General features: G+C 47.9%; 2 protein-coding genes across 6 annotated transcripts; both read left to right on the top strand.

The window, feature by feature from the left end:
• The first annotated feature begins 51,468 nt into the window (after positions 1-51,468).
• On the top strand, positions 51,469-56,175 carry LOC123113236 (organic cation/carnitine transporter 7). 3 transcript variants are annotated; one of them, XR_006455975.1, is made up of 6 exons: positions 51,469-51,721; positions 52,897-53,240; positions 53,502-53,739; positions 53,820-54,351; positions 54,435-55,290; positions 55,690-56,175. XR_006455975.1 is itself a non-coding variant. In XM_044534427.1 (6 exons), the coding sequence occupies exons 2-6, from the start codon at positions 52,984-52,986 to the stop codon at positions 55,897-55,899; spliced, it is 1,440 nt and encodes a 479-aa protein (XP_044390362.1). In that variant the 5' UTR covers positions 51,469-51,721; positions 52,897-52,983; the 3' UTR covers positions 55,900-56,175. The 3 variants fall into 3 exon arrangements, 2 of the variants coding, with proteins under 2 accessions (XP_044390362.1, XP_044390363.1); XM_044534427.1 differs by having other exon boundaries at positions 54,435-54,637; XM_044534428.1 differs by having other exon boundaries at positions 51,523-51,721; positions 53,609-53,739; positions 54,435-54,637.
• Positions 56,176-64,372: 8,197 nt separating this feature from the next.
• On the top strand, positions 64,373-68,767 carry LOC123113235 (organic cation/carnitine transporter 7). 3 transcript variants are annotated; one of them, XM_044534424.1, is made up of 6 exons: positions 64,373-64,575; positions 65,191-65,614; positions 65,711-65,948; positions 66,656-67,187; positions 67,280-67,482; positions 68,379-68,767. In XM_044534424.1, exons 2-6 carry the CDS (start codon positions 65,208-65,210, stop codon positions 68,586-68,588), a joined length of 1,590 nt encoding a protein of 529 aa, XP_044390359.1. In that variant the 5' UTR covers positions 64,373-64,575; positions 65,191-65,207; the 3' UTR covers positions 68,589-68,767. The 3 variants fall into 3 exon arrangements, with proteins under 3 accessions (XP_044390359.1, XP_044390358.1, XP_044390360.1); XM_044534423.1 differs by having other exon boundaries at positions 64,377-64,575; positions 65,279-65,614; XM_044534425.1 differs by lacking the exon at positions 64,373-64,575 and adding an exon at positions 64,620-64,722.
• Positions 68,768-71,287: the final 2,520 nt, after the last annotated feature.

The raw sequence follows: 71,287 nt of genomic DNA, 5'->3' as shown, positions 1-71,287 counted from the left end.
AGATGAAGGCCATTGCTGTTGCATCCCAAGATTCGGACGAGAGCCGAGTACCTGCCGAGCACTATTTTCAGGAAGTTCTGCAGGGCGCTCGTTTAATAGAGACGCAGTGCTCGAAGGATGTTATGTTCGAATAACATGTATTATTGTAAAACAATGTTTCGATGGAATATAAAAGCTTTTTATACTTGTGCCTTCAAGAATTAGAATACCTCCTGTGCGGCCGTTAATGTATATGTGTATATAACCTGAAAGATGGCAGTCTTCGGCTTCAGCCCCCACGCATATAATGCGGGGGTGTTCGCAGAAGGCGCATTTTCACACTTGATCCAACGTCTTGGTCCTATTAAGGAGGTGATAGCGCAGCGAACTAGGCAACCGGACTATAATGCTTTATCACTTTCACTTAGCCATAGGAGTTTGACAGTGGGGCTACTATATAGCCCCTAGGGGCACCGCGCTCACCCGAATTCGGGGCGCGTGTGTGCCTGGCCGGGAAACGGCCCTTCGTTAATGCGGAGGAATCCTAAAGATTCCGGCGGGTCATCGAGTGGTTGACCAGTCTCACGCTATATCATGACAGTCAGTTTTCGGCTTTCTCTACTGAGGTGCTCGCCTGGCCGAACCGGGGCACAATCGCAGTAGTTCTCCTGGTGCCGCCTTAGCCGATAGAGCGGAACGTAAGGCAGCAAAACACAGGAGCCGGGCAAACCCAACATTTGACCAAAGACATGATTCGGAGCTGATGCATATAAGGCCAAACTCGCGACGCCGAACACTCCCTAAGGTATTCGGTCTTTATGAAAACGGGCTGAACAACGCCCTTGGTAAGAAGCCCCTGGTGTCCAGGTACGCGCAAAATTCTGACGTGGCCACATGCCAAGACGCCAGCCTCCTCCTCGGTTATAACAAGAAACCGGGGGATGTGTATCAACAAGAGACAGTGAAAAAGGTTTACGCAGGGTCTTAATCTGAAAAGAATCCTTGGAACGGGTCCCTACTGCACGTCTGCGCCTGTGTCTCCGTTGTGCCGTATCCTGGACGGGTGTAGCACGGTGTTCATCTGTAAAAGAGAGGAACTTAGTTGAAAAAGATCGTGCGAAAATCTATGTTATATTAAATAAACAAAGTATAATTCAGAAAATGGGTAGAATTGAGCTTTATTGTCTCTTGTTGTACACGCGCGGAGCCCCTTGTACGGGGGTATGCGGCTAGTAAGCCCTTGTATGTTTACGCCGGACTCGTCTAGCCATGTCCGGGGTCTGAACGACCTGTTTAGGTGCTTTGATTAGTGAAGCCGGTTTAGTGTGTGGCTGTCAAGGCAGCCGCACAGTCTTCCGCGCTCGAGGAACACTCGATATTTCCCTTTAATGAGATGATGCCTCGCGGACCGGGCATTTTAAGCGTAAGGGATGCATAATGCGGTATTGCGTTAAAGCGGGCGAAAGCTTCGCGTCCCAGTAGTGCTTGATAGCTACTTGTAAATGGGGCGATGTGGAAGGTTAGCTTTTCGCGGCGGAAGTTGTCGGGGGAGCCGAACATAACTTCTAACAGGAGAGAACCCGTACAATGGGTATCTGGGCCTGGCGTTACCCCTTGAAAGGAAGTGTTGCCATGGCGAATTTTTGTTGGGTTTATCCCCATTTTGCGGATTGTGTCCTGATATAGCAGGTTTAGACCACTGCCGCCGTCCATTAGGACTTGTGTAAAGTGGAGTCCGTCAATTATCGGATCTAATATCAAGGCAGTCCAGCCTGCGTTCCGGATACTTCTAGAGTAATCCTGATGGTCGAAGGTGATTGGTTTTAACAACCAGTGGCGGGACTCCTCTGGGACAGGCCGTATGGCGCGTATCTCTATAGGCGCCACTCTGTTTTTCCCTTTTGTCACGTGAAGTGAGTTTACTGTTTTGACTTCTTGTGGGAACTTCTTTTGTTCTCCGGTGCTCTGCTTGTGGGGTTCGTCATCGTCCTCGCTTGGTATGTCGAGCCCCTTGTGTTCGGCGTTGAGTTTGCCGGATTGCTTGAAGACCCAACAATCTCTGTGGGTATGGTTTGCAGGCTTCCCGGGAGTACTGTGGATTTGGCATATTTTGTCCAAGATTTTGTTTAGGTTAGATAGCTCGTCCCTGTTATCCTTGAGGGGCAGCTTTTTCTGATTCTGCCGAGAGCTTTTGAATCCGGCGTTGACTGCCGTGCTCTTCGGGCTGTTTCCCTTGGTCCGGCGCTGGTCCTTGCTACGTCGCGGTTTCCCGTTTCCATCCCTAACTTCGGATGTACTTGGGTCGCTGGTACTGCTTCTTGCCAACCAGCTATCCTCTCCTGCGCAAAAGCGGGTCATGAGGCTTGTTAATGCGGCCATTGTTCTTGGCTTTTCTTGGCCGAGGTGTCTGGCGAGCCATTCGTCTCGAACGCTGTGTTTGAAAGCTGCTAAGGCTTCGGCGTCCGGACAGTCGACTATCTGGTTCTTTTTAGTAAGAAATCTGTTCCAGAGTTTCCGGGCTGACTCTCCGGGTTGTTGAGTTATATGACTTAGATCGTCTGCATCCGGAGGTCGGACATAGGTCCCTTGAAAATTTGCCCGAAAAGCATCCTCGAGCTCTTCCCAACTTCCGATGGTGTTTTCGGGAAGGCTTTTAAGCCAATGCCGGGCTGGCCCTTTGAGCTTGAGGGGTAAGTATTTTATGGCGTGGAGGTCATCTCCTCTAGCCATGTGTATGTGGAGGATATAATCCTCAATCCAGACTCCAGGGTCTGTTGTTCCGTCGTATGCCTCTATGTTTACGGGCTTGAATTTCGCTGGAAATTCATGGTCCAGCACCTCATCGGTGAAACATAGGGGGTGTGCGGCACCCCTATATTTGGGTGTGCCGTGATGTTCGGATACTTGTTGCGTTGCATTGCTTACTAGAGCTTGCTTTCTTGGCCCGTAGATAGATCTAGCTGGGCCGTTTTTTATGCGAATCCTTGTGCGGATCGCGTGCCGGCTTGTGTGCGGCGCCATTTGCCGCTCTATGTTGGCCATGGGGTTGTTTAACCGACCGGGTGGCTTCCTTATTTTTTGATTGCGGGGGCTCTAAGGCCTCCTCATCAAATTCCGGCAGTAGTTTTCGCTTCGGGTAGCTCTTTGTGTGGCGACTGTCGCCGTATTTGTCTGTGGTGTTGAGTACTTTGCCCCATCTAATTCTGAGTGCATCTTCCGCTGTTTTGAGCTTCCGCTTCTGCTTTTTCAGGCTACAAGCAGTGGCGACGAGCCTTTTGTGGAGGTTCTTCTGCTCCAGCAACTTGTCCGGCGTGAGGTCGTCCGAACTATTATCTTCGCCGGGGACGGGTTGTTCGAATTGTTTACCCAAGTTGCCCTATTCGGATGGTTGCTCGATGGCATGTTCGTCGTTCGTCATTCGTCGGTTCGCCCTGGTCTGTGGCTGGGTCTGTATGGCTGTTGTCTCTGTCGAGGTGGGGTTTGGAGCGGCGCTTACGCCGCCGCTCTGACTGCTTTTTGAGGGAACAATCCCTCGTTGCGTCCCTTTGTTCCTCGTCGTCGTTTCTTTTAGGTGTGTCCACCATGTATACATCGTGAGATGAGGTGGTTGTCCAGTGCCCTATATGCGCTGGTTCCTGTTCGTCTCCTACATCGTCATCCATGCCGTCGATGTCTTCGGAGTCGAAGTCGAGCATGTCGGTTAAATCATCGACAGTGGCTACGAAGTGGGTGGTGGGTGGGCTTTGAATTTCTTCATCATCCGCATCCCATCCTTACTAACCATAGTCCGGCCAGGGCTCTCCTGATAAAGAGAGAGCCTTTAGTGAATTCAGAATGTCGCCGAAGGGCGAGTGTTGAGAGATGTCCGCAGCGGCGAACTCCATGATCGGTGCCCAATCGGATTCGATCGGTAGGGGCGCGGAAGGTTCAGAGTCCGGGGAGGAATCCGGCACCTTGGAGTCACGGGCTTCACAGAGGACAAGGCTGGTGTTCGGCTCGATCGCCGTAGAGATTGCAGCCCCCGAGGCGGTGTCCAACCACCCGTCCTCGATTGGCGCAGTCGGCTCTGAGCTAAGGGTCGGAGCAGACACTGGTGCGGCCTCCTGGGCACTGTTCGGCGGCAGAGCTAGATCATGCCCATCGTGATAGTGCGGCGCGCTCAGCTGTGGCTCGAACCTGTCGAAGATCAAGTCTCGGCGGACATCAGCCGTGTAGTTCAAACTTCCAAATCTGACCTGATGGCCAGGGGCGTAGCTTTCGATATGCTCCAGATGGCCAATCGAATTGGCTTGCAGTGCAAAGCCGCCGAATACGAAGATCTGTCCGGGGAGAAAAGTCTCACCCTGGACCGCATCGTTGTTGATGATCGGAGGAGCCATCGGGCCTAAAGATGACGACACAGAGGAACTCTCAATGAAAGCACCAATGTCGGTGGCAAAACCGGCGGATCTCGGGTAGGGGGTCCCGAACTGTTTGTCTAGGCGGATGGTAACAGGAGACAAGGGACACGATGTTTTTACCCAGGTTCGGGCCCTCTCGATGGAGGTAAAACCCTACTCCTGCTTGATTAATATTGATGATATGGGTAGTACAAGAGTAGAATCTACCACGAGATCAGAGAGACTAAACCCTAGAGGATAGCCTATGGTATGATTGTTGTTCGTCCTACGGACTAAAACCCTCCGGTTTATATAGACACCAGAGAGGGCTAGGGTTACACAGAGTCGGTTACAATGGGCGGAGATCTACATATCTTTATCGCCAAGCTTGCCTTCCACGCCAAGGAAAGTCCCATCCGGACATGGGACGAAGTCTTCAATCTTGTATCTTCATAGTCCAGGAGTCCGGCCAAAGGTTATAGTCCGGTCATCCGGACACCCCCTAATCCAGGACTCCCTCAGCCGATATCTAAGAGACCGTACAGGATGCCCGCAAAGGATTTGGAGGAAATTAAGAAGCAGATAAAGGAGCTACTGGATAAAGGCTATATTCGCCCAAGTTCTTCACCTTGGGGATCGCCAGTGCTTCTAGTGGAGAAGAAGGATAGATCATTAAGGATGGTTGTTGATTATCAAGGATTGAATGAAGTGACAATCAAGAACAAGTACCCGCTGCCGATGATCAATGACTTGTTTGACCAGTTGCAAGGAGCCAAGGTATTCTCCAAGATCGATCTGCGATCAGGATACCACCAGTTGAAGATTCGAGAGCAGGATATACCTAAGATGGCTTTTACCACCAGGTACGGGCTGTATGAGTATACCGTTATGTCATTTGGTCTGACTAACGCACCTGCCTATTTCATGAACATGATGAACAAGGTGTTTATGGAGTTTCTGGATAAGTTCGCCGTGGTGTTCATTGATGATATTCTGGTCTACTCAAAGAATGAAGATGAGCATAAGGAGCATTTGCGTTTGGTACTTGGGAAGCTCAGAGAACATCATCTATACGCCAAGTTTAGCAAGTGTGAGTTTTGGTTGAAGGAAGTTGGATTCCTCGGACATGTTATATCCGGAGAAGGAATAGCATTAGACCCCACCAAAGTTGTCACTGTAACAAATTGGGAAGCACCCACATCAGTTGGAGAGATCTGAAGTTTTCTTGGACTTGCAGGATACTACCGGAGGTTCATTGAGAATTTCTCGAAGATTGCGAAGCCCATGACGGAGTTGTTGAAGAAGGACACCAAGTTCAAATGGACTGAGGAATGTGAGACCAGTTTTCAGGAGTTGAAGAAACGTTTGGTTACATCACCAGTATTGATTCTGCCAGATCAGCGCAAGGATTATGAAGTATATTGCGACGCTTCACGTCATGGACTTGGAGTAGTGCTTATGCAGGAGGGAAGAGTTGTTTCGTATGCCTCACGACAGCTTAAGCCCCATGAGTTCAATTATGCTACACATGATTTGGAGTTAGCAGCCGTAGTGCATGCGTTGAAGACATGGAGACATTTTCTCATCGGAAACCATTGTGAGGTGTACACGGATCACAAGAGTTTGAAGTACATTTCACACAGAAGGAGTTGAATCTCGGGCAAAGGAGATGGTTGGAGCTCATCAAGGATTATGATATGAGATTGCATTATCACCCCGGAAAGGCTAACGTAGTAGCCGATGTGTTGAGCCGCAAGAGCCATGTCAACACAGTCTTGACCGGAGAGTTACCGAAGGAGTTAGCCGAGGATCTTCGCGAGCTATGTTTGGAGATAGTTCCAAGAGGCTATGTTGCAGCATTGGAGATTCAGTCTACTTTGATGGATAAGATCAGAGAAGCTCAGAAGACCGACAAGGAGATTGCCGAGATAAAGGAGAATATGAGCAAAGGAAAAGCTAAAGGTTTTCGTGAGGATGAGCATGATACCTTATGGTTTGAAGACCGCGTTTATGTGCCTAAGGACCCGGAGATTAGGAAGTTGATTCTGCAAGAGGCCCATGATTCGCCGTATTCGATTCACCCAGGAAATACCAAGATGTATCTAGATTTGAAGGACACATTCTGGTGGACCAGAATGAAGAAGGATATTGCGGAGTATGTAGCAGTATGTGATGTTTGTCGGAGAATGAAGGCAGAGCATCATAAGCCAGCAGGATTGCTACAGCCATTGCCGATACCCGAATGGAAGTGGATAAACTAGGCATGGATTTTATCACAGGATTGCCCAGGACTCATTCAGGCTATGACTCAATATGGGTTGTAGTCGATCGTTTGACGAAGGTAGCTCATTTCATCCCAGTGAAGACCACTTACACCAGTGCTAAGTTGGCGAATATATACATGACCAGGATCGTATGTTTGCATGGAGTTTCAAGGAGCATTGTATCAGATAGAGGAACCCAGTTTACCTCAAAGTTATGGAATCAGTTGCACAAAACTTTGGGTACCAGGCTATAGTTCAGTACATCCTTTCATCTACAGACAGATGGGCAGACCGAGAGAGTCAATCAGATTCCGAAGGACATGTTGAGAGCTTGTGCGCTAGATTATGGATTTAGTTGGGATGACAATTTGCCATATGCAGATTTCTCTTACAACAACAGTTATCAATCCAGCTTGAAGATGGCCCCTTTTGAAGCCCTGTACGGAAGGAGGTGCAGGACACCATTGTTGTGGGATGAAGTTGCAGACTGCCAGTTGTTTGGACCAGATTTGATTAAAGAGTCTGAACAGAAGGTGAAGTTGATTCGCGATAGGCTCAAGGTAGCCCAGTCCAGGCAGAAGAGCTATGTGGATTCTAAACGCAAGGAGACAGTTTACAAAGTCGGAGACAGAGTTTATCTTCGTGTATCTCCACTTCGAGGAGTTAAGCATTTTGGAGTTAAGGGAAAGTTAGCGGCACGTTTTGTAGGACCATACAAAGTTTTGGAGCGTATGGGAGAAATTGCTTACAAGTTGGAATTGCCCGAAAGATTGTCAGGAGTTCATGATATGTTCCATGTTTCCTAGTTGAAGAAGTGCCACGTAGAGATGGCTGATATACTGCTGAGAGATACAGTGCCGATGGAAGCGATTCAGCTGGATAGTGATTTAACCTATGAGGAGAAACCAGTCAAGATTCTCGAGTTTGCCAGCCGAGTCACACACAGCAAGGTTATCAAGTTTTGCAAAGATCAGTGGATCCACCATACCAAAGATGAAGCCACCTGAGAGCGAGAGGAAGATCTACTCAAGGACCACCCTCGCCTATTTTCTAGCCAACCCGAATCTCGAGGGCGAGATTCATCTTAAGGGGGGTAGGTTTGTAACATCCCAAATTTTCAATTTGGAATGTTATACATTAGATCATCATTGCATATCATATTTTATTGCATTTGATCTTGATCCTAGAAATTCTACGCAACTCGAGGACCCACGGAGAGAGTTGGGGATTTCGTTATTTCCATATTTGAGTTTTCTCAAATTTTGAAAATAGGATCATTTGATTTATTTATTTTATCTTCAAATATTTCTAATATAAAAATAAGAGAGACTGAATAAAATGACTTTCCCAAAATAAAGAAATATTGAGGATTTAATTAAAAAAATCAAATAAGATTTTATTTCGGAGTTTATCTCTATTTTATTTGAATTTAGGAAAATGCGTGTTTTTCAAAATTGCATTTAGGCCCCAAATAAATGTTCATCTTGTCCGGCTTATTTTTACAGGACAGCGAAAATTTATTTCGGGATTTTTGGACTCCGTTTAGTATTTCTTTTCTTTCTTTTTCTGCATGTCGGAATATTAAAAAAACGAAACCGACCTCGGGCCGTATTCGGCCAGGACTCCGCCCGGCCGGCCCCTTTAAATAGTGCGCCCCCGAGCCGCACTAGCCCAGCCCACCCTGCCGCCCTAACCCTAGCCGCCGCCAGCCGCCGTCGTCGCTGCTGCCGCCGCCGCTGTCGACGCCCGCTGCCACCACCCATTGACCCGCCGCCGCCGCCGTTGACCCACCGGAGGTAGTCCCCGCTGCCGCCGCAGTTTTCGACAGAAAACCGTTGGTTTTTTTTAGGAACCCGGTTTATATTTTTTATATAGATCGGTTTTATTTTTTTTCCGTTTTAGTTTATTTACCGGACGTTCGTTCGTACGTTCGTTTTAACAAACAGTTTTCGTAGTTTAGCCGCAGACAGCGAACGTACGTTCGTTAGCCTGTTCGTCCATTTTTCTTTTTCTCGGATTTTCCGCGATTATTTCTGATCGCGATTTCTAATCTGATTTTCGTTCTAGTATAAATTTTCGCTCGTTTATCGGAATCTGGCGATTCAAGCGCCTAGAGTTTCGTCTCGAAACCCTATTTCTGTTTAACCAACTCAAATAAGTTTTTGCTACTGTAAAATTTGACTTAGGTCCAGATTAGTAAACAGAGCTTGTTTCTTTCGCCGTTTAACTTTCGTTGCTTTGTTTGTTTTGATTCTTTTTGCAAATCGGAGTTCTTAAGTTGAACTTTCTGGTTAGATCTCTTATTTGAGTTTCACCTGTGCATTAGATGAGTGCTTATTGTATGCTTGTTTGTTTGTGATAGAGTACCCGGAGTGCGCTGCTTGCTACTACGAGTCTCTAGGTTTCACGGATCATCAGCAAGGCAAGTAACACTTTGATCATACCTTTTTACTACCAAGTTTTATTGCATTAGATCAATCCTCAAACTATTGCATGGTTAGGATGTGATTAATATGTGGGTTTTGGGAAGTAGATGAGGTAGTACCTATTACCTGTTTTATTATCAAACCTTTGGGAGTTACTTCTACGTTTGCTTATATTGCTATGCTATGCTAGTAGACGTGGATTGGGTGAGTGTATCCATGACAGACGTGAGATTGTTAATTAATGGTTAACTTAAGGTGGCAACTTAAATGCACATCTGGGTGGATTGAGGCACCTGGGGAACCCATTGTTGCCTGTATTTTTGGAAATCCCGGGGTACCGTGTGATTCTCCTATGGAGCGCCACCCAGGCTCAAAGGGATCATGAGATTATTCATGCTAGAAACTTACATGTGCAGCCGCAAGCTACTATGGGCTCCAGCATAGTTGAGTATGTTGTGTGACCTCTTTCAGTGGTAGACTAGCAGATGTAGGGGATGTAGGTTGGTACTGTCTACCCAGAGTAAAGAGTTAATACTTCTGAAAGACTGTATCTCAGTCATCCGTTTCTCAAACATCATGTAGTGCGAGAAATCAAGCGGAGGAGATCGAGTCTTGCAGGAAAAGTGCGCAAACCTCTGCAGAGTGTATAAACTAATCATGGTTAGCCGTGTCCCCGGTTATGGACGTTTTGAGTATCTAGTATTTGGATTTTCATGTGAACCTCACCATGTTACTTAATTAAATTTTGTTGGGTTAATGATGATGCTTAATTGGGATTGAGTTGGAGGAACCTTCTCAATGTTTAACAACCACCATGATAGTTAAATAAAATTTATTCCTTTGTTGTAGGAAAAAAATGGCTTTATGCAAAACTGTAACCATAGAGCTTTCCACCAGCCATATATGCATGTAGTGATAGCATTATTCTATTCATTACTCTCTATGTGTTATATTACCAGCATATTCCATGTGCTGACCCATTTTCGGGCTGCAACGTTCATGTTGCAGACTTTTCAGACGACGAGTAAGGTGCCTTAGGTCGTGGTCTTATATTCAGTGATACCGTTGGAGTTAATGGACTCGCTTATCTTCCAAGCCTTCCGCTGTTATCATTATTAGTTGGCCTTAATCCATATTTATTGTAATAAGTTCTCTTTTGAAACATTCGATGTAATAAGTGTGTGATTGCTACTCTGTTATAAATCCTTCAAGTACTGTGTGTGTCAGCATTACCGATCAAGGGATGACACTGATGCATAGAGATCAGACTGTTTGAGGTCTGGTCGCTACACTCATCCCCCAGTCTGAGATGGGTACAGTTCAGAGGTAAAGCCTCCGTAATGGCGAGAGACTGCATCAAACCCAATGCTTTGTCTAAGAGCAGAAGTGGGACCAGAAACTGCGGATCTGCCGCACTGAATTCAGCATAGGGCGCCTGATCGGACCCGCTAAGTGCAGACCTCGGCAGTTCGGGATGGTTACCCAGAGCCAAGTCTAAGATTGCATCTGGGTCTTCGGTCGAGAGTTCCACAAGGGGAAGAAGCCCGGCGGGGTTCAAGCTCCCGTCTTTGGGCGCTGAGACCTGCTCCGGATCTAAGGCCGAGGTGGGTATGGGTGTTGACCCCTGGTCGGGATTTAACAGGGGATTTGAAGAGTCTTCTTGGCAGGGACATGGAGTGGCGGCAGAGGCCATGAAACCGTCAAAGACTAGGTCTCCTCGGATGTCGGCAACGTAGTTCAGGTTTCCAAACCTGATCTGGTGGCCGGGGGCATAGCTATCGATCAGCTCGAGGCGGCCGATTGAGTTGGCACGAAGCACAAAGCCACCAAACACAAAGACCTGCCCAGGAAGAAAGATCTCCTAGACGCAACATCATTGTTGATGAAGAGGTGAGCCATCGATCCTTCTGTTGACGATACATCGGAGCTCTCAATGAAAGCACCAATATCGGTGCCAAAACCAGCAGATCACGGGTAGGGGGGCCGAAGTTGTACGTCTGATGACTAATGGTAACTATGAATCAAAGGACACAATGTTTACCCAGGTTCGGGCCCTCTTAATGGAGGTAAAACCTTACTCATGCTTGATTATATACGAGGGTATAGGGGTTACAAGAGTTGATCTACCTCGAGATTGATTCGGCTAACCCTAGATTAGCTAGCCTAGCAATGTTCAGGTCCTGCCTCTGATCTACCCTCCAGTTTATATAGACACCGAGGGGCTTAGGGTTGTACAAAGTTGGTTTTACAAAAAGTGTCGGCGTTCTGGGAACGGGGGTCCCCAGACTTGCCTACGTGCGGCCTACGGCGTGGCTCAAGCGGAGGCCCAGTGCAGCCCAGCTTCATCAGCTCAAGCTCAAGACCCTCGCGAGGGGCCAAGCCTCACGGGGCAGATGACAGGAAGCTTCCTCAGGAGCGGCCTCATCAGGCGGGCTCACGAGGAGGCGGAGAGATCAAGGCAGGGTACCTCGCGAGGTGCCCGTGACACAAGCCATGACGATCGAGACCAGGCGGGCGCCAGCTTGCCCAGTGTCCTTGTTTCCCCTTCGGTGCAAAGGGGGCAAGCACAGGCCAAGGCATCGGGCAAGGGTTACCATTTTGGTGCAACAAGACCAAGACCAGCGGGACGGCAGGATGGAGGTCACCGTGAAGCCCAGGACGGCGTCACCGTCAAAGTCTTTGGCAGTCGAAGACCAACCTTGGTCAGGATAAGTGTACTAGATGTTCCCCTTCAAAATGGCCAATTGTTGGCGCCCTTCCCGCTCATTATTTGGGAAGAGGCCCAGGGCCTCTATAAATAGGACTAGCCACCATAGTGGGGAGAGGCAACGACCTCACCCCGAACCAACAGAGACGGAGCAATTCCTCTCCAAGCTCACCACCACAAGAGCTCCTCCCCTCGCGAGGCAGTTCTTCCTTTGTATCGTTCATCATCATCAGCCCCTGAGGCAATCCACACACCACAAACTAGAGTAGGGTATTACACCACAACGGTGGCCCGAACTAGTATAAACCCGGCGTCCCTTGTGTTGTTCAACTGGCTTGCCTAGATTCCTTGCGAGGCTTCGAGACGTGAGTTGGTAGGGAGAGATCTTCGCGTGCACCCCAGAGTTTGAACCTCAAGGGTCTACCGGAACATGAAATCCGATATTTTGCGTGCCAGGTAGGGGTGCGCCGGAATCCTTCTTCCACCGCCTCGCGTTTCATCGTCCGTCGCGCCCATGTCTGATGCTTGTCGAGCCCGCACCGAGCGTCGAGCTACTCTCGCAGCCCATGTCACCCAGACGGCCCCCGCCGGCGGGCCTCCCCATTGTTCCCCATCGCCTGCCGCCCACGCTGCCACCGGCCCTGCAGGGAACGAGCATCAGGTGTGGTCGCTGCATCCCTTGGTGCGGTGGGAAGGCCGCACCGCCACCCCGTCACTGACTCCAGCAGGCTCATCGTTGCACGCCCGTCGCGCTCCCGCGGATGCGCACGCCGTGTTGCTCCTAGCACGCGAGCTCCTGCACTACCGCCCCGTCGACGACCTCTACGATGAGTGGCTCGCCCGCATCACCGAGCTCGTCAGCGCCACAGGGGGCTCCCCTACACCGTCCCTCTCGCTGCATTGCCCTCCGCCCTGCGCGGGCAACGCAGCTCCGGAGGCACCTCCGCCGCCTCCTCCTCAAGAAGGCACCCTGGCCCCAAGGGGTGTGGCCCCTGGACGAGACCCTCCGCGTCCAGCGCCCGCGCAGCAAGAAAAGAGCTACCAAGAGGACCCCCGTCCTCAAGAAGGCGCTCCTGTGCTCCCTGCACAGGCACGCCATGACCGTGCTCCTGCTCCAGCACGCCACGACCCCGCGTTGCTGCTGGCGGCAGCACGCGGAGACCTCCAAGATCAAGCCCTTCGCCACCAAAGGCCCCGTGTAGCCACAGCAGGCTGCCGCGCCTTCACCACCGAGCTGCGCAGCATGGCCTGGTCGGGCAAGTTCAAGCCGGATCTGCCTCCTCGCTACGACGGTACTGCTGACCCCGCGGAGTTCCTCCAGCTCTACGAGCTGGGCATTGAGGCGGCCGACGGGGATGAAAAGGTCATGGCAAACTGGTTTCCCATGGCGCTCAAGGATGGCGCCCGCACTTGGCTCCTAAACCTGCCTCCTAGCACGATCTCCTCTTGGGACGAGATGCGCACTCGCTTCATCGCCAACTTCCAAGGCACTCGCGACCGGCCCCCGGCCATCAGCGATTTGCACCGCATCAAGCAGCAACCTGGAGAGACCCTGCAAAAGTACATCCAACGCTTCAACAACGCTCGCCTCAAGATCCCCAGGGTGACTGAGGAGGCCATCATCTCAGCCTTCTCCGATGGCGTCCGCGACATCAAGATGAAGGAGGAACTGGCGATCTATGAAGACCTGTGCACATCTCTGGAGCTGTTCAACTTGGCGACCAAGTGCCCCCGGGCTGAGGAAGGGCGCCTCTCCCTCCTCAAACTTCCAGCTGCTGATCCGGAAGAGAAGAAGCCCAAGGCAAGGACGTGAAGCGCAAAGGAGCAGCTGTGCTCGCAGCGGAGCCAGACACCAAGCGAGGCAGGGATCAGCCGGAGTCTTCCAAGGGCAGCCGGTACTGCGTGTACCATGACCTCCACACCCACAACACCAACGAATGCCAAGAGCTCAGGGCTGTGCGAGATGGACGTTTCGGCCGACGTCCCGAGCGCAATGACCAAGGCTACGGCCGAGGAGGAGGAAGAGGTGGAGGACGATGGGAGGATCGTGGCCCTCGCCAAGGGTGGCGTGACCGACCTCGCGAGGACCACTGGCAGGACCAGCCTCACGAGGGAGGTTGGAGGGATCATCCTCATGAGGATCGCCCGCAAGGCTACGCATGCCTCCCTCCTCTGCCACCACCGCCAAGAAGGAATGAAAACCAGCATCAGGACGAGGGGACTGGGGGCTTCGAGGAGCCGCGCGGAATCACTTGCATCTTGGGCGGGGCTCAAGCCCCAGCCTCCCAGCGTATCTTCAAGTAGTTTGCTCGCGAGGTGAACGCAGTCCTCCCCAAGCTTGAGGCCACGCGCCCTCTCAGGTGGTCCACATGTGCCATCACGTTCAGCTCAGCGGATCAGCTCAAGTGCGCGGCCACAGCCGGGGTCCTCCCAATGCTCTGTTCCCCAGTCATCAGCAATGTGCAGGTCACCAGGACCCTCATCCATGGCGGAGCTGGACTCAACGTCATGTCCATCGAGACGTTCAACAATCTCCAAGTGCCATATGATCAGCTTCAGCCGACCAAGCCTTTCTCAGGAGTCACTGATGGTTCCACTGTTCCAATAGTGCAGGTTCACCTTCCTGTCACCTTTAGGCAGCGCAACAACTACCGTACTGAGCTCATTGACTTCGATGTCGCCCACATTCGCCTGCCGTACAATGCCATCCTCGGGTACCCAGCTCTGGCCAAGTTCATGGTAGTGACTCACCACGGCTACAACGTCCTCAAGATGCCAGGGAGCGGTGGGGTCATCACGGTCCCCTGTGAAGAGAAAGATGCGGTGTGCTCCCCCCGAGCGTGCCTTCCAGGCCGCGTTGATCGAAGACCCAGACACCAAGAGTGGAAACCTCCCAGGAGCGGCCCCCAAGAAGAAGAAGACATCACCTAGCTCAAGGCCTCAGGAGGCAGGCACCTCTAGAGGTGTTGCATCAGGATCCGCGCCCGTTCAAGGGGTGCCACCCTCTGTCCCATAGGAAGGCGCGCCCGGCGCCCTCCTCGGGCAAGGCTTGGGGGCTCTCTCCTGGAGGGTCATCGACTTTGCCAAGTTCATGAGGGAGGCGCTCGGGCAGCACTTGGAGGCGTGCTTCAAAGCATGTTTCCTTTAGGAAGGTACGAGGCAAGGAGGGCCAAACCCTCAGGAGTTCATCGCAAGAAACACTCAGGAGCTTCAGGAGCCAAGAGTCACGCGCGGCAGCCGCCGCTTACCCGCCGTAGCCCCCCATCTAGGCGAGGATGGTGGGTTGCGCGTCTGCATCAACGTGCCAGGGCTCAACCGAGCCGCGTCTCAGGAGCGCCTCTGGCCCTCGCGCGTGGGACATTGCGAGGGTCCACCCCATAACTACGTTTGCATGCCTCTCGGCCTGCCGAACGCGGCCGCTGCTCATCAGCGCCTGCTGAGGAGCATTCTGGAGGCTTAGGAGGTCAGGCATTGCGCGGTCCTGGCAGAGATGGCGATGGTGCTCGAGAATCCGCCTGTGCACCCGGAGCCCCCCGAGGCTCCTGGTCCCGAGGGCTCGTGAGGATCGGCTCCTTCACCCTGCATCGTCTGCTACTCCGACCCTTGCTCTGCGAAAGTATCAGGTGCCTTTGTTTTAGTTTTCGCTTCAGCTGGGAGCGCCCGCAGGGCTGCATTATTCCCAGGCCGTGTGGGTCCGTCCCTGCGGCATGTATCCGATTTTCTTATGTCCTTTGCTTACCTTGGTGGGGGCGCCCCTCGGGCTGCATCATCCCCAAGCCGCTCGGGCCTGACCCAGGGGCGTTTGCTTTTTCCGCATCTATCTAAATGGATTTGCTCCTCCATGCTTAACCTGATTCCCATGATTATCGTCTACTACCTACCATGGACCTCTCCACTCTCATGCAAAGCGCTTGCACGTTAAAAGGGGGGTGCCTGAGCATCGCGACTCATGGGCTCTTACTGGCTCTCTAGCCCTCACCCCCTAGCCTTGACCCGCGGCATAGCGACCTGTCATACCAGCGGCGGCTGAGCTTGCTCGAGGGCCGGGACCTGAGAACGTAGAGCATTTGCATTCTAACCACCTTGCAGGAACACACCATTGATAAAGGCCCAGATCCAGGCGCAACCCACCCCGAGGTAGGGCCTCATGAGTCCCGTGCTGGCTCACGGGTGCCCAGATACACCTCTCCTAGCCCTACCGTGCCGGCCACGTGTCAGGGCGGGGCTGTACACACCACAGGGGATCCTCCCGGAGGGGAGCCCCCTCCCACGCACCAGTGGAAGCACCATGCTCCGCGCTGGCTGACGACACTACCGAGGAGCGGCTATGCCCGTAGACATACGGAAGCACTATGCTCCGCGCTGGTGATAAACAACTGAGGGCGGCCCACGGCCGTATCAACCTCAGGGAGCCCAGAGCTCAGTGTCTGGCACCATCGCAAAGCCTCCCCTCGGGAGTGCCGCGCGAGGGGGCTGGACACCGGGGCTGCGCCCGGGCCACGCCCGAGCACATGCCACCCAACCAGGTCCCTCGGACCTGGTCATCACGCGCCCCTCCCCAAGCGGAGCCAAGGTATGAAGACTCTTTTGAACGTCAAGGGGGACTCCTGGGCATCGCGACCCAGGAGCCTAACTGGTCACGTAGCCCCTCACTCCTTAGTCCCATCCTGGTTTCCGGTCGGGGCTAACGGCGGCTGAGGTATGCGCGGGGCCGGGCCCTGCCGACGTAGAACGACAAATCCACTCCTAAGCCTTCCTTCCCTACTTGTTGTTTGCACGTCAAGGGGGACTCCTGAGCATCACGACTCAGGAGCCTAACTGGTCACGTAGCCCCTCACTCCTTAGTTCCGTCTTGGTTTCTGTTCGGGGCTAACGGCGGCTGAGGTATGCGCGGGGCCGGGCCGGGCCCTGCCCACGTAGAACACAAGCAAATAGGAGGGAAAATGCAAATTATAGGGAATTCAAAAGCAAATATTACAGGCCATAGGTTGTTTTCACAACGCCAAACACGAGTTTAAATGCCTCCACGAGGCATGGTGCATGTTGCAGGAATCGAAACAGGACAGAAGCCGCGAAGGGATCACTTGCCGGGGGTGCCGCCGCTTGTGGTGGAGTCGCCCTGGGTGGCTCCACCTCCCGAGGCCGCGGAGCTGGCGGCATCGCGCCCGGGCCAGGTGCTGAAGGCGCGGAACCTCCCCAGCAAGGCCTCAACTCAGCCTTTCACATCCTCAGCACCAGCAGCGGCAAGTTCACCGCTCACAGGTTCCAGCAGGCTGTCGAAGTCGACGTTGGGGTCGTGAAGGTAGAAGTGGCTGAGGACACACGTTAGCGCCGCAGAAGAAAGGACGCGCGCCTCGGCCTCAGCCGTGGGACCAAGGTCGTCCGCGACATCTTCAAGTGCACGGACCAGGAAGGGAAGAAGCTCGCGAGGACCTAACCCAGCAACACCACAGCTGCCGCCACGCAGGCCCAGCGCCTCGCCAAAGAACCACTCCAAACCTACAAGATAAGTCACACAAAAGCTAAATCGACTCAACACTAAGAGCATAATTGGTATGATGCCAACATTTGGCATTGCCAATACTTGGGAAGCCAACAATTGGCAATATCAAAAGTTGCCAATAGTTGGCAACTTTTTGTGAGGTTGGCAAGGAAACATGGTAGCCAACCAAGCACTGGACAAAATTTGGCATTTGCCAAATGTTGGCATGCCAATTTTTGGCATCAAACCAATTATGCTCTAAACCCTCGCCTACTGCAGCTTTGTCATGTCAATGTTGCCTACCTTTCTCGCCCAGCGGAGGCTGCTTGAGCGCTAAAGGGGACCTCCTGAGCATCGCGACTCAGGGGCTCTTACTGGACCTTGGGCCGCTCACCTCCTGGCCTTGACCACGGCATCGCGACCTGGCATACCAGCAACGGCTGAAGCCTGCCTAGGGACCGAGACCTGTCGGCATAGAGCACCAAGCCCTCGTGAGGAAAGAAAGGGGGAGCCGATCCGGGACAGGACTACCATCTCGCATCAATTCATAACAAGGATAATATGCACAAAAGGCATGACGGACGCCTTACATACCCCCACGGGGTGTTACTTCGATTCCTCGCAGGGGAAAAAAGGTGCTGATCATAAGGAACGCTAACTACGCGCGCCTCCATGGGAGACGCCATCATTAACAGTGGGTTGCCTGACACCGGTGCCAACCCCATCCAGATCAACAGCGCCGACGGCCTGATGCGGCCACCCTGCTCCGAGCGCGACACGAGCTCGGGGGATCGTAGCTGTCGTCGCTCGTCCAGAGTCGTGTAAAGCTTGGAGGAGCTGCTAGACGCGTCGGCTCCTCCACTGCTGCCTGAGGAGCTGCTGGGGAAGCGGTTGGCAATCCTGGTCCTCGCCACTCCGATGCCCCGGCCGCCTTCCTTGGGGCAGCACTCCAGCCGGTGCCCTTCCGCGTTGAAGACCTTGAAGAGCATTAGGGAGGCGCCGTCGTATTACAGATGAATCACGAGGGAGCCCCCTGTTCGGCAGACCCTGGCAATCTCGCCCCAGCCTCGGGTCATGAAGACCTTGCCCGGGGCGACAACATCGACCTCCGCCTTGGTCGCGGGGGTGCTGCAGTCGGCACGCTGCAGCCAGAGCTCCCGTGGCCCCCTCGGCGTTATCTCAAAGGTGAAGGATGAAGGAAGGCTGATCCAAGATCGAGGAGGCATGGCGGCATGGAGCACAAGCTCGCGGGAAGAGCCCTCGGCATGGACTCCAGGGGGACGACGCGCATCGCCGTAACTCGCCAGTGTCGACGGCGGCACCGTCGGTGTCGCTCGGCGCCTTCTTCTCCAGGGCCCTCGATACGGGCGTACAAGGGCAGCAGAAACCTCGGTGGTGGCCGCTCGTACCAAGGCCTCGACGCCTCCTGCCGAGCGCCCTCATCTCGGCGGCAGGGGACTGGCCGTTTCTTCAGCGGGAGCGGGACGGGACCCTCTCGGGGGGCCTTTCCCTTCTCTTTTACAGAAAACCGTCGGATCTGCGCCATTGTAGTCAAAATGGAGGACGAGTGAGGAAGAAGAGGCGAAGCAAGGAGAGATGGACTGGAAAGGCTCGCGTCATTCCGTACTTATAACCGGAGGAGGCCAACCATCGGCCTCCACGATCTCAGGTAAGCATGACCCATTTTTACATGTAGGGACTTGTCAAGTCGTGCAGTTGCCGAGGCGTCATGGGGAAGCGGAGACGCCCACGTCCAATCAACTGCCACGCAGCACCCAAGGTCGCAGGCTATTGGGGCCTGCGGCGCTTCGCACTTGCCCCTTCGCTTCTCTGCTAAGCCAGGTCTGGGCGCGCCTTGGGCCCGGGGGCTACTGTCGGTGTTCTGGGAACGGGGGTCCCCAGACTTGCCTGCCTGCGGCCTGCGGCGTGGCTCAAGCGGAGGCCCAGTGCAGCCCAGCTTCATCAGCTCAAGCTCAAGACCCTCGCGAGGGGCCAAGCCTCGTGGGGCGGATGACAGGAAGCTTCCTCAGGAGCATCCTCATCAGGCGGGCTCGCGAGGAGGCAGAGAGATCAAGGCAGGGTACCTTGCGAGGTGCCCGTGACGCAAGCCATGACGATCGAGACCAGGCAGGCGCCAGGCGGGCGCTGGCCTGCGTAGTGTCCTTGTTTCCCCTTCGGTGCAAAGGGGGCAAGCACAGGCCAAGGCATCGGGCAAAGGTTACCGTTTCGGTGCAACAAGACCAAGACCAGCGGGATGGCAGGATGGAGGTCACCGTGGAGCCCAGGACAGCGTCACCGTCAGAGTCTTTGGCAGTCGAAGACCAACTTTGGTCAGGATAAGTGTACTAGATGTTCCCCTTCAAAATGGCCAATTGTTGGCGCCCTTCCCGCTCATTATTTGGGAAGAGGCCCAGGGCCTCTATAAATAGGACTAGCCACCACAGTGGGGAGAGGCAAGGACCTCACCCCGAACCAACAGAGACGGAGCAATTCCTCTCCAAGCTCACCACCACAAGAGATCCTCCCCTCGAGAGGCAGTTCTTCCTTTGTATCGTTCATCATCATCAGCCCCTGAGGCAATCCACACACCACAAACTAGAGTAGGGTATTACACCACAATGGTGGCTCGAACTAGTATAAACCCCGCGTCCCTTGTGTTGTTCATCTGGCTTGCCTAGATTCCTTGCGAGGCTTCGGGGCGTGAGTTGGTAGGGGAGAGATCTTTGCGCGCACCCCAGAGTTTGAACCTCAAGGGTCTGCCGGAACCCGAAATCCGACAAAAAGGAATAAGATATCCGGACACCTATACTTGCCATCCACTCATATTAGCTCCTACATATTCTACGAAGATCTTTATCGGTCAAACCGCACAACAACATACGTTGTTCCCTTTGTCATCGGTATGTTACTTGCCTGAGATTCGATCGTCGATATCATCATACCTAGTTCAATCTCGTTATTGGAAAGTCTCTTTACTCGTTCCTTAATGCTTCATCCCGCAAGTAACTCATTAGTCATATTGCTTGCAAGTCTTATAGTGATGAGCATTACCGAGAGGGCCCAGAGATACCTCTTCGATACATAGAGTGACAAATCCTATTCTTGATCTATGCCAACCCAACAAACACCTTCGGAGACACCTGTAGAGCATCTTTATAATCATCCAGTTACATTGTGACATTTGATAGCACACAAGGTGTTCCTCTGGTATTCGGGAGTTGCATAATCTCATAGTCAGAGGAACATGTATAATTCATGAAGAGAGCAGTAGCAATAAAACTTAACGATCATTATGCTAAGCTAACGGATGGGTCTTGTACATCACATTATTCTCTAACGATGTGGTCCCGTTCATCAAATGACAACACATGTCTATGGTCAGGAAACATAACCATCTTTGATCAACGAGCTAGTCAAGTAGAGGCATACTAGGGACACTTTGTTTTGTCTATGTATTCACACATGTATTAAGTTTCCGGTTAATACAATTCTAGCATGAATAATAAACATTTGTCATGATATAAGGAAATATAAATAACAACTTTATTATTGCCTTTAGGGCATATTTCCTTCACATATATTTACAAAACAATTACTGGAGTATGTTTCAACACCTTTTTTTCCTCGGGTTGAAAGTTACTGTGGTGTTTTAGACGTAAGTTATCACGCCTACGGTTTGTATATTACCATGCTATTTTCATAGAAGTTACATCGATACGTTTTTCAACGACATTCTTCACTAGATGACGAAGTTACCATGTTGTTGGTACCTAAGTTATCATGCCTGCACTACGTAAATTATCATGTTGTTTACAATGAAGTTATGGGCAGAAAGAAAATTGTTCCCTAATCTTCTCTCCATGCACTAGATACTGAAGTTATCATCTCTGTGATGTGTTAACATACCAAGCTATTTAGGCAGTTGTTATCAGGGTATGTTTAAAAAAATTCCCCAGATCGAAGTTAACAGGGCACGGGGTCTAACTTACCAGTCATGCGTGCGTAAATGATCATGATATTTTCATGGGAATTACCGAGGTGTGTTCCATCTCTTTTTATCTCCTGGTCAAAAGTTACTAGGCTCGGGTAAGTTAGCAGCCCCTCAGCCCATCGTGTAAGAAAACTTCTTGCAACAATAATTTTTTTAGTGTTCATATAATGAACAGTAACTAGGGTGGAACGAGTTATCTATGGGTCGATTCCATGAGTTTTTGGTCTTCTAGGGTGTTGTTTTTTGATTCACTAGTTCCATGAATGAACAACCACATGGATAGGTGAGTTTTAGCACAAGCATGATGTAGCCGACCTGGTTACTGCGGTCAGAATTTCCCATTTACCAGGCTAGGTCCTTGGTCGATGCACCATGTCAGCATCACGAAGGACCGCATCATCATGAAGGACATGTCGGACGCGACCATAACATGAATTCATGTAAAATTGAGGCAAGCCATGTTGTGCATAATGTAACAAGCAATTCAGAAGCATGATGGTTGGTTGGTTTCTTACGGAGTACAGGAAACTGATGATCTGGAACTTGCTAGAGATGGTCTAGCCGGTGAGGCTACGCTGCACGGCGACCTGGATGAAGCTGAAGGCCACACCTATGTAGAAGGTTAGCACCATGGTGTCGTCAAGCGATACGAGCATGCTGGCGAGCTTGGTGGCGCCAATGGCCGCCCTGAGGTTGAGCGACTCAGAGCGGGTGACTACGACGAGCATGAAGGAATGCTGGGGGATGGCCACCCAGCGGCTGGAGAAGCCCTTGTTCTTGAGGCTCTCCGTCGTCTGATAAGATAAAGAGATATGTGGTTTATCAGGTCAGAACAGTACAAGTTATCGGCCGAAACAAATACAAGTTATTGTGCTGGCACATTGATACGTCTCCAACGTATCTATAATTTTTTACTGTTCCATGCTATTATATTACCCCTTTTGGATGTTTATGGGCTTTATTTTACACATTTATATCATTTTTGGGACTAACCTACTAACCGGAGGCCTAGCCCGTATTGCTGTTTTTTTGCCTATTTCAGTATTTCGAAGAAAAGGAATATCAAACGGAGTCCAAACGGAATGAAACCTTTGGGAGCGTGATTTTTGGAACGAACGTGATCCAGAGGACTTGGAGTGCAAGTCAAGAAGCAATCGAGGCGGCCAGGAGATAGGAGGGCGCGCCCACCCCTGCTGGGCATGCCCCCTGTCTCCTGGGCCCCACGAGCGGCCACCGACGTACTTCTTCCTCCTATATATACCTACATACCCCGAAAACATCCAGGGAGCCACCAAAACACAATTTCCACCGCTGTAACCTTCTGTATCCGCGAGATCCCATCTTGGAGCCTTCGCCGGCGCTTCGTCGGAGGGGGAATCGACCACGGAGGGCTTCTACATCAACACCATAGCCCCTCAGATGAGTAGTGAGTAGTTTACCACAGACCTTCGGGTCCATAGTTATTAGCTAGATGGCTTCTTCTCTCTTTTTGGATCTCAATACAATGTTCTCCCCCTCTCTTGTGGAGATCTATTTGATGTAACTCCTTTTGCGGTGTGTTTGTCGAGATCCGATGAATTGTGTGTTTATGATCAAGTTTATATATGAGAAATATTTGAATCTTCTCTGAATTCTTTTATGTATGATTGAGTTATCTTTGCAAGTCTCTTCGAATTATCAGTTTGGTTTGGCCTACTAGATTGATCTTTCTTGCCATGGGAGAAGTGCTTAGCTTTGGGTTCAATCTTGTGGTGTCCTTACCCAGTGACAGAAAGGGTTGCAAGGCACCTATTGTATTGTTGCCATCGAGAATAAAAAGATGGGGTTTATATCATATTGCTTGAGTTTATCCCTCTACATCATGTCATCTTTCTTAATGCGTTACTCTATTCTTATGAACTTAATACTCTAGACGCATGCTGGATAGCGGTTGATGTGTGGAGTAATAGTAGTAGATGCAGGCAGGAGTCGGTCTACTTGTCGCGGACGTGATGCCTATATACATGATCATGCCTAGATAATCTCATAATTATTCGCTTTTCTATCAATTGCTCGACAGTAATTTGTTCACCCACCGTAATACTTATATGCTATCTTGAGAGAAGCCACTAACCTATGGCCCCCGGGTCTATCTTTTATCATATAAGCTTTCAATCTACTTTTATTTGCATCTTTACTTTTCCAATCTATATTATAAAATACCAAAAATACATTTATCTTATCTTACTATCTCTATCAGATCTCACTTTCGCAAGTGGCCGTGAAGGGATTGACAACCCCTTTATTGTGTTGGTTGCGAGTTCTTTGTTTGTTTGTGTAGGTGCGTGGGACTTTTGAGGAGCCTCCTACTGGATTGATACCTTGGTTCTCAAAAACTGAGGAAAACACTTACGCTACTATTGTTGCATCACCCTTTCCTCTTCAAGGAAAACCAACGCAAGCTCAAGACATAGCACACATCATAAATTATCATGCTAAAATGAAGTTACCATGCCAAAAAATAGAATGAGTTAAACATGCTGACAAAGTGTGAGTTAAATGTGGTGACACTTCATAGTTATCAAGCTGACGTATTAAGTTATCATGCTCAATTTGCATAATTATCAGGTTGAAAGTAAAAAAATTGTTGAAAGCTGATCGGATTAAAAATGCTGACACGGTATAAATTATCAGGCTAAAACAATATGAATTATCAGTCAGAAATTGTTCAAGTTACCATGTTGAATAAAATAGAATGATTTAAATAGGCTAACAAAGTGATTCTTACCATGTTGACACACTAGAATTTATTCAGGCCGTCATACTATAAATTATCAGGTTCAAGCTTCATAAGTCATCAAGTTGAAGTAAAACATGAGTGTTCAAACCGGTTAGAGTTAAACATTTTGATACATCACAAGTCACCAGGCTGAAGTTTCATAAGTTATCTGGTTAAAGTAAAAAATAATAAGTATTCAAAGCGGTTCGAGTTAAAATGTTGGCACGATATAATTTATCAAGCTAAATCAATATGAATTATCAGGTGGAAGCAATTGAATTACTATGCTGAAAAGTAAAATGAGTTAGACAGGTTGGCAAAGTGATCGTTATCATGCTGACCCACTAGAAGTGACTAAGCTGACATAATGTAAGTTATAAGGCCCGAGATGCATAAGATTCAGGCTTTATACTTCCTCTAAACAAAATACTCCTCATGCCAACCGGTCCCAAGGCCAAGAATAGAAGGAAACGTAAGTACCTAAATGGTCAGCCCCAAGATCGATGATGCCATGTTTGTGCAGCTCTCGGAAGGTCTTGAGGCCCTTTGATGATATGTAGCTGAAACGGTGCACATCGATGTCAATCTCATGGCATTGGTGATGTACAATCGATTACCACATATCACACAATTTAAGAATAATAACCGAATGGGTTGATCAAGCAACGCACTTCAGTTTTGATGGACCCCATAGAGGATGAGCACAGTTACGACGACCGTCATACTATAAATTATCAGGTTCAAGCTACATAAGTCATCAAGTTGAAGTAAAAGGTGAGTGTTCAAACCAGTTAGAGTTAAACATTTTGATACATCACAAGTCATCAGGCCGAAGTTTCATAAGTTATCTGGTTAAAGTAAAAAACAATAAGTATTCAAAGCGGTTCAAGTTAAAATGCTGGCACGATATAATTTATCAAGCTAAATCAATATGAATTATCAGGTGGAAGCAATTGAATTACTATGCTGAAAAGTAAAATGAGTTAGACAGGTTAGCAAAGTGATCGTTATCATGCTGACCCACTAGAAGTGACCAAGCTGACATAGCGTAAGTTATAAGGCCCGAGATGCATAAGGTTCAGACTTTATACTTCCTCTGAACAAAATACTCCTCATGACAATCGGTCCCAAGGCCAAGAACAGAAGGAAATGTAAGTACCTGAATGGTCAACCCCAAGATCGATGACGCCATGTTTATGCAGCTCTTGGAAGGTCTTGAGGCCCTTTCACGATATGTAGCTGAAACGGTGCACATCGATGTCAATCTCATGCCATTGGTGATGTATAATTGATTACCACATATCACACAATTTAAGAATAGCAACCGAATGGGTTGATCAAGTAACACACTTCAGTTTTGATGGACCCCATAGAGGATGAGCGCAGTTACGACACCATGATCAGGAACCTCTCACATATACAAACAAGTTGAGGGCACACATACCACGACAAAAATAGATGACAATTTGGAATTTTTTAAGGCTTTTATCCATCAAACTAGGACTTCAGAGAAGGAATTTTTCATTTTCCATAGTAAATGATCCCATGCTATATTGTCTGAACAAAATTGAGAGATAAAAGAGGATAATTGCGCCAGCGAAAACTTTCCTCGGAACAGTCAAAGGAGGCACTGACCAGAAGCTCACCTGTCAATGTAATAGGCGGCGACGGTGGATCTTCCATTTGATGAGCGACAACGGTGGTCGGAGGTGGCGGTGTGGGGAGACGCGGCGGGATGGGGTGGCAGAGGCACACGATGCGCGGGGTTGGCCCGGCGATGACTTGTGGAGTCGGGGAGATGGTGGGACGTTGGGGATAGAGAGCAGCGATGGTGGGCATGGACGCGACAGCCGTGCGATAGGAGCTTGACGGCAGTTGTGCACCGGATTGGCCATCGCGGCAGAAGCCGGGAAGGAGATGGGGCCGAGACAACGCTAGGAGCAGGGGCCGCGTGATCCGTTCTTAGGTCGTCTTTACAATCTTCCATAGAGTTTGTTTGTTTTTTGAACATCAGTACAGACGCAAACGCTCATACATATGTGCATACACTCACCTCCTATGAACGCACAGAGCCAGCATGCCATCTTGAAATTTATGAAGTCACCATAGGCGCCTCGTCATCGACGGGAACGTCTCCTCCCACTAAAAGCGCATCACTGAAAATCCTGAAATAAATCCAGGAATAATGCGAGCACTAGGACTTGAACCCTGATGGGCTGGGAATACCACTGTCCCTCTAAGAGCAACTCCAACAGGGCGACCCATTTCGTCCACCGCCGTCTGTTTGGGTTTGCGCGGACACAAAAGGCAGGCCAACGCGCTGACCCAAACGGACGCGCATCCGCTTTTTGTCCGCAGGCGACCCATTTCCGGCCCATTTTTGAGTCGGATTTGCGTTGGCGCGAACACGCGCGCGCGCCTACTCCTCTCCCCGGGCCCGCCGGTCGATGGCTGCAAGCACCATTCCCCCCCCCCATTTTCCCCAAAACCCTCCCGCCCCGCACCCGCCATGAACGACGACCTCTACCTTGACGCCGCCGCTGGCCTCGCCTCCTCCGGCATGAAGACCGCCCCCTCCGGCAAAGGCAAGCCCCGTGCCCCGTGCAAAACCACTGCCGCGGCCAAGCCAAAGAAGGCGCTGACGCCCGAACAGTGGGCGAGGGAGTCGGCCAAGAGGCACGCCATGGACGCGAGGGGTGAAGTTGTCATGGCTGCCGCCGTCACCGCCGCCGCGCAGCAGGAGGTTACCAACACCCGCGTCATGGTGGCAACGAGGGAGGCGCTCTACATGCTAGGGTTAAACCCTAGCCAGCACGGCCTCGTAAACGCCGCTGTGCCCGGCACCTGCTCGTCCGCGTTCCCTCAGATGGAGCTGCCCGACTCGCCTTGCGCGTCGGCTTGCACCCCGATACCCGACTTCCACGTGTGCCTCAGGCCTCGCGCCTCTCCGGGGAGTGCTCACCCGACATGAGCATGGTGGCGCCTTCCACGCCCGCGCCCGCGCTCATCGACCTCAATGCCACACCAGTAGCCGATAGCTCGTCATCTGGAGGCGCGAGGAAATGCGCACGACAGATTCCGGCCGACGTGCTACCGTACGCCCGCAACCTGTTTGACGAAATGCCGGCCGCTAGCGACGAGGACTACATGTAGAACCTTATCTTCGAGGGTGGTGCGCCAACCGCTGGCTATGACCCCGAGGAGACACAAAGCCAGGACAACCGCGGGGCGTTCACGCCGGGTGCTGGCTATGATCAGTCGGCCTTCATGTGTGATCAGGTCAGCATGGACCTGGATGGCTTCCCACTCGACCACGAGTTTCCGAACGACTACGGGCAAGAGTAAGAAGACGAGTGCAGTATGGAAGTGGAGCCTTTGTTTGAGGATGAGCTCGCCAACCAAGCCGCCGGGCCGAAGCCAAGTGCAAGAGCAAGCGCACGAAGGCATACACGGTGGCTGAGGACAAGCTTCTTTGCGAGTGTTGGAGGGACATTGGACAAGACCCCGAAACTGGGGCCGAACAAAAGCATTCAACTTTTTGGATTTGTGTCCACCGAGAGTTTCATGAGCGCAAGAAGTTTCCTTCTTACCAAATTGTGAGCACGCATGGGTAGATGTCCATTTCGAAGTGATGGAGAGTGATCCAACAAGAGTGCAACAAGTTTTGTGCCACTCTTGAGAGCGTTAAGGCCCGCCCCATGAGCGGCATCGGCATGCAAGACATGGTATGGTAGCAAGCCGCCCTCTTTTGTGTCATCAAGTTCATGCTTGCGTGTTCATTTGCATCTCAATTGTGCCAACATGCTTGCATGAAAACATTTGTAGGCATTTCAAGCTTTGGAGGCATTCAAGATCCAAGACAATGGCAAGTGCTTCAACCTCTCTCATTGTTACAGGGTCATTAAAGATGAGGAGAAGTTCAAGGCGCAATGTGTCGCCCTCAAGTCGCGCGGGGGAAAGGAAGCCGTGGAGGAGGTTGGGGACGGCGAGCCGGCTCGGCCGTGGGGGAAGACCAACTCCAAGAAGGAGGACAAGCAGGATGCGGCATCGAACACCTTGATCGCAAGCATGGAGGGCCTGATGAACAAGAAGGACTCAAGAGAGGAGGAGCGCCGGCGTTTCAAAGAGGAGAAAATGAATGACTTGAAAGTGCAACTATCCCTAGGTGGTTTTGGTAATTCCTAACAACATATAGCTCATTGAGCTAACATTATTCCAAGATAAATATTCCAGGAAAAGCTCAATGAATGGCATGGCATGGATGAGAAAAGTGGACCCCTCAAAATACTAAGGATAAAAGGATTGGCTCAAGCTCAAAGCTCAAGACTCTACATTTGATATTTTAGTGATCCAAGATCACATTGAGTCTATAGGAAAAGCCAATACTATCAAGGAGGGATGAGGTGTTGCTTAATGAGGTTCTTGCTTCATAATGCTTAGTGATATGCTCCAAAACCCTCAACTACTTTCCCACATCCACATATGACCTAAACCTAAAGTCAAACTCGGCACCACCGATTCTTTCCATCCGGCGCCACCAAGTTCAGATGTCATAGCCACTGCCACAAAACCTAGGCAAATCGGTCTCACCGATAGGGATCTCGGTCTCACCGAGATGGGATTGTAATCTCTCTGTTTCCCTTCGTAACGTTTTGGTACCACCGAGATGAGCGATCGGTCCCACCGAGATTGCAATGTAAACTCTATGTTTCCCTTTTGTAACATTCCGGTCCCACCGAAATGAGCGAACTAGTCCCACCGAGTTTACCTGGCCAACTCTTTGGTTAGCTTATTACCAAAATCGGTCTTACTGCTTTTGTGTAATCGGTCTCACCGAGATTACGTTATGCCCTAACCCTAACCATATCGGTCCTACCGAGTTGCATGTCGGTCCCACCGAAAATCCTAACGGTCACTAGATTTGCTGAATCGGTCAGACCGAGTTCCTCAATTTGGTCCCACCGAGAATGATAAATCGTGTGTAATGGTTAGTTTTTTGTGTGGAGGCTATATATACCCCTCCACCTCCTCTTCATTCGTGGAGAGAGCCATCAGAACAAACCTACATTTCCAACTTACATTTTCTGAGAGAGAACCACCTACGCTTGTGTTGAGACCAAGATATTCCATTCCTACCATATGAATATTGATCTCTAGCCTTCCCCAAGTTGCTTTCCACTCAAATCTTCTTTTAACCAAATCCAAATCCCGTGAGAGAGAGTTGAGTGTTGGGGAGACTATCATTTGAAGCACAAGAGCAAGGAGTTCATCATCAACACACCATTTGTTACTTCTTGGAGAGTGGTGTCTCCTAGATTGGCTAGGTGTCACTTGGGAGCCTCCGACAAGATTGTGGAGTTGAACCAAGGAGTTTGTAAGGGCAAGGAGATCGCCTACTTCGTGAAGATCTACCGCTAGTGAGGCAAGTCCTTCGTGGGCGACGGCCATGGTGGGATAGACAAGGTTGCTTCTTCGTGGACCCTTCTTGGGTGGAGCCCTCCGTGGACTCGTGCAGCCGTTACCCTTCGTGGGTTGAAGTCTCCATCAATGTGGATGTACGATAGCACCACCTATCGAAACCACGGCTCAAAAATCTCCGTGTCTCCAAATTCCGTTTGAATTCTCCATACACTTCCCTTTACATTCTTGCAAGTTGCATGCTTTAATTTCCGCTGCTCATATACTCTTTGCATGCTTGCTTGAATTGTGCTAAGATTGCTTGACTTCTGCTAAGTTAGCTAAAATCTGCCAAAGACTAAAATTTGGAAAAGGTTAAGTTTTTATTTGGTCAAGTAGTCTAATCACCTCCCCCCTCTAAACATACTTCCGATCCTACAAGTGGTATCAAAGCTTTGGTCTCCATTTGCTTTGATTTCCATAGCTTTTGGTGGTCATAGCCTTGGTTTCACAACCTAGGAGAGTATGGCGTCTAGCGAGGGAAACTACCACCGTAGAGGTCCTTACTTTGATGGTACTAATTTTGCTAGTTGGAAGCATAAGATGAAAATGCATATCCTTGGACATAACCCCGCCCTTTGGGCTATTGTGTGTATTGGCTTGCAAAGTGAATTCTTTGATGGGAGAGAACCGAACTGTGAAGCTAGCGCGGATGAGTTGAAGATGCTGCAATACAACGCTCAAGCTTGTGATATCCTCTTCAACGGATTGTGCCCCGAAGAATTCAACAAAATCAGCCGTCTTGAGAATGCAAAGGAAATTTGGGATACTTTGATTGATATGCACGAAGGTACCGACTCCGTCAAGGAATCCAAGTTGGATGTGCTACAAAGTCAACTTGACAAGTTCAACATGAAGGATGGTGAAGGCGTCGCTGAAATGTACTCTAGGCTTGCTCTCATTACAAATGAGATTGCCGGCTTAGGAAGTGAAGAGATGACCGACAAATTCATCATCAAGAAGATCCTAAGAGCATTGGATGGAAAATATGATACAGTGTGCACATTGATCCAAATGATGCCCAATTACAAGAATCTCAAGCCAACGGAGGTCATTGGAAGAATTGTTGCCCATGAGATGTCACTCAAGGATAAGGAGGAGGTGCACAACAAGTCAAGTGGTGCTTACAAAGCCTCATGTGAAGCTCCCACATCATCAAGTGAGAAACAAACCTTCAATGAAGAATTGAACCTAATGGTGAAGAACTTCAACAAGTTCTACAAGAGTAGAAGCAAGGAAAGAAGTTATAAGTCAAGGTCCTACAATGATAAAAGATCTTCTAGTCGATAGCGAAATTGCTACAACTGTGGAAGACCCGGACACTACTCCAATGAGTGTACGACTCCCTAACAAAAGAAGAGAAGAATCACCTAAAAGGAGAAGTAGAAGAGAAGAATCACCGCCAAGAGAGAGAAGGAGTAGAGATGATCGTTATGAATGAAGAGCATCCCGGAGAAGCAAGGATTCGGGAAGCAAGGACAAGTCATCAAGGAGCTACACAAAACGAAGACATCAAGTTCATGTTGGTGAATGGGTATCCGGCTCCGACTCCGACCATCACTCTGAGAGAAGCTATCACTCCGACTCCGAACATACTCAAGATGAAGGTGTTGCTGGTCTAGCACTTGGGTCAACCAACTCCTACGACATATTTGATTCACCAAATGAAGGACTTGGAAGATGCTTCATGGCTAAAGGCCCAAAGGTAACACACCCCGAGTATGTTGATTTCAATAGTGATGAAGATGACTTGTTAGGTGATGATGATTTACTTGTTGACAATTCTAGTGATGAATACTATGATGAAACGACAATTAATCATGCCAATCGAGATAAAACGAATGACGATGATAAGGAGAAGATTGAGCTTCTAACTAAAGAACTAAACACTCTTAAGTTAGCTCATGAAACTATCTTAGGAGATCATCGAGAACTTTTAAGGACTCATGAGAAGTTATGCTTTGAAAAGCTCAATCTTGAGCAAGAGCATGAGTTCTTAAAAAGCAAGCAATGATGATCTTCGCAATAAAAGTTCTTCTTACATTGCCAAGCGTTTACTCTTATCTACTTACATGCCTCAAGTCAAGTCTAGTAACAAGAACAAGAAGGATTCTTCCTCAAGTAGTAACAATAATCATGTTAAATCCAATGTTGTTGCTTCTAGTAGTTCTCTTGATTCCACTAATGATTCTCTTAGCCAAGTTACACTTGATAAAGAAAATAGCTTATTGAAGGGAATTATAGAGAAAGGTGTTTACAAGAGCCTTGCCGAAAGTAAGCAATTTGAAGAAATTGTGCGCAAGCAAGGAAGGCACCGGAAGAACCAAGGTGTTGGTTTTGAATGAAAGTTCAATGCCAATGGAGTTGAGTGGGAAGAATATCAATACCCCAATAAGAAGTTTGTTCCTCAACAAGATAAGTATGATCCTACTTCCTTCAAAGGGACACAAGCTCAAGATGATCTTCCACCACAAGACCACAAGCAAAAAGGCAAGGATGAGCTTCAAGAGGAGATTGATGCATTTGAAGAAGCTCCCAAGGCCTTGGTCAAGTGGGTTCCCAAGACTACGTCAAGTTCTACTTCATCAAGTATGACTACAATTCCAAGGATTCCCATCAACGTGGTGTGGATCCCGAAGAAGAACTAGAGAGTTCTTGAGGGTGACTTCGCCAACATACTTCACTCATATCATTTTGGCAAGGACAAGTGCAATCAACTTCCACATCTTGCACTAGTTCATGGAGTCACAAACCCTCTTGTTGGTAAGACAAGGGACAAGGTAACCTAATGCTTTCATAAACATCATTTTGTGTGTGCATCACTCTATGTCTATGGATATCCTTGTTTGTTCCTTGTGGGACTAACCCGTGTAGGTATTGAAAGTGCAACTCACTCCAAAGGATTGCTCCAAATGATCTACATCAACATTGAGCATCCACATCTTCAACACCTACATGAAGTCATCATCGACAAAACCCAAGGTTAGTTCATCCCTCTAAGGGGGGATCTCACATCTAGGGGGGGCTTTACTATAAGAATTGAGTTAAAGCAACTCTAATGGTGTGAACACATCAATGCATTATGTAAAAGTGGTAACCCCACTTGAGCTTAAACGATGAGTATGACCTATGATCAAATGTTCTCATTTGACTCCTAAGTCAATATACTCATATATAGATGACCTAGTCATCACAAATTGCTTGATAGATGCTAGAATTGGTTGTGCATGATTTGCCACATATTTCATTTGTCATTTTATTGTGTGAGCATGTTGGTTGCATATTTTACTCATTCGAGGACATCCACTTGTAGTTTTGCTTGTTTGGATTCTTTTTCTTTTGCCAGGTGGATGGACAAGAATGCCTAAGAACCTTCTCTAGCTATCTATGCTTTTCTTGTCTCAAACTCTATTCATGCTACATCACAAAATTTAATCAAGTCAGATTCGAACCACTCTGTGTGAGGAGCACTCGGAGTCCCCGATTCGTCATGGACTTAAACTTCCAAAACTTCTTTGTGTGTTTCGGTCTGACCGATTTTCCATTTCGGTCATACCGAGATCACTAAGTCGATCTAGGTTTTCAATCTCGGTGCAACCGATTTGAACTTTTTGGTCACACCAAGTTGCAGCAACTGCTTGCAGTATTGCATCTCGGTGCCACCGAGTTGTTCCACTCGGTCACACCGACACGGTCGGGCTATATATACCCACGGGCAAAACTTTGGAAATTTCTCCGAACTCTTTCGCCCGCGCTCAGCCCGCTCTGCCTCCAGGGTCTCCGGATCGTCCTCCTCGTCGCCAGCTACCTCCTGCCGCTGGTCACCGCCGCCGTCAACGGAAATCATCTCCGCCGTTGCTGCCGTAGCAAGTCCATCATCGAACTAGGGTATGGACTTGATCTCTGTGCTATCCCTATCTAATTCCTAGCACATTGTGTTCGCCATGAATCTTGCCACGATTGAAACTATCTTATCTAGTCAAAACACTTCGTAGATTAGGGTTGGATTGAAAATTTAGGGTTAGGTTTCCGCCGAAACCATCTGGGACCCACCGAGTTGTAGAAATCGGTTCCACCAATTTGGCCAAGGCCATTGCACATGTGACTCTCGGTCTGACTGAGAATTGCAAATCGGTGTGACCGAGTTCAGAACTTTGTGAAACCCTAGCAGTCTCGGTGCCACCGAACTGTGACTCGGTCTGACCGAGTTCACTAGTTTAGGTTCCTAAAGCTACTTCGGTATCACCGAGTTTACAAATCGGTAGATCCGAAATGCTTTCTATGGAAAACTAAAACTAAGTTTTTAACCCATTCTTTTGCAAAAACCTCTGTATTTTGTGATGCTCATCCCCTCTATCTCATCTATATCTATTCACAGGGTTAGTTGTCAGTGTTTGCAACATGTCTGATCAAAGTGACCGTCAGAACAAGTTAAAGGAGCAGGTTCACATGAGTGAGGGCACTAGTCCCTCCAGTTCCTCGGATGATGGCAGCATGAGCACCCCAAGCAACTTACCCAAAGCTGCCACTAGGGCCAGAAAGAAGAAAACCTCAGACTCTAAGGATGAAGATTATGTGGCATAAGAGGATGAAGCCACTTCCAGAAAATTGCTCAAGAAGGAATATGGCACAGCTGCAACCACTAAGACTGGACTGAACAGGAAAATTCCAGCCAAAAGGACTCCTATGCTGAAGGTCAGAGGATCCACTAAAGAAACTGAGAAATCTGATCCCAAAGAGCCAGAAGTTACTAAGAAGAAGAGGAAGGAAAGGTTCAAGAAGACCATGGCCAGGGTTGTTGGAAAGCCTTCCATGATGGAAGAGGAAGAAGAAGAGCTTGCTGCACCAGCACCTAAAGCACAGAAGCTTATGGGTGATGCTATCAGATCAGGGGCTGTTTCATCAAAGCCTAAAGAAGCACCCAAGGCTGCTTCCAAGCCCAAGACTGCACCTAAGAGGAATACCAGGAACATATCAGCTGCTGAGAAGAACAAGGCCCCAGTGCCTGAAGTTGTTGCTGAAGAGGAAGATGATGAAGAGCATGTCTTGAGAAAATTGAAGCCAAAAATTCCAGATCATAATGATGTTCATCCTGTAGCTGAGAACATGAAGCTGAGAAAGGATGCAGGACTCAGACAGTGGAGGTTGACTGATCCTTATGCAGTCAGGAGGAGAACTGTTGTGGACTACAGGTTCCATGCAAACGAATAGCAGGATTTGTATGAAACAGTGCTGCTGGACAAGAAGCCAATAGTCTGTGACATGAGATGGGTGGACTGGAAATACATCAAGGAGAATGAACAACACTATCCTGGTGTGCATGACAGTTTCAAGGGTTGTGGAGTGGATGACTTTGTTGGGCAGAAGCTCACAAAGTGGAATGATGAGCTCATAATGCAATTCTACTCCACAGCACACTTTTATCCAGATGGCAGGATAGTATGGATGTTTGAAGGTACTAGGTACCAATCATCAATTGAAGAATGGGACAATCCGATCAATGCACCTAAGGAGAAAGAGGATGACTTGGATGTCTATGCCAAGAAGAAGATGGATCACAACACTATGGCACATATGTACAAGGAGATCCCAGATGCTGATGTTGAAACACACAAGTTTGAATCAGTACATTACCTTCTATCAGGACTGCCAACCATCAACTGGATCCTCAGGCAAACTCTTTTTCCCTAGTCAGGTGATCACAATATGATCAGAGGCCATGCAATCATCTCTGCTACACTTATTTGATGTGCCACAAAAGTTCAAGGTCATGAGCCTCATAGTTGAAACTATCAAGAGGACAGCTGCTGAGCAAAAGAGAAGTTGTGGGTATGCCCCACAGATCCAGGATCTGATTAACTCCAAGATGGGTGAGGGAGTCCTAGATAAGGGGGTATCCAGACAGCCGGACTATATGCTATGGCCGGACTGTTGGACTATGAAGATACAAGACAGAAGACTTCATCCCGTGTACGGATGGGACTCTCCTTGGCGTGGAAGGCAAGCTTGGCGGTTCGGATGTAGATCTCCTCCTCTGTAAACTGACTCTGTGTAACCCTAGCCCCCTCCGGTGTCTATATAAACCGGAGGGTTTAGTCTGTAGAACAACAACAACAATCATACCATAGGCTAGCTTCTAGGGTTTAGCCTCTCTGGTCTCGTGGTAGATCAACTCTTGTAATACTCATATCATCAAGATCAATCAAGCAGGAAGTAGGGTATTACCTCCATCGAGAGGGCCCAAACCTGGGTAAACATCGTGTCCCTGGCCTCCTGTTACCATTAGTCTTAGACGCACAGTTCGGGACCCCCTACCCAAGATCCACCGGTTTTGACACCGACATTGGTGCTTTCATTGAGAGTTCCTCTGTGTCGTCACTGCAAGGCTAGATGGCTTCTCCAACCTTCAACCACACTGTCCCGGGTGAGACTTTTCTCCCTGAACAGATCTTCGTGTTCGGCGGTTCGCACTACGGGCCAACTCGCTTGGCCATCTGGAGCAGATCGATAGCTACGCCGCTGGCCATCAGGTCAGGTTTGGAAACCTAAACTACACTGCCGACATCCGCGGAGACTTGATCTTCGACGGATTCAGACCCGTGTCAGGAGCGCCGAACAATCACCATGAGCATGACCTAGATCTGCAGTCGGACAGTATTTGGGACATCGCACCTGCCATAGCTCCGGACTTTGCTCCAGAGCAGGACGTGCCTTCTGAGGACGGGTGGATGGACCCCGCCCCGAAGACCGCACACTCATCGGCTTTAGAGCCGAACATAGACTCCTCTCCTAAAGGGGTCTATATCTCCGGACCCTCGGACTCGCCTCCGGTCGTGTGTTCCGGACCGCGCGCATCCGAGCCCATCGAATCTAGCTGGGCCCCGGTTATGGAATTCGCCGCCGCAGATATCTTTCAGCACTCACCCTTCGGAGACGTGCTAAATTCATTAAGGTCTCTATCTCTGTCAGAAGACTCCTGGCCGAACTATGTCCGGCCCGTGTGGGATATGGAAGACGAAGAAAATTGCAACCCACCCACCACCCACTTTATAGCCACTGTCGATGACCTAACACACATGCTTGACTCCGACCCCAATAACATCGACGGTATGGACGTCGATGTAGGGGACGATCTGGAACCACCGCCCACGGGGTGCTGGACAGCCACTTCATCATACGAAGTCTACATGGTGGACACCCCCAAAGAAGACAATGGTGAAAAAAAGGACACAACGGAGGATAAACCCCCCGGGCCAAAGCAAAAATGATGGTGTAAGCGCCGCCTCAGGTCCAGTCACAGTAAAAATAGCGATAACAACCCAAAGCAGGATGACACTCTGGTTGATTCCGAAGGCAACAACGGCCATAGGGACCCAGTGATGGAGCAGGACAAACCAGGTCATGCCGAATACAACCCGGAGCAGATGCCCAATCAGATAAATTCAGAGGGCCGAACTCATCATGCTACCTCCAAAGAAGAGAACAGTCCGGTTGATGATGTGGAACAAGATAACCTCCGCAGAAAACTCTTGGCCACAGCACGGAGCCTGAAGAAGCAGAAGCAAAGGCTTAAGGCCGCGCAGGACATGCTCAACCGAAGATGGAATAAGGTGCGGGACACAGAAGGGAAACGTGGCGATAATCGCCACACAAAGAGCTACCCAAAGCGCAAACTGCTACCCGAATTTGACGGTGAAGCCGCAGCACCAGTCCGACCCAAAAACAATACGACTACTCAGACGGACCAACCACCTCATGGCCGCGATAGAGCAGCCACCGATACCGCACATGATTTACGAGCGCTCCTGGACAAAAAGGCCAGTGCAGCCAGATCCATCTATGGGTCCAGAGGACATGCTCCGACGCGGGATGAGGGCCACCACAATAATCATATTGATCAAATACCAGTCTGGAATCAACACCGGGAGCAACAGCAGCCGATAGCATGCCGCAACATGGCCAGATACAGAGGGGCCACACACCCCCTGTACTTCACGGACGAGGTGCTGGATCATGAATTTCCACAAGGATTCAAACCCGTGAATATAGAGTCATACGACGGAACGACGGACCTTGGGGTCTGGATTGAGGATTTTATCCTTCACATACACATGGCTCGTGGGGATGACCTCCACGCCGTCAAGTACCTCCCCCTCAAGTTGAAAGGACCAGCTGGTCATTGGCTGAAAAGCCTCCCCGAAAACTCAATTGGAAGTTGGGAGGAACTTGAGGATGCTTTCAGGGCCAACTTTCAAGGGACCTATGTCCGGCCTCCAGATGCTGACGACTTAAGTCACATAATACAGCAGTCCGGAGAAGTCCGCCCGTAAATTTTGGAACAGATTCCTCACTAAGAAGAATCAAATTGTCGACTGTCTGGATGTCGAAGCCTTAGCGGCCTTCAAACACAGTATCCGAGACGAGTGGCTTGCCAGACACCTCAGCCAAGAAAAGCTGAGAATGATGGCAGCCTTAACAAGCCTCATGACCCGATTTTGTGCGGGCGAGGACAGTTGGTTGGCCCGTAGAGGCACCAGCGACCCGGGTACATCCGAAATCTGAGATGGCAATGGGAAGCCACGACACACTAAGCAAAAACGTCGGAATAATGATAGTTCGGACAACACAGCGGTCAATGCCGGATTTAGGGACTCTCGACCTGGTCAAGGAAAGAAGCCATTTAAAGGCAGTAAAGAGGAACCATCCGGCCTGAAAAATGTCCTGGACAGATTGTGCCAAATCCGTGGCACTTCCGACAAACCTGCAAATCATACCCACAGAGAATGTTGGGTTTTCAAGCAGGCCGGCAAGTTAAACGCCGGACACAAGGGAAGGGAAACACCAAGCGAAGACGAGGATGAGCCTCGCCAGCCGAACACCAGGGGCCAGAAACAATTCCCACCGGTAGTCAAAATGGTAAACATGGTACACGCAACTCACGCAGAGTTCGTAGCCCCCCAATTCAATCCCTGGGCAAATTGCCCGATCACTTTTGACCACAGGGACTACCTGGCCAGTATCCGGCACGGAGGATCGGCTGCCTTGGTGCTCGACCCAATAATTGAGGGATACCATCTTACTCACGTCCTAATGGACGGCGGCAGTACTCTTAATCTGATATATCAAGACACCATCCGCAAGATGGGGGTAGACCCATCCAGAATAAGTCAAAATAACGCCACCTTCAATGGAGTGATTCCAGGTGTAGTAGCCCGCTGCTGGGGCTCCCTCGTATTAGAAGTGACATTCGGTTCTCCCGACAACTTCAGAAGCGAGAACCTACTCTTCAACATCGCCCCCTTCAGCAGCGATTATCATGCATTGCTTGGGAGAACGGCCTTCGCTTGCTTTAACCTCAAGATGCTCGGTCCACGCGGCGTCATCACGGTTAGCGGAAACAGAGAGCGGTATGCGGCAGTTCCCGCTGCCGGACTCTAGGCGGCTTCTCCCACTAGAACACATGATCGGTCGTCAAGACCACGGACACGGTTAGACGAGTCCAATACACCATTTTACACAATGGCTCAGATAAACCTGATCCAGGGGTCGTACATGTGTCCCCATAAATAATACAAGGGGCTGCAAACATGTAATACAAGCCCACAATTCAGCTTGCCTCATTAACAGGCCAGATCTCAAACATTTCTCGAGCATAATTAACTTTTCGCACGCTTTCTTTTTTCTTTTCTACAGACACTACCAGTGCGACACCCTTCCAGGATAAGGCACAACGGAGACACAGGCGCAGACGTGCAGCAGGGCCCCGCCCACAGGTTTCTCTTTAGATTAAGCCCCTGCGTAAACCTTCTTTACTGTCTCTTGTTGCTCGACATCCCATGGGTATTTCATAAACCTATAAGGGATACTGGCGTTCTAGGCTTTTGGCCATGACAGATCAATGCACGTACCTGGAATCACAGGGTCAAGGGCGTCATTCAGCCCAATATATGTTATAAAGTCCAAATACCTTCGGGAGTGTTCAGCGTCACGAGTTTGGCCTTATATGCATCAGCTCTGAATCATGTCTTTGGTCAAATGTTGGGTTAGCCCGGCTCCTGGGTTTGCTGCCTTACGTTCCGTTCTATCGGCTAAGGTGGCCAAAGGAGAACTACTGCGATTGTGCCCTGGTTATTCCAGACGAGCACCTCAGTAGAGAAAGCCAAAAACTGACTGTCATGATACAGCGAGAGACTGGTCAACCACTCGAGGACTAATCAGAATCTATAGAATTCCTCCACATTAATGAAGGACCGGTCTACCAGTCAAGTACGTGCACCATATCCAGAAGCTCGCGGAAGTACCGGGGGCTACATAGTAGCCCCACCTTTAAAACTCATATGGCTAAGTGTAAAGTGTTACAGCTATATAGTCCGGTTGCCTGGTTCGACGTGCGATCACCTCCTTTAACGGACCAAGACGTTGGATCAAGTGTGTTCATGCATATTTTCTCGAACACCCCCGCATTATATGCGTGGGGGCCGAAGCCAAGGACTGCTAACTTTCACGTTATATGCATACATAAACAGCCACACAGGAGACATTATAATACTTTCTGGCAATAATCAAACACATAAATTGTTTACATTGAATAAAATTGTCACTCAAACATGACATTCTTTGAGCACTGCGCCTCTATTCTACGGGCACCTTCTATGACCTGCTCAAAATAGTGCTCGGCTGGGTCTTGGCTTCCTGCCGGACCCTGGGTTGCAATGCTGGTGGCCTCCATATCTGCCCAGTATGTTTTCACACGGGCAAGAGCCATCCGCGCACCCTCTATGCACACCGATCTCTTCACGGCATCGATCTGCGCTCTGGCACCAAATAATTGTTGCACCAAACCAAAGTAACTGTCGGGCTTCGGCCCCTTCGGCCACAGATGGTCTATTATAGACCTCATTGCAAGGCCGGACAGCCTATGAAGCTCAGCTATAGCGGCCATCTTCTCACTCAAGGGCAAGGAGCGCGCTAGCGCATTAAACTGCGACCAGAACAGTCTTTCTATTTATTATCTTCATGGTCCTTGAACAACTTGGTTGCATCAGCCGCACTCTTCGCCAAGTCTGCATACTTATCTGCGGCACTCCATAGCTTATCCAATGGAGCATACTTTGGATCTAAAAACTTCATCCGCAACAAATAAGGATTTCCAGCCGCGATCTCCCCGGCTTGTTGAAGTTCCTCCCACGCGTCTCTAATCTAAGAACGCGTCTCTTTAGCTGAGTCCAGCGCCTTCTTCAGGTCAGCCGCCTTCGCCTGATTCTCTTTCTCGAGAAGCTCATACCGGCCGGCGGCGTCCCTCAGCTCCACAGCCATCTCGACTATCTTTTCTTTGCTTCGGAGATGAGCGGCCTATTCGGCTTTCAACTCCTCGGCTGCCTTTAGAGCAGCCACATTGCTAACCCGAACTTGTTCCTTGGCAAGGGCAAGCTCCGCCCTCAGGGCCTCAACGGTAGTAGCTCCACCTGCAACTACATCACATCACATTAATATTACAACCTTCTTGCAATTTCCCAAAATAGATGTGGATATAGGAAAGCATACTCTGCGACTCCTCGAATCGCTTGTTAACAAGCGTGACGTCGGCTTCCACCATGTCAATTTGCCGCCTCAATTCGGCACATTCAACGGCTTGGTCTACAGCTGAACCCTTAGCAACCTGCACAGAAATACAAGTGCGATTATTATTTGGGAATATGATCCTCCGTTTGCCGCCATCGGCTGGCATCCACAGTCTCAGGGGCTACTATCTATACAGAGCGCATGTATCGCATGCGGTACAACTAAAAGCTGCGTATTTTTGCGGCTTACCTCAAAGCCTTTGAGCAGGCTCTTGAAAGCTCCAACACCGTACCCATTAGTGTACGATGATCCTCCAAGAGAGCAGCTGACTCCAGGAGGCCCGTCAGCGTGTTCGGCCGGACACCGAAATCTCCCAGACCCTTTTCCTTGTCCGCCACATGTCACGCCCAATATGCGACCCTATCCTAAAGGAACTCGAAGGTCCCACCAAGGATAGAAGCGCATATTGGAGACGCTTTTGCAAGGTGGATATCATTACATCGTACCATTACATAATAGTTAGGGATACATACATAAGGCATAAACGCCCCAAGAATACATCAACATCATACAAGAGATCAACATCCGACTACGGATGGTACAGAAACAGAAACCCCACAATATCCACCCTGCTAGCCCAGGTTGCCGACCTGGAACCTATCCCCTGATCGAAGAAGAAGCAGAAGGAGAACTCCAAAACAAGTAAACATCGCTCTCGCGTCATGATCATCGCATAACCTGTACCTGCAATTGTTGTTGTAGTAATCTATGAGCCACGAGGACTCAGCAATCCCATTACCATGGGTATCAAGACTAGCAAAGCTTAATGGGAATGGAGAGGATAAGTGGTGAGGTTGCAGCAGCATCTAAGCATATATGGTGGCTAACATACGCAAATAAGAGCGAGAAGAGAGCAACGGAATGGTCGTGAAGCTAGCAATGATCAAGAAGTGATCCTGAACTCCTACTTACGTCAAACATAACCCAAAACCGTGTTCACTTCCCGGACTCCGCCGAAAAGAGACCATCACGGCTACACACGCGGTTGATGCATTTTAATTAAGTCAAGTGTCAAGTTATCTATAACTGGACGTTAACAAATTCCCATCTGCCACATAACCACGGGCACGGCTCTCGAAAGTTTATACCCTGCAGGGGTGTCCCAACTTAGCCCATCACAAGCTCTCACGGTCAACGAAGGATATTCCTTCTTCCAGGAAGACCCGATCAGACTCAGAATCCCGGTTACAAGACATTTCGATAATGGTAAAACAAGACCAGCAAAGCCGCTCGATGTGCCGACAAATCCCGATAGGAGCTGCACATATCTCGTTCTCAGGGCACACCGGATGAGCCAGACGTCGGGTTGGCATAGACCCTAGTTGCCCAGGGGGCGCCGGACATCGCTCGGTTTGGACCAGCACTTGGAGGAGAACTGGCCCGGGGGGTAAATAAAGATAACCCTCGGGCTCCGGAAACCCAGGGGGGAAAGGCTTAGGTGAGGCAAATGGTAAAACCAAAGTTGGGCCTTGCTGGAGGAGTTTTATTCAAAGCAAACTATCAAGGGGTCCCATAAATCACCCAACCGCGTAAGGAACGCAAAATCAAGGAACATAACACCGGTATGACGGAAACTAGGGCGGCAAGAGTGGAACAAAACACCAGGCATAAGGTCGAGCCTTCCACCCTTTACCAAGTATATAGATGCATTAATTAAATAAGAGATATTGTGATATCCCAACATAATCTTGTCCATCATGGAGCAATCTTCAACTTCACCTGCAACTAATAATGCTATAAGAGGGGCTGAGCAAAGCAGTAACATAGTCAAGCAATGGTTTGCTAGGAAGGGTGACAAAGGTTAGTGGCTGACATGGCAATTTGGGAGGCTTGAAGAACAAGTGATAGGAAGCGCAGCATAGTGATAGAACAAAGCAACTAGCATAGCAATGATAGTAATGAGACCCAAGGTGACGGTCATCTTGCCTGAAATCCCGCTAGGAAGAAGAACGAGTCCATGAAGAAGATGAAGCCACGAAGACGAACCAAGCATAGTCGAACAAATCCTCACATTCGCAACGAAACAGGAACTAACGGGAAGGAGCACAACCGGAAAGAAGCAAACAACATGGTAAACAGGCAAGCATAAACATGGCATAATGCACAATCAAGTATTATGCATGTCCGGATTAATGAGGCATGGCATGGCAAAGTGCAACAAATAATACTACAAGTTAAGTGGAGCTCAATATGCAACGAGTTGCATATTGATAAAACACCACATTCATTTATTTAGTTCGCTCTCGTTTATGTACCCAACAATGTTAAATGTTGATTAACATGGCAAGAGGTGAAGCATAAGTAAACTAACTATTTAAGCAAGTTTAAATGAGGCCGGAAACAACAAACAACAATTCCGGAAAATCCTCATGTCCATATTTCGAATTTGGTACTGTTCTGTCCTAAATCATATTTTAATGTTGTTAAATAGTAAAACAAAGTGCACCATATTAAACTAGGCATTTTTCCACCCCATTTACATATAAAGTTTATTAAAATTGGAGCTACGGTTATTTAGTTATGAAATAAATCATTTTAACATGGCATTTGAGCAAATTTAATCAAACAACATTTTAAACATTTTTAACATGGATGAAAGTGGCAGATTATGAAAGTACATGAAAATCTGAGCATTTTACATGTTTGAAACATTTTAATCCGATGCATGGTTGTGGAGTTATTAAAGCATGAACATGGAGGGTTTTTCTGTAAAACTGCACTCTCTGGATAAATGGACAAATTCGCAGAACAAGAAAAAAACATGACATGGGCCAAATCTGGCTGGGCCAATAGTGCACAGGAGAGGAGCTGTTGGGACTGCTCACCCATGGGCCAAGGCCCGGCTGGTGCAGCAGGCCGGCTGAGGAGGCGCTGGGGCAAGAGGCTGTCGGTTGGGGTGGTGAAGAAAAACGAGGGAGGTGGGGTGGCACTGTGGATGGATGGATTTGATGGGTGGCGGCTGCGGCTGATTCGAGGAGGAAGGAGGCTGGTCGGCTGGCTGTGAGATGGATCTAGGAAGATCCCGAGGGAGAGGGAGACCGGGTGGAGGAAATGGCGGCGGAGAGGAATGGATGGATGGGACAGATTGTTAGGGCTAGGGTTGGACCAATATATATATATCAAGTGGGATTAGGGTAGGGGCATTTGGTCCCTCCGATCTTAATCGAACGGTTCCGGATAAATAGGCTAGGGAGTCCAAATAAGAAAACAGAGATGTTATATAGATGTTAGGGGATGATTCGGAACCAACGGTAATGACTAGCCCGGTTCGGGTTTGGGTAAGTTTCGGACGTGCGCTTGAGGGTGCTGCGAGCTGGCAAGAGAGGTTAGGTGGTCACAGTCAAGAGGGAAGCAAAAACCCGATTGGTCTCGGAACGATCAACGAAAGCAAGGGGGGACGCGACAACTAAGAATGGGTGCAAGCTTTATGAAAACATGCACATGCAATGCGCATGATGCTATGAGATGAGATGCATGACATGAACAAAATGCAAAACAAAAGACAAAAACCCAACCACGAAGGAAAAATCATATCGCATCTCCGGAAAAGGCAAGAGTTGGAGTTACGAATATGGAAAGTTGCATCCGGGGCGTTACACCACAGGAGCCGAGCGCGCTGGGCTCGGGGCGGCCGAAGTGTTAGCTTCCGGCCCCATTGGATCTGGACTCCTCCGTGACGATACCTCAGGGTCGCCAGCTTCACGGGACGGAGAGGCAGGTGGGGTTTCACTCTCCATCATCTCCGGAGGAAGATCCCCCGAGGATGAGCCCTGTTGAGATGAACTGCTGACCGGACTACAAAAACAGGTCCCGGTTATTACTCTCGGAGGAAAATGCAATAAGTTCCTTGTTTAATTAAACTTACAGCTCGGTGGAGGGTTGGCCCGTTTGCGAGCACTATGCGGTGAGGACGCCCTTCGGGGTAGGGCCCTTTGGTGAAGTTCTCTTCCCTTATTTAGGCGCCCCCGTCTCCAAGTCTTCGGAGGCGGCCCTCTTCTTTCCGCGGGAGGGAGGAAACCTCAGATTCGCCTCCCCGATTCTCCTCCTCCGTGAAGAAGCTAATTCCCCCCGGTTCGGATGCGCAATGTGTGAGGCCCACTCTTGGCCTCCCCACTCTTCCCTTCGGCTTTCTCTGGTGGCACCTGACTTAGTGTCCGTTCAAGAATCCTGGCCATTGTCGGGCCAGGCGAGCCTTCGGGAAGCGGGGCCGGACACCTGATCATCTCCACCTTACTAAGCCAATCCTGGTTGCGGACAGTTTTCAGAACAATGTTATGATAGATATAAGCAAGGTGTTCGGTTATAGGGTTACTTACTTGGGTATCGTGGCGATTGCAGCTCAGGCCCGCCTCCTCGGTGGTGTCCGGACACTCTATTCGTGGTCCGAAGAACAACTTATACATCCCTTCGGGCGTCATGCCGAAGAAATGCTGGATGGTTCGCGGACCTTCTGGATTGAATTCCCACATCCGGAGAGGTCGACGTTTGCACGGCAGGATCCGCCGAACTAGCATTACCTGGATTATTTTGACAAGACTAATGTCCCTCTCGAGGAGCTCCCGAATGCGGCTTTGCAGCATTGGTGCGTCGTTCGCAGGCCCCCAGTTTAGTCCCACGTTGGCCCACGATGCCAGTTGAGGTGGAGGGCCCGAGCGGGAGGTGGAGGGCCCGAGCGGAAGGCGGGCGCGGCCGCCCACTTTGAGCCTCGAGGAGCTGTGACATAGAACCACCTCCGTTGCCATAAATAAAATACCTCCGGGAAGGAGCCTTCGGGCCACGGGGCATCAACGTTCCTGCTTATTATGGCGCCCCTACACTCTGCGTGTCGCCCCTCAATCATCTTTGGCTTCACATTGAAAGTCTTGAGCCATAAGCCGAAGTGGGGGGTGATGTGGAGGAAGGCTTCACACACAACGATAAATGATGAGATGTGGAGGATGGAGTCCGAAGCTAGATCGTGGAAATCTAGCCTATAGTAGAACATGAGCCCCCTCACAAAAGGGTCAAGAGTAAGACCTAATCCCTGGAGGAAGTGGGAAACGAATATGACGCTCTCATTGGTCTCGGGAGTGGGGATAACCTGTTCGGGAGCAGGAAGCCTGTGCTTGACATCGGCGATCAAATACCCAGCCCCCCTGAGCTTCGCAATATCCTCCTCTGTGACAGAGGAAGCCATCCATCGGCCTTGATGGTCAGATCCGGACATAATCGAAGATCCGGGGTGCTTAGGCTCGAGCTTTGGGTGTTGGAACTCAGGGTGCGAGATGTGCGAGCGTGGAGATAGAGGGGTAGGCCTCAGCTCCTTTATAAAGGGGGGAAGAATATCAAGCGTCCCCGAACGTGGTCGTTTGGGACTTGCCTAAAAACACGGGGTCATGCCAACAGGCATGGTTGGATTACCCATACCCGTATTGATGAGAATCCTGTAGTAAGGGGGACACGATCTCTGCCCTGACAGGACGTGCCAAGGAAACCGCCTCGTGGTGTGTGCGGTAGCAAGTTGTAAAAACGGTTCGAATAAAAACCGAACTGTGGTGTGATGTCACTTTTTGAAGGATTGTCAGCAGATTGGATTCATGGATTATTATTCTCTCTACGATGGTATATGGAATTTATCTTACAGAGCCGGACACGGTCCTTGTGTTCGGAATTAATTTTGGAGTATTCGGAGGTGGAACCCGCCTCACAATGCCGAAGACAATCTACGCGCCGGACTCATCGTCATTGAAGCCTGGTTCAAGGGCTACTGAGGGAGTCCTGGATAAGGGGGTATCCGGATAGCTGGACTATATGCTTTGGCCGGACTGTTGGACTATGAAGATACAAGACAGAAGACTTCGCCCCGTGTCCGGATGGGACTCTCCTTGGCGTGAAAGGCAAGCTTGGCGATTCGGATGTAGATCTCCTCCTCTGTAAACCGACTCTGTGTAACCCTAGCCCCCTCCGGTGTCTATATAAACCGGAGGGTTTAGTCCATAGAATAACAACAACAATCATACCATAGGCTAGCTTCTAGGGTTTAGCCTCTCTGATCTCGTGGTAGATCAACTCTTGTAATACTCATATCATCAAGATCAATCAAGCAGGAAGTAGGGTATTACCTCCATCGAGAGGGCCCGAACCTGGGTAAACATTGTGTCCCCAACCTCCTGTTACCATTAGTCTTAGACGCACAGTTCGGGACCCCCTACTCGAGATCCGCCAGTTTTGACACCAACAATGGGCACTGGCACATACTTGTTGGACAAGGAACACATGCCTATCTATCCGGATTTTAAGGACAACCAAGTGGTTATGAATGAAGATGAACCATCTTCTATGCAAGCACAAGCAAAGAAGGAGAAGGCAAGGACTGAGAAAGCTGAGAAGGCTGCCAAGATGCCAACAATTGATGAGGCATCTGAGTACTTCCTAAAGAGCAAGCAAGATCAGCTTGGCTACTTGATTGCATCCACTCTTAAGGATTGAGAAGGGGTTGGCCACCCTAACTCAAAACCAGAAGAGCCTGGAGAGGATCATGGAGCAGAAGTTTTATGACTTGGATGTGAAGATAACTAAGATCCAGTCTGTTGTTGAGCAACTCCAAGATGACATGCAGGAGAGAAAGGGCAAGACAACCACTGATGCATTTGCTAGAGTACCCAGAGCTCACAGATCAGCTGCAGTGCTAGTGACAGACACAAGAGCAACTTCATCAGCACCAGCTACAGCTTCAGTGCCACCAGCTCCAGCATCTACTCCACCAGCTCCAACTTCATCGACTGATGCCTTCGTCCAAGGAGCCATCTCTACACCACCACCTGAAGACCAAGCCTGAGAGTCGATTTAGTACTATGCATTTTCTAGGAACTTTTTGGTAACTTGTTGCCAAAGGGGGAGAAAAATGTATAGATCATAGGCTTCGAGAGAGAGTGTTTGCTTTTATTCTCTCTTTTTTGGTGGTTGAACTTTGTTTGCTTTCGCTTGTTTGAGATACTTTATGTCTGTGTGATACTTGGATGATCATGTGTTTGATCATTTGCTACATTAATGCTTGTTGGATGACATTATCCTTTTATCTCTATATGATCATTCACTTTGCTTGGTGATGAGTGCATGTATTTTGATTATTATCTTTTTGAGCGCTCCACCAAGATGTATGTGACATGGGAGAGTAACTCATGATCCTAACTCTATGTGCATTTGCAGTCCAAAGCAAATCTTAAACCATGCACACATTTAGGGGGAGCTCTCACATTTCACATACTTCTCAAAGCGACAATGTTTTTTAATCTTATTATCATTTGTCGAAGCTTTGATCTATATGTTGTCATCAATTACCAAAAAGGGGGAGACTGAAAGTGCAACTATCCCTAGGTGGTTTTGGTAATTCCTAACAACATATAGCTCATTGAGCTAACATTATTTCAAGATAAATATTTCAGGAAAAGCTCAATGAATGGCATGGCATGGATGAGAAAAGTGGACCCCTCAAAATACTAAGGATAAAAGGATTGGCTCGAGCTCAAAGCTCAAGACTCTACATTTGATATTTTAGTGATCCAAGATCACATTGAGTCTATAGGAAAAGCCAATACTATCAAGGAGGGATGAGGTGTTGCTTAATGAGGTTCTTGCTTCATAGTGCTTAGTGATATGCTCCAAAACCCTCAACTACTTTCTCACATCCACATATGACCTAAACCTAAATTCAAATTCGGCCCCACCAATTCTTTCCATCCGGCGCCACCGAGTTCAGATGTCATAGCCACTGCCACAAAACCTAGGCAACTCGGTCTCACCGATAGGGATCTCGGTCTCACCGAGATGGGATTGTAATCTCTCTGTTTCCCTTCGTAACGTTTTGGTACCACCGAGATGAGCGATCGGTCCCACCGAGATTACAATGTAAACTCTCTGTTTCCCTTTCATAACATTTCGGTCCCACCGAAATGAGCGAACCGGTCCCATCGAGTTTACCTGACCAACTCTCTGGTTAGCTTATTACCAAAATCGGTCTTACCAAGTTTGTGTAATCGGTCTCACCGAGATTACGTCATGCCCTAACCCTAACCATATCGGTCCTACCGAGTTGCATGTCGGTCCCACCGAAAATCCTAACGGTCACTAGATTTGCTGAATCGGTCAGACCGAGTTCCTCAATTCGGTCCCACCGAGATTGGTAAACTGTGTGTAACGGTTAGCTTTTTGTGTGGAGGCTATATATACCCCTCCACCTCCTCTTCATTCGTGGAGAGAGCCATCAGAACAAACCTATATTTCCAACTTACATTTTTTGAGAGAGAACCACCTACACTTGTGTTGAGACCAAGATATTCCATTCCTACCATATGAATCTTAATCTCTAGCCTTCCCCAAGTTGCTTTCCACTCAAATCTTCTTTTCATCAAATCCAAATCCTGTGTGAGAGAGTTGAGTGTTGGGGAGACTATCATTTGAAGCACAAGAGCAAGGAGTTCATCATCAACACACCATTTATTACTTCTTGGAGAGTGGTGTCTCCTAGATTGGCTAGGTGTTACTTGGGAGCCTCCGACAAGATTGTGGAGTTAAACCAAGGAGTTTGTAAGGGCAAGGAGATCGCCTACTTCGTGAAGATCTACCGCTAGTGAGGCAAGTCCTTCGTGGGCGACGACCATGGTGGGATAGACAAGGTTGCTTCTTCGTGGACCCTTCTTGGGTGGAGCCCTCCGTGGACTTGCGCAGCCGTTATCCTTCGTGGGTTGAAGTCCCCATCAACGTGGATGTACGATAACACCATCTATCGGAACCACGGCTCAAAAATCTCCGTGTCTCCAAATTGCGTTTGAATTCTCCAAACCATTCCCTTTACATTCTTGCAAGTTGCATGCTTTAATTTTCGATGCTCATATACTCTTTGCATGCTTGCTTGAATTGTGTTAAGGTTGCTTGACTTATGCTAAGTTAGCTAAAATCTGCCAAAGACTAAAATTGGGAAAAGGTTAAGTTTTTATTTGGTCAAGTAGTCTAATCATCCCCCCCCCTCTCTAGACATACTTCCGATCCTACACGACTTCATGGAGATCCAAAGGAGGAGGCTAGAGATGGATGCGGAGAAGCAAGCCAAGATGCTTGAGTTGGAGGCGGAGAAGCAAGCAAAGATGCTCAAGATCGAGGCCGCTAACGCCAAGACCAAGGCCAAAGAAGTGGCTCTCGCAAGCATGATGACCGGGGTGGAGATCATGAAGTTGGATCTCAACGTCGTGTCGCCAAGGAAGAGGTCATGGTCCGATAAAATGCAGGCCGACATACTCAAGTTCACCGACGAGTGATCTCGTGGCTGCGAGCGCCTTCTTTTTTGTATGCCGGCTTGTGCGCTGGCATGACCACAGGGCCGTGATGGCGTGGTCGAACTCAAGTCTCACCCCTTTTTGTGTGCTGGCAAGTGTGCCAGCCGCTGGTGAGTCCGCGAGCATGAACTGTGTGTTGCATTTTTTGAAGTCGACAATGTATGCCGGCGCTGGCATGGTGCCGGCATGAGACATGGCCGCTGGCATGATCTGTGGCCGCGTTTTTTTTAAATTTGAGTGCTGACATGAAAATATGTCGGCGGGTTGGACGCACTGCCGACCCAAATGCAAAACAGGACGGACACCGGGCGGCCGGTCGATCCAAACAGACATAAAGCGGACAAATATGCTATTCGTTTGGGTCGGTCCGTTGAAGTTGATCTAACCATCCAAACACAGGTTGATCGTAATCTGCCACAGAGTTACCATGTACATATTTCGTTTTATATATATCCCGTCACAACCTCTTCGTCACTCTCTTGGGTCGCGAGCGAGTCAGGCGCGAGAAACCGTCAGCAGAAGGCAGAGGAGACGCAAGTGCTTCGGACGACCGTATGTGCTGACACGGCACACCAAGTTTTCTCTTATACCACGCCACAAAACACGATAGCGTAGCTGAGCACCGATAATAATAAGAAGAAAACGCAACACGGTCTTCGAAACGAAATTGACAACTCTCTCTCTAAAAAAACACAAAATTGACAACTGCAGCTCGTCACGGATAATAGGCCAGAGTGGTCTCCTTCACCGGTCGACACCCATCACGCGCGACAAAAGAAAAGAGAAACTTTATTTTTCATCATTCAAAAAAGAAAAAAGAAAAGAGAAAACTGTCACGAGGCCACTCCTATTTATCTTGTCGTCGGCCAATAACACGTCTCCTCGGAGCCGCTTGGTGGGGCGTCGCACGTCCAGGTGGCTGCCAAGCGTCGCGGCGGCAGGTCGCGGTTCCCCGCAACCCACATGATCGATCCCATTCATTCACGGACCGAAAACGATCCCGAATCCCTGGCGGCCACATGAAAAATCCCGACGAGACCCACGCCGCCACGCGTCCCGCAACGGCCCGGCCCGCGCAGACGGGTCGCCATCGTCGCCCCTGGACCAGTTGCTTGCTCGCTCCTCCCCCATCCCTCCCTCCCGTCCGCCATTGGTCGTCGCCATTTTCCAATCCCACTATTATAAACTCGTTCCCCTCCCAAGAACCCGCAAAGCGCAGGCAGGCAGGCATCTTCCTCCCCCTTCCTCCTCCTCCCCCGTCCTCCGCCGCCGCTGCTGGCTTTCCTTCCGGCGAGCGAGGATCGTCCCTGATCCGTCCGGGGCTCGCCCCCCGCCTCCTCCGTGCGTACGTGCTCGCCCACCTCACCTCACCTCGATCGTCGATTGCTTGCTGCTCCCGCGTTGCGTTGGGCGCTTTGCGTGCTGTTTGCGCCTTCCTCTCTTTTTGGTTTGTGGTGGTAGTTTCGTGCTTGGGGCCAATGGGACGCAGGATTCGTGCTCGGACATGCCCACGCCCCCTGTTCTTGATATTATGGTCTAGTAGATATCAATCAAGTTCTTGGTGTTCAGGTCTTGCGGCTTAACGGCCTCCCCCTGAGCTTAGTTGGATTCGTTTCAGGTGCTGCGTTGATTAGGGGTCCTGGATGGTTTGGGTAACGACCTGTATCTGTATGGAGCGACAGATCCAGGAGAAACTTTCTGTCCGATTAGTTTTACAGTTAATTTTCAGATGACCGAGTTTAAGATAGAGAATTTGGTCAAAGCTTTAATCCTAGAGGAATGTCTGCCGTACCATCTTCTTCAGTTTTTATCTTCTTCTTGACTACCATTAAGGAAAAAATGCTTATTTGTTTACATAAATAGCGCAGCAGAACAGTTGCTGGTGTGGAGTATTAAGCAGGAAACTGTTCAGATCTACTCCAAAAGAGGGTAAGAGAAAAACCAAGAAAAATAAAAGGAAGACCAAATCAAAGCAGGGAACTAGACAGTCCTTCAGCAGACTTAGCACCAGTCAAGATCTCAGAATCTTTCTAGGCCACTTCAGATTCTCACCTCTTCTTCCTATTCAGAATTCAGAAATTATAATTCCTCTGTTTTTTATTTGCTGATAAAAAAATGCAGCCGATTCAAAATGCACACACTATCATCTTAATGGAACTATTCAGTGCCTTCTTGACCTGGTTGACCATCTGTCCTTTGCCCTCATCATCGATATAACATCCAGTGCGTTCTGTTTAGGCTCATCTGACATGCCATTGCTCGCCAAACTGAATGTGGGTGGGAGCAGCGTCAATAAACTAAGTCTAGCATGCCATTGCTCTTATCGTCATAGCACTGAACTGTGTTGTTGAATTGGATTGTGTAGATTCATTTATGTATGTTTATCCACCATGAACGAACAAACTCTAGGGGCAAATTTATCTTTTCTACCTTTAATTTCTTAATATATGCACTAAATCATGCCTCTTATGATTTTGGCTTCTCAAGTATATTTTTATTGTTTGTGCGTACTATTTGCAGCTGGAGGTGAAATAAGCAAATATTTTCCTGACGTCAAGTTTGCTACAGACTGGCCCTTCCTTGGCTGAACCGGCACACACTACCAACATGGAAACATACACCACGGATGATGCGCTTACAGCCATGGGATTTGGAAAATTGCAAGGACTTGTTCTTGTTTATGCAGGCATGGGTTGGGTTGCAGAAGCCATGGAGGTCATGCTACTGTCATTTGTTGGACCACTGATTCGAGAGGAATGGAAAATCTCTGCCCAAGATGAAAGTTTACTCTCAAGTGTAGTGTTTTTGGGCATGTTAATTGGAGCATGTGGTTGGGGATATGTGTCTGACAAATATGGGCGAAGGTAAGGATTTACTTGTACGAGCACTTCTGTGTTTCGCTTTTCTCGAAGAATTTTTATTTTTGACAAAGTTATGACTCTCTCTGTTATGAATTCGAATTTCATATTCCTGATGTACGATTATGCAACTTTGGCACGTCCACTGTGTTTTGGAATTGTAAACATAATTTAATACTATACATGGCAGACAGGTTTATAGTTGCAAACTTACAACAGTGTACCAAATATAATCCCTGAACAAAACTTGTATTTTTCTTGTTTCAGGACTGGTTTACTGCTTTCAACTCTGTTTACTACTGGAATGGGTTTCCTAAGTGCTTTGTCTCCAAACTATTTATGTTTGATGGCTCTTCGCTTTCTCGTTGGCGTAGGACTGGGTGGCAGCCATGTGTATTCATCTTGGTTTTTGGAGTTTGTTCCTGCGCAAAATCGTGGCTTTTGGATGATTATTTTTTCCTTTTTTTGGACTATTGGCACAGTCTTGGAGGCTTCACTTGCATGGGTATCGGACTGATACTTTCTGATTTATATTTATATTTTGACCAAGTAATGAAGTCTTATAAAATTTTGTTCCTATTGCAGATTGTCGTATCAACATTGACTTGGAGGTGGTTGCTAGCATTGACTGCCATCCCTTGCTTTCTCTTGCTCCCTTTCTTTGGAATTACACCTGAATCGCCACGCTATCTGTGTGCGCAAAATAGAATATCTGATGCAACACTTGTCCTGGAGAGAATCGCCGAGACAAACCAAGCAACTCTTCCTCCTGGAGTTCTCGTATACCCTCGAGACGGTGAAGTTGATCATAGTACTCTTACCTCTGAGGCAGATCATCTTCTTCCACTCAGAGAGAAGGAATGCACAGATGATGATGTCACAAGCCCCAAATCTGGTAGTGCTGCTGCATTGCGCAGTCTGCTGTCACGGAAATTGCGTAGATCAACTCTTCTACTTTGGTTTGTTTTCTACGCAAATTCCTTTGCTTATTATGGACTAGTCTTGCTGACCGCGCAACTGAGCAATGCAAATAAAAGCTGTGCATCTGGGCTGAAATATGTGAAGAGTGAAACAGATGCCAGCCTTTACAAAGATACATTTGTCACTAGTCTTGCAGGTAGCATTCAGTAGCCTGTTTCTTCATCCAGTCTGACTGGCTGTAGAATATGTCACTAACTCATCATTCTACTGCTCTACCAGAGATTCCGGGTCTAATTGCATCTGCTCTTCTTGTTGAATGGTTTGGCCGAAAAGCTACAATGTGGTGCTTGCTCTTCACATGCTGTGGTTTCCTTGGCCCACTTGTGTTTTATCAGAGTGAGCTATGGACAACTGGCCTTCTATTTGGTGCTCGTGCTTGTGCCATGGGTAGCTACACAGTTGTATGTTTATATGCCCCAGAGGTTCGTATCTTTTTCTCATGGCATGCAGTAAATGTGTTTCTTGGTGACTTGACCATCACAGTATAGTGAGTTTAATGTGTTGAAAGTACCGCCTGGTAGGCCTATAAGTTGCAATTTCAACATTATATCCATCGATTTGGCTAGGTACTTAAAATGGTATTTTGCTTCCTGAATATTTGAATTTTTTTATGTCTGCATTACATTTCATAATGAAGATATATGTAAGTAAACTGGTGCGAGTAAGACCTAAACGAATAAAACATACTACTGCATCCTTCTTATTAATATTATTCAGTAATGTTTTCTTGTCACACTGTCATATTATGACCATTGTGACTTTTTTATGTATTGAATTACATGAAGGGAGTATCTTTAGACAGGACCTATGCAAGGGCTTTTTGTATCTATGATCTCCACATCAAGCTCTTGCAAAGCGATGGACTTCTCTAAGACAGAAGAGAAGCAAGCAACCGACTGATATAAGCACGGTCACAAGAATATTTTACTTGCTAGAGCATCCACTTTTTAGTATCATTGATTTGCATTTGTTAATTTTGAGTTTATTATTGGGTTTACAAGGTGTTCACCACAGAATTTTGTGCTTCGAAATTTCTTGAGGACCCTAGCATCGTGTAGGTTTCTTTGGTTTATAGGTAATCCAATGCAGTGATAAAGGATTCTCCTTCCATCATTGTTGTACTTGTCCTACTTATTTAAATCATAAATTAAATCTGTTAACTATGTCCAGTCAGAATGTACCCAGGATGTAAACAAACGGACATCCTGGTCCACAGATAACTCGGCTAAATGAAGTCTAACGATTCTGATCCATTTTCCTGACAAAAAACCAACTAAGTTATGGCATGTGGTATTCCCCGTCTTAGGGTCTTGTTTATGCTCTTAGCTAGGAACGCTTAGAATGTTATGACAAAGATACATCAGTTGTTGCAGCAAATTTTACCCAAAACAGTCTTGTAGAGCAGTTGTCAGTAGATATTTCGCTTAAGGAGTTCTGTTTTCCTATGAACTAACTTATTCTCTTGTCCTTCTAGGTATACCCGACGTCGGTGCGCTCGACCGGGGTTGGAATCGCGACCGCCATGGGGAGAGTCGGTGGAATTATTTGCCCCCTTGTAGCCGTTGGGATGCTGAGAAGCTGCCATCAGATGGAAGCAATCATTGTGTTTGAGGTGGTGTTATTCCTTGCTGCAATTGCCTGCATGCTCTTCCCTTTTGAGACCAAGGGCCGCGCAATGAACTGATGATGGTCATGGTGTAAACAAGTAAAAACACTTGGACCATAAAATTCGTCATGCTGCTTCGCGTGAACGTTTATATACAAACTGTTATATGTCTAGTATTTTAGTGGACATGACGATGAAGATTCCTCGAAATTCATTTCGGGGTTTCGGATGTTATTGGACATCATTTTGTAAAGTCCTCACTCCTTAAGACTGTAAGTAGGAGTATGTTATGGTATGTATGTATGTATAAATTCTTTGAACGTGATTAAGTGTCTGCAACAGGCATTTCTACCAGTAACTTTTGCTGAATTCTCATGTTGATTTGGTCCCTAGTCGAAGTTAGAGTTGCAAGTTGTAACCCTAGTTTGCTTGTGTTGTGGTTATGGAATTGTTAGGTTGCTTGCATCATACATGGTTATTAAACTAGACTTTCATTTTAGTGACATTATAATTACATATTTTCACTAAAATTGGTAGTTTGAAATAAAATTTCTTACCAGTCGGTCTATTCGACACCCGGTCCTTGAAACGAATGGGATTTTGTTTAAACTACTTCCTCCGTTCACTACTTTTAAGACGTTTTTGGGTATTTCAGTATAGGCTACATACGCACTGCAATGAGTGAACAAATGGAAGAGGATTTGTAGCGCCGGGGTACTCCACCCCCCTATATGAACATTAAGTTCAAAAGAATACCGAGAAGTTAGAGAAAAAAAAGGATTTGGAGATACCTTGTTTGGATGGATTTTAGTCGGACTGTATTTCCTTCACCACTGATATGTTCCTTGGTAATTTTTCACGAAACTTCATACAGGAGTAGATTGGACACCCACTGTTGATATCCTTAAATTCTAGATTTTTTTATATAAGTATTTGTTTAGGGGTGTGGAGCACCCATAATCTCCCGCGTAATCCCCGTGAACAAATACACTAAAAGTGTCTACCTACATTACATTTAGGAAAAGTTACAACATTTTATAGGTGGCTGCTACAAATCACCCGGATGATTTTCTGGTGAAATCATCTGCCTGGACAACCGTCGGATCAGCGCGCTGGTGGTCCTCTGATGCAGCACGCTACGGCAGCAGCGCTACCAGCTTCAATGCAGCGCTGCTTTCCTCGACAAAGCTCCACTGCAACATAGTACAAGCGCGACCATAGATCGACTGGAGCACCAATGGCGTCCGACAAAGCTCCATTGTAGGTGGTGGAGCTTCAACGTAGCACCGACGACCTCCGACGAAGCTCCATTGCAGCTCCGATGGAGCTCCAACGCAGCACCGATGGCGTCCGGAGAAACTCCATTGCAACTCCAGCGAAGCTCCATTGCAACCCCGGCTATGCTTCCGGCGGCCTGGCGGTGCTCCATTTCAACACCCGCGTGCTCCCAACAGCTTCAAATCCATATTGTCGGAGTTGCGACGCCCCACGTCAGCAACGCTCCGCGGTCACCGTCGCAGCCGCCGCACACTTCATTGCAGCTCAGGGAGCCACGCACGCCGCTTAAAACGAAGCTCCGAAGACCATGCGCAGAGCCGCAGATGATCCTCATTGCAATAGCAGTAGCTCCGACGGCCATGGCAGACGGTGGTCGCGCGTCGAAGCTTCCATCATTCATGGCAGCACCAGTCGTAGCCAAGCGGTGCCATGTGCTGCAGCAGCACTCCATTGTCCCAGGGGTGAGAAAAATGGAAGGAAGAGAGGGGAGCTCTGGGGGGCGGAGTGTTGGGCTAAGTCCCTCCACATGGAGGTGTGTTGGCAGCCCAACATCAGCCCATAAGTCCAACACATGTCAGCCGTTGATCTTCGCTGCATCCAACGGTTGAGAGCGCTTCCAAGGGAAGTGAAGCAAGAAGAAAACTCTAGCCACTCCACCCCTTGCTGGGGTTGGCTGCCATTCGTGAGAGTGAGAGAGAGAGAGCACACAAGAGAAAACACAACCTGAGAGAGAGGAAGAAGAAGAAGCAGAGGTTCTGTCCAGATTTGCTGCATCTGACTAGACAGTGTTCAAGCTGGTGATTGGAGGCTCAAACGTGCTTGGATCGACCCCAAACTTGGTGAGCTCGTTCCTTACTTTGAGTACTTCGATTTGGTTATCTAGTTTGAGGATTGGGTCAGTGGAGCATCAGATTTGAGAGTGGTTTTGTCAGCTCTGACTGCTGCAGTTTCAGAATAGAGTAGTTTTGGGAGACGAACAGTTTGGGTAGGCAAACGATGTCCGATTGAGCTGAAATTTGGAGGGGATCTCAGGAACTCGTGTGTCTACTTGTCTGCCAAATTTGGTGCTGTTTGATTCAGCAGTTTAAGAGCAGTTTGCAAAACACTGGAGGGTATAGAAGCTGTGTAAACTCTGCTTTGCTGAAATCTTGCCTCTTGTGGCTGTTGTTGCTATTGCCGGTTGGCAACATGGAGAGTGTGTTGTAAATCTCTCTAGAGGTTCTAGAGAAGACTTTGTACTCATCATTCTCATAGTGAAGTTGTGTGGACCGGTCGGTCCACAGCCGTGGTTTTTTACTCCTCAAGTTGAGGAGGTTTTTCCACGTTAAATCTTGTGTCACTTGTGCATGTTGTTTGTGTTATTCCGCTGCTTACTTGTTGGTTGAAGCTGTCCTCAAAGTTCATCACAAGTGAAGGGGGCTGTGTAGTGTGCATATTTGCCGTGTCGGTGAATTTGTGCAGCGCATTGTTGCTGTCCAGCCCCAACAAAGTGGTATCAGAGCCTTGGTTTGCTTGTGCAAATTGCTGAGTTTCTTGTGGTGAAAGATGGAAGTGAATACTAGCAGGATGATATCTTTGAATGGTACAAATTATCAAGCATGGAAGGGCAAGATGGAGGACTTGTTGTATGTGAAAGAATACTGGAAGCCAGTGTTCTCCACTGAGATGCCGGAGGGCATTGAGGAAGGTCAATGGAAGGTACTTCATCGCCAAGCTTGTGGGTTCATTCGGCAATGGGTCGATGACAATGTTTTGAACCATATCATTGATGAGACACATGCACGCACCTTATGGCAGAAATTGGAAGAGTTGTTTGCCCGAAAAGAAGGAACAAACAAGATGTTCTTGATCAAACAATTGATGTGCTTGAGGTACAAAGAGGGCACTCTAATTGCAGATCATGTGAATACATTTCAAGGCATTATAAATCAGCTTTCTTCAATGGGAATAACATTTGAAGATGAAGTGAGAGCTTTGCTGCTACTAGGCTCATTACCGGACAGCTGGGAGACCTTTAAGGTCACGGTTTGCAATTCAGCACCTAATGGAGTTGTCACTTGGAATCTTGTGAAAACCAGGGTACTAAATGAAGAGTCCAGAAAGGTGGCTGAAGCCACTTCTTCCTCACATTCAGAGGTGCTAGTCACTCAGTCCAGGGGGAGAAGCAAGAGCAGAGGTCCAGGTAAAGGGGCAGAAAGAGGTAGGAGCAAATCAAAAAGTAAGTATGCTGATTATGAGTGCCATCACTGCCATCAGAAGGGCCACATTAAGTGGCAATGTGACAAGTGGAAGAAAGATAAAAAGAAAAAGAAGAAACAAGATCAGAAGCAAGTTGACAGTGATAGTGACACAGAGGGCAACCGAGTTACTGCAGTAGAAGAGGACATCATGCTTGTTATGCATGAAGAAAATGAGGGCAGATTTGGTTCCACTGTTGAGGAGAGGATCACTGTTATTTCTGATGAAACCGTCAACCTTGTGGATGGTGACAAGATGATTTGGATACCGGACAGCGGTGCTACCATTCATGCTACATCTCGTAGAGAGCTCTTCACAAACTATATATCAGGTGATTTTGGTGTTGTGAAGATGGGGAACAATGATAGAGCAGCCATCATTGGAAAAGGAGATGTGCATTTGGAGACCGCAAATGGTACAAGGTTAGTCCTCAAATCTGTGAGGCATGTTGAGGCACTTCGTCTCAACATTATTTCAGTTGGTTTGCTTGATGGAGATGATTACTTGAGCAGTTTTGGAGAAGGGCAGTACAAGCTCACCAAAGGCAACATGATTGTTGCAAGAGGTAAAATGGTCTCAGTTTTGTATCATGTTCATGCTAAGCTCTTTAGTGCTTCTGTCAATGCACTAGAGAAGGATGATCATTGTGCTTTATGGCACAAGAGACTTGGGCACATGAGTGAGAAGGGGATGACAGTGCTAGTGAAGAAAAAATTGTTGAAGGGTGTGAAAGGAGTTCACATCAAGAAATGTTCAGATTGTCTAGCAGGGAAGCAACACCGAGTTGCCTTCAAGACTCTACCTCCTCACAAGAAGCCCGAGAAGCTGGACTTGATACATTCCGATGTTTGCAAAATGTCGGTAAGATCTCTTGGTGGTGCTAAGTACTTTGTGACTTTTATTGATGACTTTTCCAGGAAAGTTTGGGCCTTCACTTTGAGGACCAAAGATCAAGTACTAGGTGTATTCAAGCAATTCCAAGCCTCGGTTGAGAGAGAAACTGAGAAGAAGATCAAGTGCATTCGCACTGATAATGGAGGAGAGTACATTGGGCCATTTGATGCATATTGCAAGCAGCAAGGTATTAAGCATCAATTTACTCCCTCGAAGACAACACAACTAAATGGTTTTGCTGAGAGGATGAATGGGACAATTGTGGAGAGAGTTAGATGCTTGTTGTCAAGTGCAAAGCTACGTAAACACTTTTGGGGTGAGGCTTTGATGACTGCAGTTTATCTTATTAATCTCTCACCAAGTTATCCTTTGCAGGGAGATGTTCCTAACAGGGTTTGGTGTGACAAGGACGTCTCATATGACCACCTGAAGGTTTTTGGGTGCAAGGCCTTTGTTCATATTCCTCAAGATGAAAGGTCAAAGCTTGATTCAAAGACACGACAATGTATCTTTCTTGGTTATGGTGGTGATGAGTTTGGCTACAAGATGTTTCACCCTATAGCAAGGAAAGTTGTGAGAAGCCGTGATGTTGTGTTTGTAGAAGACCAAACAATTGAGGATATTGTGAAGACAAAGGGGCAGGTTCCTCCTCAGCAGCAGCAAGACATGATTGATTCTGACCCAGTTCCTGCAGCTCTAGCTCCTGTGCAAGTTGAAGCAGATGCAGAAGATGTACAAGATGATGTACATGGTGGTGCAGGTGAAGAAGATGCTCCCCAGCAGCAGCAACAAGAGTATGATGCTGAAGTTGATGATCCGGATCAGCAAGAAGCACCAGCACCAGAAAGTCCACCAGCTGCTCCACTCAGAAGATCCAACAGGGGTCGAATTCCTTCCAGCAGGTATCCCTCAGATCAATGCGTGGTGTTATTATCTGACGGTTCAGAACCTGAATGCTTTGCAGATGCAATGGAAGATGAGCACAAGAAGGAGTGGAAAAAGGCTATGCAAGAAGAGATGGATTCCTTGCATAAGAATCACACTTATGAGTTGGTGAAGTTGCCCAAGGGCAAGAAAATTTTGAAGAACAAGTGGGTCTACAGAATCAAGCAAGAAGAGCACACATCACATCCAAGGTACAAGGCCAGGCTAGTTGTAAAAGGATTCGGCGAGAGAAAAGGCATTGACTATGATGAGATCTTTTCTCCGGTTGTGAAGATGACATCCATAAGAGTAATCCTTGGCATGGCAGCAAGTCTCAACTTGGAGGTTGAGCAAATGGATGTGAAGACTGCATTCCTTCATGGTGAGTTGGAGGAAGAAATATACATGGAGCAACCTGAGGGGTTTCTTGTGAAAGGCAAAGAAGACTATGTGTGCAAGCTGAAGAAAAGTCTCTATGGCCTGAAACAAGCACCAAGACAATGGTACATGAAGTTTGAAACTGTCATGGGGGAGCAAGGCTACAAGAAGTGTAGCTCAGACCATTGTGTGTTTATTCAGAGGTTCTCAGGTGATGATTTCATCATATTATTGCTCTATGTTGATGATATCCTGATTGTTGGCAAGAATGTCTCTAGGATTGCTAAGTTGAAGAAGGAGTTGAGCAAATGTTTTGCTATGAAAGACTTAGGTCCAGCAAAGAACATTCTCGGAATGAGAATTGAGCGAGACAGAAATTGCAACAAGTTGTACTTGTCTCAAGAGAAGTATATTGAGAAGGTACTTCAGAAGTTCAGGATGGAAAATGCTAAAGTTGTGAGTTGTCCACTAGCAGCCCATTTCAAGTTGAGCAGAAAGCAATGTCCTACCACTGGTGAGCAGAAAAAGGAAATGCATCATGTTCCTTACGCTTCAACGGTTGGGAGTTTGATGTATGCTATGGTGTGTACAAGGCCTGACATTGCTCACGCGGTTAGTACTGTGAGAAGATTTATGTCCAATCCAGGAAGACCTCATTGGGAAGCCGTGAAGTGGATTTTGAGATATCTTCGGGGCAGCACAAATCTGAAACTTTGCTTCGGTGATGGTGAGGCAAAGCTGATTGCTTTTTCAGATTCTGACATGGCTGGAGATGTTGACAGAAGGAAGTCTACTTCAGGTTACTTGGTTACCTATGCAGGGGAGCGGTGTCATGGCAAAGCAGGCTGTAGAAGTGTGTGGCATTAAATACAACTGAAGCTGAATTCATTGCTGTAACAGAGGCGAGCAAAGAGCTATTGTGGCTGAAACGGTTGGCTTGTGAGCTTGGTTTTAAGCAAGACAAATATGTGTTGTTTTGTGACAACCAAAGTGCTATCCACTTGAGTAAGAATGCAAGCTTTCATTCAAGGTCTAAACATATAGAAGTCCGTTATCATTGGATTCGAGATGTGTTGTATTCCAAGAAAATGCAACTTGAGAAGGTTCACACCGATGACAATGGGGCTGACATGTTGACTAAAGTGGTGACAAGGAAGAAGCTCGAAGTATGCCGCCGGCTCGCTGGCATGGCTGCCGGAAGGCAGTAAGACCCTCCATGATGTCAGGAGGGGGAGTTTGTTGGGCTAAGTCCCTCCACATGGAGGTGTGTTGGCAGCCCAACATCAGCCCATAAGTCCAACACATGTCAGCCGTTGATCTTCGCTGCATCCAACGGTTGAGAGCGCTTCCAAGGGAAGTGAAGCAAGAAGAAAACCCTAGCCACTCCACCCCTTGCTGGTGGTGGCTGCTATTCGTGAGAGTGAGAGAGAGAGCACCCAAGAGAAAACACAACCTGAGAGAGAGGAAGAAGAAGAAGCAGAGGTTCTGTCCAGATTTGCTGCATCTGACTAGACAGTGTTCAAGCTGGTGATTGGAGGCTCAAACGTGCTTGGATCGACCCCAAACTTGGTGAGCTCGTTCCTTACTTTGAGTACTTCGATTTGGTTAGCTGGTTTGAGGATTGGGTCAGTGGAGCATCAGATTTGAGAGTGGTTTTGTCAGCTCTGACTGCTGCACTTTCAGAACAGAGTAGTTTTGGGAGACGAACAGTTTGGGTAGGCAAACGATGTCCGATTGAGCTGAAATTTGGAGGGGATCTCAGGAACTCGTGTGTCTACTTGTCTGCCAAATTTGGTGCTGTTTGGTTCAGCGGTTAAGAGCAGTTTGCAAAACACTGAAGGGTACAGAAGCTGTGTAAACTCTGCTTTGCTGAAATCTTGCCTCTTGTGGCCGTTGTTGCTGTTGCCGGTTGGCAACGTGGAGAGTGTGTTGTAAATCTCTCTAGAGGTTTTAGAGAAGACTTTGTACTCATCATTCTCATAGTGAAGTTGTGTGGACCGGTCGGTCCACAGCCGTGGTTTTTTACTCCACAAGTTGAGGAGGTTTTTCCACGTTAAATCTTGTGTCACTTGTGCATGTTGTTTGTGTTATTCCGCTGCTTACTTGTTGGTTGAAGCTGTCCTCAAAGTTTATCACAAGTGAAGGGGGCTGTGTAGTATGCATATTTGCCGTGTCGGTGAATTTGTGCAGCGCATTGTTGCTGTCCAATCCCAACTCGAAGTAGAGCAAAGCACGGCGCGGCCATGGTAGTGGCGACAGGAGAGAGAGGGATCTGCACGAGGAAGACAAAGCGAGCGCGTGAAAATTGCGTGGTTGTGGCTTCCCTGCGTGGCATAAGGTACAGATGGGGAGCGGTGCGTGGGCTAGCCAGGGACGCGTGTCAATAGCTGGAGACGGCTTGTGTCTCGCTATTATCATCCGATTTAAAACAAACATTTTCCCATTTTATAATAGTGAGCAGAGGGAGTACTAATCAAGCAAGGGTCAAATGCATCCACAACCCGGAGGGACGGCAGGAGAACCAAGGCACACGACAGAGGACGAGAAGCAAAAGAGAATATGCTCGCCGTGCTGTTTTCAGTCAGGCAACATGTAGCACGCCTCACATTGATGTAAGCGGTATGGACAGCAGAGAGAGATAAGAGAGTGGCGTTTTGTAGGACAAGATGCCTGCCAAGGATATGCTTAATTACATAATTATTGCTGGATAGATGCTCCCTGCCCGGCCGGTAAGACGAGCGGAGCGGAGCGGAGACGAGACAAGCCAGAAAAATGGAAATGAAAATGAAAATATAGGGGCCGGTAGTTGAGTAGAGTGGCGTACGCAGCGACCAAAGCACACGTCGTCGTCAGTCAGGCTTGTTCCTTGACTCCACCAGACACCAGAAATCTGTTGCTGCCGCCTGCCGCTTATTATGGTGCCATGGAACGAAGCAGCCGATCAATCACAGCCACAGACAGGGTCGTTCCCCGTCCTCCTCCGCCCGCCGCCGCCCGCCGCCCGCCGCCTATGCTTTCCTCTCCCGGGAACCCGCATCCACGGTACGCTCCCTCTGACGACCCCTTGCTGTTAAATTTTGATTGGCTCCCAGCTCGTCCATCTCTATGCTGCCCGCGGGCACTCGTTCCCGTTCAGATTAAGTGCTGGGTGTCGGGCGCTGTGGCCCGCTTCACTACGCTCATACAGTGGTACCACAGTGACCCCGACTGATTGTTTTCCCCCCCTCCTCTCGTGTGTTGAATCCTAGACTAGAGTAAAGGAGTTGTATGCAACGAATCCCAGGGGAAGTTTCAGCCACCTACTTTTTCTACGGTGAATTTGTTCCTACAGCAGGCCGGATCTGCTCACATCTGAATATATGGCAGTACTTACTTCCTTGTTCAAGTCTCTCGTTGGCCTTCAGGCTTCGCCTGGTGTGGTGGTAGTTGGAAGAATCCCCAGCTAGTACTACCTTTAATGCATACTACTAGTAATAACCACGGTAGTACATTCAGTTTTAGTTTACATGTCTGCACGCTCCGAGAAGAATGAATTTATCATTTTATTTGCTTTGCAATCTGTCTTGCATCCGAGGAGGCCCGTGCTCTTGGCATTCTAGATTCATCACTGCATGCTTCATCTTGCACAAACATACTCAACATGCTTTTGCCTTTCAGGTCTGAACTCCTAATGTATGCAGCAAGTCATATTGGCTATGCTTTTGGTCTCTAAGAATGATTTTTTTCTGCATGGGGCATACTGCAGATACTTATTTGACCAAAAGCTTGTTAGAGACTTGCCTGTGATACTGGTGAATACTGATCAAGCAAAAGACTCTGACAGCATGGAAACATACACTACGGATGACGCGCTTTCAGCCATGGGGTTTGGCAGATTCCAGGCGCTTGTTCTTGCTTATGCAGGAATGGGTTGGGTTGTAGAAGCCATGGAGCTCAACCTACTGTCATTTGTTGGACCGTTGGTTCGGGAGGAGTGGAAAGTCTCTGCCCAAGATGAGAGCCTACTCTCAAGTGTGGTCTTTGCCGGCATGCTAACCGGCTCATGTGCTTGGGGCTTTGTTTCTGACAGATATGGTCGAAGGTATGAAGCACTTCCCTGTTTCACATTTTTTAGTATAGGCATTTCTGAGTAGGAATTTTTGTAAAGGCAAAGCCTGTACTTCTTTTCTTGTTTCAGGACCGTTTTGCTGTTTTCAGCTCTGTTCACTAGCGGAATGGGCTTCTTGAGTGCCTGGTCTCCCAACTATTTATGCTTGATCGCTCTTCGGTTTCTCGTCGGCGTGGGAGTGGGTGGCGGGCATGTGTTCTCATCTTGGTTTTTGGAGTTTGTTCCTGCCCAAAATCGTGGCACTTGCGTGGTTCTTTTTTCGCTTTTTTGGACTATCGGCACCGTCTTGGAGGCTTCACTTGCATGGGTATGGCACCTTTCTTTTGTGGCCCTTTAGTGTTGTGAACGAATTATACCTTTCGCATTTTCATTCTAAAATGTGTTTCCCTAATGCATTTTGTAGGTATAGAAATAGAAGAAAGATATAGTGACACCAACAAATATTAAGTATGTGTAGATATAAGCAATTCGATATAAGAGCATGACTCTGAAACTACAACTATATTGAAATAAAGAGACACCACATGCTAAGGGTGTCAACTGAAAGAACGATATCTGTTTGTTCAGGTCGGGTGCTTATAAATGTATGTAGAAGTGAATTTGTGTTGGTTTTTTCATAGTCTTGAAATCCATTCCTTCCCAAGTGTTTGAAATTATTATTATGTCTTTGTCATCAGAGGTACTTTTAGATAATTAAATATTCTTATAGCGTGTAATAATAAAAATTATGGTCAATGGTGTGTATTACAGACCATCTCTATTATCTGAATTGACAAGTAAAAATGAATGGGAATGGCAAATATTCCGCAGGAATACTTGTGATTTCATCTTGTGCTATCTCATATCACACTTTTTACCTCCACAGCTCAACTTTGATTTTCTGCATGAAGTTTAAAATAACTGATGCTCAGTTAAACTCTGGGCTGATGCATTTTCGACATTTTATTTGTGACTTATGTTTATAGAATTTTATACAGTTCTGAGAAATGCTATTCGACTGTGGTTTGGTCGCAGGTTGTCATATCGGCATTGAATTGGCGGTGGTTGCTAGTATTGACCTCCATTCCATGCTTCCTCTTGCTTCCATTCTTTCGAATAATACCTGAATCACCACGCTATCTTTGTGCACAAAATAGAATGTCAGACGCTACACTTGTCCTGGAGAGTGTCTCTATGATAAACCAAGAAGATCTTCCTCCTGGAGTTCTCACATACCGCCGTGAAAGTAAAGTTGACACTCTTACATCTGAGACCGAAATAGATCATCTTCTTCCAGTCAGAGAGACAGAATGCAAAGCTAACAATGCCTTGAGCTTCAAATCTGGCGCCGCTGCTGCACTGCGAAGGCTATTGTCGCCAGCATTGCGCCGATCAACTCTTCTTCTTTGGTTTGTTTACTTTGCAAATTCCTTTGCATATTATGGGGTGGTCTTGCTGACATCTCAGCTGAGCGATGCCAATACAAACTGCCCATCTGGGCTGACAACTGTACAACGTCAAGAAGATGCTAACCTTTACAGGGATACATTTGTTACGAGTTTAGCAGGTAGCTTACAGTGAACATATTTTGTTGCCTGATGACTGCCTCTTTTATAACAATATGCCACCAGCTAACAAGTATATGCACTGATGTTCCAGAGATTCCTGGTCTAATTGTATCTGCCATTCTTGTTGAATGGATTGGCCGGAAAGCTACAATGTGGTCCATGCTCTTCACTTGTTGTGCTTTCCTTGGGCCACTAGTACTTCATCAGGATGAGCTACTTACAACTGCACTCCTATTCGGTGCTCGCGCATGTGCCATGGGTAGCTCCACAGTTCTATGTTTATATGCCCCAGAGGTTTGTGTGAATTCTTACTTAAATATAGCAAGTCTACTTTGTTTTCCCAGTGTCTTGGTTTTTACAGTGTCCTGTAAATACCATCTAGTTATTTTTGTTAATAACTTTGAATGTTACATTCATCCATTTAACCAGTTTATCCAGATGGTGTTTTTGATTATTCTTTTTGTTACGCCAAGGTAGTTTTGATTTCAATATTCAGGTTTAAACTATTCAATTCATCACACTAGCATGGGTTGAAATAATCTTGTACTATATCTTCCCTATATTGCATACTGAAGATAGGTGAACTTCCCTGTGGTCAAAGAACCTACTAGTTAATTTTTCTTGCCAATGCTAGCAGAACCTTCACCAAAATTTTGGCATAGCCAAATATCTGGCAAGGTTAGCTTGGGCTAAATCCAAACACAGCCTAATACAAATAAAACTTACTGCTGGGCCCTGCAGTATGAAACTCATGCTAGGATGATTTTCTATTGTTGCGTCGATGCCAGAAGACTTGCATATGCTGTATAAGCATGGGAGTAATAATATTTTCCTAGCTAGAGCATCCATTTCTAGTTTCATGGATTTGCAGATTCTCTTGCCCATCTTACCAGATATTGTTTCGTGCTAACTTCAAAGGTCACTGAAAACACTAACATAAAAAAGATCTGCAACAATCATAATAAGAATCCAACATCCTAATTGCAGCTCATGATAGATCCATATAGTGGATAGGGAGAAAATATTTCAAATCTGTTTGTATTTCTAGGTGTTCTCGTCTTCATCGCTGCGACACTTTTCCTTCCAAACTCAATTTGATTGTGTGAAGCAATTTTTGTACACCTTTTGGATAATATTATTTCTTTGGAGCAGAGTTTGTAGCGCACTAATTCATTTCCCTTTATTTCTAGGTATATCCAACATCAGTCCGCTCGACCGGTGTTGGGCTAGCAACCTCCATTGGTAAAATTGGTGGGGTTATATGCCCTCTTGTCGCTGTCGGCATGCTACGGACCTGCCATCAAATGGAAGCCGTTTTTGTGTTTGAGCTGGTGTTATGCCTCGCTGGAGTGGCCTGCATTCTCTTCCCTGTAGAAACCAAGGGCCGTGAAATTGACTGATATTAAATTTGTTAGTGTATATATCTAGTAAATCGTTGACATGAAGATATAAAAGTTTTGCTGGATTTCTTACTTATTGTTTTTTATGTACCTCTGTAGTGTTTTCACTTTTTACCCTCTAGTTTCATGATATTGTGACAACTTTTACCCCACTTAGTAATCTTTGCCAACATTTGTCCTTTTAGTTGTGACATTGTGACCGTTTTTCTACCACTTATTAATTTTCACAAATAGAAAACTAGATCTACTTGTTAGGATGGCATGGTAGCTAACTGCACAGACAAGCTCAGACACATACTCGTTAAGGCGTACTAAATTACATCACATTTTGATCAAACTATATTTAAATTGTGTAAATTTGCCAAACAACCGAGGTAACAAATAACGGCGGTAGTTGATAGAAAGAAATTATATGAGACTGTCTCTAACTCACAATCAAGTTCCTTTTTGGAAAAAAAAACTCTCAATCAAGTTAGACCCACTCCATCCCGTGACAAGTGAGTGTCACCAATCTGAAAGCACTCATCCCCTAGCTACCCCATTAGTGCAGAATCAAACTCAATCCCGATTCGCGAACCAACATGTGGTTGGATGGTTAGGTGAACAATGGTATCCCCAGCCAACCAGGGTTCAAATCCTGGTGCTCGCGTTTATTCTGGATTTATTTCATGATTTCCGGCGACACGTGTTCAGTAGGAGGAGACGTTCCCGTCGACTACGAGCCGCCTACGGTTGACAGGGATTTGAAGGGGGTTTGACAGGGATTGAAATGGATTTAATTCCTTGCAAGTCAAAATTCCCCCATATCCGGGTGTAACCGAATAAGACCTAAGGGTTTTTCCTCATAGGTTTCCCCCCGGAGTTGACCACCTAGTCATTGCCACATCATATGACACATATTTCCTTATCAAGATGGGAAGATAATAAGATGGGAAGATAATAAAATGGGAGGTTGGTGGTGGATGGGGGGTAAAAGCCACCACAAGTTCACAACAAAACATTAAAGTGTGAAAATGCTTTAAATGGGTAAATGGTGTCAGAATGTTGCATCCAGGGGTAAAAGATGTAAATTACGGGGCTGCAATATAAAGCCCCAACATTAAACCATGCTTGAATCGCAGTCATCCAAAGACTCTCAGAAAGAGGAAGTGCATCTAGATTGATAGGTGATTCATATTAATATATCCTCTATACTGGAAAAAGGTCTATGGGTGATTGGATACTCGGTTATTCCTCTCTTTCAAGATTAGCAACTTAGCATGAAACAAATGAGCAATGATGTCGTCAAAGCATGTTGAATTTGTTTTTTTTTTGGGGGGGGGGGGGGGGGGGGGGGGTCAGGAGCATATTCATTATAATGGGAGCCATCAACCCATCAAGATACAAAAACACCACGAGCTCCCCATGTCGATTGCGTCGAGTATGACAACCATACCAGGACGGAGGTAGAGCCGTGGGATCTTATTACAACTTCGTCCCACCGGCGAGACAAAGGTACCATACTGGCGTGATCGATGTCCAACTCTGCCAACGGTTATGGTTTATGTACTTCCACTGTTTTTTTCCTTTTCAGAATTTCTTCCCACTGGTTTGAGCTGATCATGTCCTAATGTTATAACATGGGGCTAAAGGCAAGTTTCATTTGCCCATTTGTTTGGCAACCAGCCCAACACGAATTGTGCTTGTGTATTTTTCGAGGTAGAAGTACACTTCTTAAAAGAAAAAAACAGGATATTTTCTTAGCTCGCAATTGCGCACGAGTATACTAAGATATTGAGCTCCTTATATTAGGAATAACGGAACATAATGTGTTGAGGCTTTAGAGGTCGCTGGTGGGCCCACCTGCAAGGGAGTGAATTGTTGATGGGTGTCGCGCTTGGCTCCACTCACAGGTTAATATGGTGTCCACACGCTAACTTTTTGTGTTACGTATAACAACGTCAAATTCACGCACAGAATAACTCAGCACACCTCACACATTCGATATCGTCTCCATCGGATAAAAGCGAAGCAAAAAGACTTTTCATAATCAAAACGCCAGCCCATGAAAATATGAAACACACACACAGTGAAGCAACTGGCCATAACATTTGGCGTAAAAAGAAAGAGCTTAATACATGACCAAGTCAAACTCCGATGGTAAAGGAGGCGGAGACTTGAGCGGGAAGCGAGCGAGCAGAATAAACAACCCATCTTGGCCACCGACCGTCCGTCCTGCTCCATGCTCGGGCATCTTTTTCCCAAAAGTTTGGTGATTCCGCACTGCACCTGCACAGTACGCTACTAAGTACTCCCTCTGTAAACTAATATAAGAGTGTAAACGCTTTTATATTAATTTACAGAGGGAGTACTAACACACCCTATGAAAATGATACTGTAGCTAGCCTCGCTTCGCTTCGCTAGCGGTGGAAGCACCGTAACCAGACAGGTCGCTGTCCAGACGGTCCGTCGTGCCGTACCACGACACACGGCCGTACGTACATCTTTTGCGTGGTCGGTGCCACCGCGCACTTGTGAATGCATGACGAGGGGTGTGCATTTCTTGTTGTTGCTCTTGCAGCGCTCTCATGTGTGACTAGATCGGGTTCGCGGGCCTTAGCGTGAGGATACCGGTCCTAACGTTTTAATCAGACGGGTAATGCAAAGATGTATCAAACAGGTAATGCTAAGTCAGTATTATCCCAGATTTAGCATATGCA

This window comes from Triticum aestivum, chromosome 5B (genome assembly GCF_018294505.1).
Source record: "Triticum aestivum cultivar Chinese Spring chromosome 5B, IWGSC CS RefSeq v2.1, whole genome shotgun sequence".
Lineage (NCBI taxonomy): Eukaryota > Viridiplantae > Streptophyta > Magnoliopsida > Poales > Poaceae > Triticum > Triticum aestivum.
Note: the sequence above shows the minus strand (reverse complement) of the source record. Positions and strands in the feature narration are given on the sequence as shown.

What these genes read in the sequence shown, in the direction of transcription:
- LOC123113235 (XM_044534423.1), top strand. Translation starts at nt 64,457, where the DNA reads ATGGAACGAAGCAGCCGATCAATCACAGCCACAGACAGGGTCGTTCCC. An exon ending in TCTGACAGATATGGTCGAAG is followed by an intron (nt 65,615 to 65,710) that starts GTATGAAGCACT and finishes TTCTTGTTTCAG; the next exon opens with GACCGTTTTGCTGTTTTCAG. An exon ending in ATTTGTTACGAGTTTAGCAG is followed by an intron (nt 67,188 to 67,279) that starts GTAGCTTACAGT and finishes CTGATGTTCCAG; the next exon opens with AGATTCCTGGTCTAATTGTA.
- LOC123113236 (XM_044534427.1), top strand. Translation starts at nt 52,984, where the DNA reads ATGGAAACATACACCACGGATGATGCGCTTACAGCCATGGGATTTGGA. An exon ending in ATTTGTCACTAGTCTTGCAG is followed by an intron (nt 54,352 to 54,434) that starts GTAGCATTCAGT and finishes CTGCTCTACCAG; the next exon opens with AGATTCCGGGTCTAATTGCA. An exon ending in TATGTTTATATGCCCCAGAG is followed by an intron (nt 54,638 to 55,689) that starts GTTCGTATCTTT and finishes TTGTCCTTCTAG; the next exon opens with GTATACCCGACGTCGGTGCG.